Source organism: Astatotilapia calliptera, chromosome 5, assembly GCF_900246225.1.
Source record: "Astatotilapia calliptera chromosome 5, fAstCal1.2, whole genome shotgun sequence".
Classification (NCBI taxonomy): Eukaryota; Metazoa; Chordata; class Actinopteri; order Cichliformes; family Cichlidae; genus Astatotilapia; species Astatotilapia calliptera.
The window spans coordinates 14333588-14404084 of record NC_039306.1 but is presented as its reverse complement, the minus strand read 5'-3'; the positions used below and the strand labels follow the sequence as shown (position 1 = coordinate 14404084).

General features: G+C 40.1%; 7 protein-coding genes and 1 pseudogene across 10 annotated transcripts in view; 5 read left to right on the top strand and 3 right to left on the bottom strand.

Annotated features, from left to right (window-relative positions):
* dnase1l4.1 (deoxyribonuclease 1 like 4, tandem duplicate 1) overlaps window positions 1-3987 on the bottom strand; it is a 10778-nt gene extending 6791 nt beyond the window's left edge. For all 4 annotated transcript variants that reach the window (XM_026167332.1, XM_026167331.1, XM_026167333.1 and 1 more), the window contains exons 1-5: window positions 3907-3987; window positions 2922-3010; window positions 2237-2317; window positions 1787-1899; window positions 166-278 (exon numbers count right to left, since the gene is read on the bottom strand). In XM_026167332.1, the coding sequence (XP_026023117.1) occupies window positions 166-278; window positions 1787-1899; window positions 2237-2317; window positions 2922-3010; window positions 3907-3987 (477 nt within the window). The remainder of the gene's footprint in view (window positions 1-165; window positions 279-1786; window positions 1900-2236; window positions 2318-2921; window positions 3011-3906) is intronic.
* A 5751-nt stretch (window positions 3988-9738) lies between these two features.
* LOC113022190 (nuclear factor 7, ovary-like) lies at window positions 9739-11755 on the top strand. The gene has a single exon (XM_026167328.1). The coding sequence runs from the start codon at window positions 9932-9934 to the stop codon at window positions 11336-11338; it is 1407 nt and encodes a 468-aa protein (XP_026023113.1). The 5' UTR covers window positions 9739-9931; the 3' UTR covers window positions 11339-11755.
* Window positions 11756-16295: 4540 nt separating this feature from the next.
* On the top strand, window positions 16296-19852 carry LOC113022191 (zinc-binding protein A33-like). Its single transcript, XM_026167330.1, has one exon. The coding sequence runs from the start codon at window positions 16501-16503 to the stop codon at window positions 17902-17904; it is 1404 nt and encodes a 467-aa protein (XP_026023115.1). The 5' UTR covers window positions 16296-16500; the 3' UTR covers window positions 17905-19852.
* A 1444-nt stretch (window positions 19853-21296) lies between these two features.
* On the bottom strand, window positions 21297-31020 carry LOC113021862 (secretory carrier-associated membrane protein 3-like; annotated as a pseudogene).
* Window positions 31021-37079: 6059 nt separating this feature from the next.
* On the top strand, window positions 37080-40652 carry LOC113022202 (complement C1q subcomponent subunit C-like). The gene is made up of 7 exons (XM_026167351.1): window positions 37080-37162; window positions 37772-37976; window positions 38588-38761; window positions 39151-39230; window positions 39670-39786; window positions 39952-40041; window positions 40228-40652. Exons 2-7 carry the CDS (start codon window positions 37790-37792, stop codon window positions 40378-40380), a joined length of 801 nt encoding a protein of 266 aa, XP_026023136.1. The 5' UTR covers window positions 37080-37162; window positions 37772-37789; the 3' UTR covers window positions 40381-40652.
* A 4312-nt stretch (window positions 40653-44964) lies between these two features.
* On the top strand, window positions 44965-49886 carry LOC113022203 (complement C1q subcomponent subunit C-like). The gene is made up of 7 exons (XM_026167352.1): window positions 44965-45086; window positions 45881-45998; window positions 46095-46157; window positions 46654-46807; window positions 47665-47805; window positions 49012-49138; window positions 49242-49886. The coding sequence occupies exons 2-7, from the start codon at window positions 45893-45895 to the stop codon at window positions 49374-49376; spliced, it is 726 nt and encodes a 241-aa protein (XP_026023137.1). The 5' UTR covers window positions 44965-45086; window positions 45881-45892; the 3' UTR covers window positions 49377-49886.
* A 3507-nt stretch (window positions 49887-53393) lies between these two features.
* c1qb (complement component 1, q subcomponent, B chain) lies at window positions 53394-57600 on the top strand. Its single transcript, XM_026167353.1, has 5 exons — window positions 53394-53567; window positions 53997-54162; window positions 54410-54626; window positions 56186-56306; window positions 57131-57600. Exons 1-5 carry the CDS (start codon window positions 53565-53567, stop codon window positions 57338-57340), a joined length of 717 nt encoding a protein of 238 aa, XP_026023138.1. The 5' UTR covers window positions 53394-53564; the 3' UTR covers window positions 57341-57600.
* Window positions 57601-63392: 5792 nt separating this feature from the next.
* LOC113022206 (uncharacterized) lies at window positions 63393-70232 on the bottom strand. Its single transcript, XM_026167356.1, has 5 exons — window positions 70122-70232; window positions 69442-69629; window positions 68878-69055; window positions 64474-64576; window positions 63393-63612 (listed from the first exon to the last, which is right to left on the bottom strand). Exons 2-5 carry the CDS (start codon window positions 69624-69626, stop codon window positions 63494-63496), a joined length of 585 nt encoding a protein of 194 aa, XP_026023141.1. The 5' UTR covers window positions 69627-69629; window positions 70122-70232; the 3' UTR covers window positions 63393-63493.
* Window positions 70233-70497: the final 265 nt, after the last annotated feature.

Below are 70497 nucleotides of genomic sequence, written 5' to 3'. Positions count from 1 at the left end.
TTACACTCAGCTCCCTCTTCACCACGACGGACCGGTGCAGCGTCCGCATTACTACACAACTCTGTCAAAATCTACAAATTTTCACGAAAGTATGAATTCCTGCTTTCTCTGTTGTGCAACCAACCCAAGCTACAAAGCTTTAGACACTCTCTAACTTCTCCTTACATCAGTATTCCATTTCGTCTTAATAATCTTGATGACATCGTATAGTTCATCGAGCTCCTCCACAGAGTCCGTTGGTTTGGTGTGAACTGGGATCATAACCAGGTCCTCCACAACTACAGCGAGAACACAAATACACACAGTTTACATCCATGACTCAGTAAAAGGGCTAGATGTTACAGTCCCTGATAATGCATTGCTTTAAATGGAGAGACTCTTGAGGGATCTCTGTTATGAGGAAAGGCAGCCCAGAAACTTTACCAGCAGCAAACATCGTTGTGTGCCTCAACTTTCGGTCTTTTACCCAGGCTAATCTGCCATTTTTTCTTCCTTGGTTAGGTTTAGGAATTAGAGATCTGATCTAGATTATCATATTAAAATTTGGGACACATTGTCAATTGTGGACCTTGGATTCATCGGGTGTTTTGGCCATTATCACTAAACACCCTCATCCAAGGAGGCCCTGCCAGGGTTGATCAGGCCCTGGAGTGTGTCACTGGTTTATGTTATTTCTCTTCTTTCTTCTGTTTAGTTTTCTACAGTTTATTTTCTGTCTATTCACTGCAACTGAGAAATAATACTTACCTCTTTAGCATTTATGGAGCCTCACTTCTTCAAAGGGATAGACAAGGTGATAGAGAGAAGTAAGACAAGAGGGACAAGATAGGAGAGAGCAGAGAAGAGAGCTGGAAGGGGGGCATAGCCAGTGACTGGTCCTCTCAGCAGTGTCCTCTGATCCCAATCTCTCTAAGCAGTTTGGCTGTTGTACTGGCAACACAGCCCCTGCACCCCACTTCCACCTGGTGCACCTTGATCTTCCAGCCTGTGTCCTCTGCCTCAACTGCCAAGTTGGCATAGCGCAGCTTCTTCCGCTCAAATGCTTCCTCAATTGCTTCCTCCCATGGTACCGTCAGCTCAATGATGTACGCATGTTTTTGAGAGTTAGACCAAAGGACGAGGTCTGGTCGCAGAGTAGTTGTTATGATCTCTGTGGGAAAAATGATCCTCTGATCCAAGTCCACTTGCATCTGCCAATCCCTGGCAGCCTTCAGCAGGCCCAGGTCCTGGGCTGAGGGGCTTGTCCTCGGCTTGTCTCCCTCCCGGACAAATGTTGATGAAAACTGATGCTCCTCTTGGTTCGTGAAAGGTTGAGCGTTGATGGATTTCCTTTTGCACTCAACTTTCTCGGCTAGACACCTGAGGACCTGGTTGTGAATTTGTGCTTGAGTGTATCTGGGACTGTACACAGGGGGCAGGACTACATTCAAGTCTTACTGATTATTTACATTAGTGTAAATTAGTTCAAATTATTGATTGCCTTTTAATAACATTTATGAAATAATTATATATTACTTAATTACCCTAAAGTTAAAACCAGCTGATTTTCTCTCCATACAAATACACACTTCCCCATAATGTGTAAACAGATTTAGATTATCACAGCTTTAAAAAAAAAAACCTGGACCAGAGACTCATCTGTACATCCAGGTTACATAAAGGTGCAGCCAACAGGAAGGCCACAGAAGACATAGTATCAGCTTTAAAGTGAGCTGTTACACTGATTACACACAAGCTTAACTCCCTGTTGATCCTTGCATTTGTTTCCATGACAAACATATCCTACCTGTATTGCTGCATCTTAATTTCAGGATGTAGGGGTCTCTGTTAATAACATCTTTTCCTGTTGTTGCCTCTTCATTAAACTGCTCATGGTTCACCAACGTAACCACATCACTTCTACACACACACACACACACACACACACACACACACACACACACACACACACACACACACACACACACACACACACACACACACACACACACACAGTGTGGATGTTAATAATATAGTCATCTCAACTCTGGCTCTGAGCAATGAAGCACTGTCCACCTGCTTCCGTTTGCATGGACAAGCCAATCTGAAGAAAGTTTGCTTAAAGCAAGAGGGCTTTAAGGAGCACTGCACCAAGGCCCGGCAGAACTGTGAAGCATGCAAAGCTGCTCTAGTGAGTTCAAGAATAAAAATTTGAAGCTGCAAATGAACAGGATGTGTGTTGTCAGTGAACTCTCACTTGTAGATGAACATGAACTGCTCCTTGTAGCGTGTACTGCCCAGACGATCACTGATGTTATAGGTGTATCCCTCGTGGACTCTGAGAAGATATAAGTTGAGAGAAATTTTGTATAGTTCTTTAATTTTGGTCCATTAAATCATGTTATGTCCTCTGATTCTCTGAAAAGAATTGGTTCAGGATGAATGTGTAACACTTTAGTGAAACATTACCTTTTCATTTAACACAAAAAGCAGGTCAAAGTTGAATTTTTTACATTCATTCAAACTTTATTTCCAAATTACAGTTTGCCTGACAATAAGATGAACATGACCAACAACATAAATTGTTAACATCAGCAGTTTTTAGTGTTGTCATTACAGCTGTCACGCTATCAGACTTTAATACATGATTATTGAAGCCGAAAGAATTCCTGATAATAATATTATTGCATAATACTATTATACAGATGCTGCCAATAAGTGTGCTATTTAAAAAAGGAAATGTACCATTGTGTTTATAATACACAAATAACTTCAGAAGTAACTGTGTAAATATTCTTTAATGTAATAATCCTTAAAAATCGTAATCATTTTTGGTTACCATGAGAAAATTGTTATTCTTTGGGCCACCATCATCATGCTTAAACACGAGCACCCTAAATGATAATAACAGCGATGATGCTGGAAACAAAGCATTTCCTTACTTGTTGAGTTCTTTCATGAAGATTTCTATGGACTCTCCGCTGGTGTCCACCACCTCCAGGATCAGAATGATGTCATATCGAGACACAATCTTTGAAACAGAGAGAAAAAAAAAGCTGAACTGATCAGATGCGTTACTACCTTAAAGATAATTGATCAGTTAAGATTTTCCAGATATGTAAAATATAAACTGACATTTTTCTGTTTTAAAAAAAAATACTTATGTAAATATTCTGAGTTGCAACAATAAAGCTGAAGAGGTATCAAAAAAAGACAGAGATGGGAACAATCAGAGAAATGCTGAGTGACTTAAATTGTGTGGTTATAGAGGTAATGGTGGTTCTGTGAATGAAGGGCAAGCTGCCACTGAGCGTGGTTACTTGAAGGGACAACAGGCCAGTGGATCCACGTTTAAATTAACACACCCTGATTGTGTGTTTGCTATTGTGGTTCCTAAACAGCCGACACTCAGGGCGGCTGACCTGTACAGTGGCTTGTTGACTAAATATGAAACAGATCTAATACAATAACAATAATAAAACATGGGTTTAAGCAAAGAATTGGAAATGTAACCTCATCACCAGAATAAAAGTAAAGTAAAAACCAGTGATTCAATGATACAGCAAGAAACCACAAGTCAAAATACAACTTACTCCATGTATTTCAGTATATTTTCAGATGCATATATAGGATTACATTTTTACTTAAACAGTGAGTCCTGATACTTATTTTACCACTTTGCAACTCAGCTATTTAATAGAAAGTTTTTATATAATACTTAATTACTTAAATACTTAATAATTGGTAGGAGGGCTGGACTACTTTTCTACATTGTTATCGTCCTCTGTCTTCTTTCCGTGACAAAAAGGCAAAGCTTACTATTTTGTCACATGATCAGACATTTTAATGAAAGCAGGAGCCAGACCTGCAGGTCATTTACAGTTTTGTAAGGTGAAAGTATGTGTGGGCTTTTATACTGGTTATTACCTTAGTCAGGATTTCGAGGACATCAGGGTCTGACACTTTCTTCTTTCCAAACTTCTTAATGTTAAAAGATGCTATTTTCATGATGGCTGCAAAAAGAGGACAAGCATAGCAATCAGAATTATTGTCTGAAGGCCAAGAAAAATTCCCAACAGATATTCCCATTTTTCCAAGTGGACCATTATTGCTTTTGCCATACTGGTCCACTTGATTGTCATAGTTTATTCGATCTACCCGAGCACCCAGCCCCGGACACTGAGAACCACCAACGGGTGGGAGCATCAGCCACTTGCAGCGAGCGTAGTTGGGGAAGATAGGCATTGTATAGGAATTTCTTTTACTTATGTATTAATCACATTATTTTATCGTATAATGCCTTGATGCCACTGGATTTTAACATATCTCACACTCATACAGTAAGATAAATGGTGGGGTCTAGTAAGGACGTTGGGGGAAGCAGACAGCTCCACAGAAAGAAACCTTTGTCTCTTTGAGGACTCTGGGAGGAAGCAAGGGAGTGTGAAACAGCTGTGTACTGCCTTTTGTTCCTGAAGAAGGTATTTAACTGGGAACCATGTTAGGCTCAGTTATACTCATCCAACATGGAGGCACACAGAACTAAACACTGCACACACACTCATACCACCATCATCCCTGTGCCCAAGAACAGCAAACCCTCATCCCTGAACGATTACCGGCCAGTTGCACTGACCTCGGTAGTAATGAAGGTGTTTGAGAGGCTGCTGAAGAACATCATCTCCTCCTCCATCCCAGACACCACAGACCCGCTGCAGTTCGCCTACAGATCCAACAGATCCACAGAGGATGCCATCGCCCACGTCCTACACACCACTCTCAGCCATGTGGACAAGAAACAGGGTAACTATGTGCGAATGCTGTTTGTTGATTACAGTTCAGCGTTTAACACAATAGTGCCCTGCAGACTGTTCACAAAGCTGAGGGATCTGGGACTTAACAGCCGTCTGTGTGCATGGGTGTTGGACTTCCTCACTGGCAGAACTCAGGTGGTGAGGGTGGGCAGGTGCTTCTCCAACAGCATCACCATCAACACAGGAGCACCTCAGGGATGTGTCCTCTCGCCACTGCTCTACTCCCTCTACACTTCAGACTGTGTGGTCACCCATGGCTCCAACACCATTGTGAAGTTTGCTGACGACACAGTGGTGTTGGGTGCCATCTCCAACAACGATGAGACGGCCTACATGGATGAAGTGAAGAATCTGGCATCGTGGTGCCAGGACAACCACCTCCAGCTGAACGTCGGCAAGACCAAGGAGCTGGTGGTGGACTTCAGAAGGGGTCAGCACAGAGACTACAAGCCCATTATCATCAATGGAGCTCCAGTGGAGAGGGTGCAGTCCTTCAAGTATCTTGGTGTCCACATCTCCTCAGACCTGACATGGGCTGCCCACATTCAGGTCCAGACCAAAAAGGCTAGGCAACGCCTGTATCACCTACGACAACTGAGGAAGTTCAGGGTCTCTCCAAAGATCCTCAGGATTTTCTATACAGGCGCTGTGGAGAGCATCCTCACACAGAACATGACATCGTGGTTTGGGAACAGCTGTGTGAAGGACCAAAAAGCTCTCCAGAGAGTGATCCATACAGCAGAACGCTGCTGCAGGATTGCTCTCCCCCCGCTTCAGGACACCTACACCAGGAGATGCCGGACTAGAGCAGCGCAGATACTGAAGGACCCGTCCCATCCAGGCAACAAACTGTTCCAACTTCTGCAATCTGGTAGAAGGTTCCGCATCTTCCGGGCAAGGACAGAGAGACTCAAGAGGAGCTTCTATCCCCAAGCCATCCGTGCCCTAAACACACACACCCGCCCTCTTACATCATCTGTAATTGACTGAGACAGGACTCTTCCAGACACTAAACCAAGGCACAATGTACATTTCAATTCCTTTAATTTTAAATATGTTTATATTGTCTATCCTGTAAAATAGTCAGATGTCTATTCACATTAATGTGCAGAATTCACCTGCTTGCTGCTACTGCTGCACATTCACCCAATGTATATATATATATATATATATATATATATATATATATATATATATATATATATATATATATATATATATATATATATATATATATATATATATATATATATATAATGTTTTTCCTCTACACATGTCGAGGAGTGTGTCAGGCTACATTTCACTGTGTGTTATACTTGTATAACTATGCATGTGACAAATAAAGAACCTTGAACCTTGAACCTTGAACCATACTCCCCAAAAATACTCTGTACCCCAAGGTCCAGGGACCCCCAGAAGAGCAATCCACCCCCAGACCCAGGAAATGGTTCCATTTACTCTGGGGTGGACACAAGCAGACTGCCCCCAGTCCTGCAGCAGCAGGAAGGCCCAACAGCCCAGACCCCAACCAGACGGCCAGCTCCTTCTCCCGCACCCTGCCCCAAATGGCGCACAGAGAATGGGGTTATGAAGACCCCATACAAGGGGCATGGTACCAATGACCCTCTGTCAGATAGCAGCTGGCCTCAGCACGGCCCCTCCTGAGAACCCTCAATGTCTACATGTATTTAAAATGGAGAGGTGGGCACCTGCACCAGAGGTGAGGCTGAATAAACCCACTCTGGGCAGCTTTCCCAATCGGCTGAGGCCTTCATGAAACACTACAAAGTTCATATTTTCTGCAAATAACCCATGTTTTTTCCCCACGGGACAATTTAAATGTTTGATAGTTGTTTGAATTGTACAACAGGTGTATTCACCTTTATGGAGAAACTAAAAGGATGGACATAAATACATAAAATAATTAATGAAATCAAGTATGAAAGATTAACCTGAAATAAGTAAAAGAAAATCTTGTTCAGACTCCAAAATACATGAATACATTTTAACCTGTTTTTAAATTAGTGTTTGATTAAATCAGATGATTTTTTTCTGTGTTTATTTTTATTTTTAGTCGAAATGTATCTTTTGATTTTAATTTTTCTATTGCATTTGTTTTTCTTATTTGAGGACCTTTTTAAACAACATTAAACATTTTGGAGTTTTTTTTTTTTTTGCTGCTGCTGACGTATTTTAACAAATCAGTAAGCTCTTCTCAAAATCCTCCCCACTGAGATCCCTCACATTAGTGTGAGGAACGAAGACAGGAAACCTGTTCTAACAGGTTCAGTCTCCGTCTTTACAGCACTGCTTTCCAAAGCCCCGTCTCCGTTGAGCTGAGTCTATACCTGCAGCTTTACATCAATACTGCACCTTTAATACTCTATCAGTGACTCATATACACTTTTTCCTAACCCACGTACCAGCCAACAAATGTAAAAGGAAATTAAAGGGTTTACTAGAAGTCCATACACAGTGGGTGTGACACTGACTCCATGCAGCAGTTGTGAGTCTCCAGTGATGCCTTTTCCTGCCAGATATGCTCCTTATAGAAGCAGCTTCTTCAGTTTAACCATCAGCTGTAGGGAGTTTTAATCATTAGAATTAAAGGATCTAAGCCGTCATATATGGTTTTAAATAAAGACTTCAGGTCATGTACAAAGAATGTTTACGACCTAAACACTTTCTACCCTTTCATCAACATGACATTAATCAGAGATGATACTCCTAATATGCTCAAACCTTCCATTTGCAAGGTACAGCCAATCAGAAGAGAAGTTGAAATAAGTTGATTCAGACAGGGGATGAACAGAGCAGCACCGAGGCTTAGCACAAAATAAATATGGATTATTTTTAACTGAATCATGCAAAGCTACACATACAAGAAGTAGTTGATGCGTCAGCTCAACAACAGTCTAGAGAATCATCTGTACTGTGACTGATACTTGCACCTGACATTTACTGTGCTTGTTGTGTCTTTTTAACTACATTTATTAAACTATGCCTAATATGTGTTTCCTCATTCAATTTATATAACTATTTTGATTTTTAACTTTGTTACTGTAGTGTTTCTTTCACTTTGGTTCGTTCCATTTATAAATCTATTCTGACAAAGGCTGCATTCAGTTTTTCTTTTGGTATAAACGTAATACTTTAAGTACACAAGGACAAGTTAGAAAACCTCTAAGTAAAAAAAAAAAAGTTAGGTATGTAAGAACAGAAAAAAATGAGGCAGGTGTCTTGTTGTGATAGGGTGAGGTGCTCATCCTTTCAGGACTGCCTCTGAGCAGAGTTGGTTTTGGGTACTCGACTAGCCTGCACGCCTCCTAGATGTTTTGGGCATGTCCAAGTGGAGCAGACTGAGGACACGCTCTGCAGAATACATCAGCTGACTTGGGGAATCCTTCGAAACACTGGAGTGTGTGGCGGGGAGAAGGAGATCTGGAGAGGCTCAGACTCAGCTAATGGTGGAAAACTAATAAACAAAATAAAGAATGAACAGTTGTTCACAGGCCTGGGTATGAGTCCACACACATCAAGGTGGATATTAACTGTCAGTGTTCCCGCCCTGGCGCCACTTATTGTTTCCAAGTTGTGGTTTAACCGAGCACAAAAAAATGTTGTCGGACTGGTTTGCTTTTGTGCTCCTATTTAGACACCCGATCAGAAGAGATTGCAGCTGATAACAGCTGCAACAAAGCAAGCAACCTCAATCCTGATGATGTTTTGGTAAAAATTGGGAGAAGGTCAGGGGTTCGAATCCACTGAACGCCTACCCTGAGGCACCCATGAGCAACGTACCGTCCCTACACACTGCTCCCCAGGCGCTGCATTGGTGGCTGCCCACTGCCTCACTGTGTGAATGGGTTAAATGCATTTTTCCACCCAGCAGTGGTGGTAAACTCAAAACAAGACGCAAAAAGAAACTATATCAAAATGGACCATGGACCATGACAGAAAGACCAGCACTCATTTCCTGTTTCAGACACCTGCTCAATGATGACCAAGGTGCACTAACGCCAACAAAGTATTAACTGCAACCCAAATAATCTCCTCTCCTTAAACTTGTCCAGGTTTTTTCCTACTAACCTAAAGGAGCACTTACCAAATCTTTTTTTGCTGTAATACGTCAGTTAGAGGGCAGGTTCAAATGTGTTCTTGGGTCATTTCGTTTGGAGACTTGTCGGTGGTTTGCACCAATCATGTGTGGTTCTCCCTCTGGCTGCATGGATTTTTATTGGGTACTCTGGCTTACTTCCTTCCTCCCTAAGAAATTCATTCTAAATTAGCCATGTGAATGTGACTGTGAGTGATTATCTGCCTCTTTGTGTTGGCCCTGTGATTACAACCAAGCCAGAGCATACCCTGCCTCTTTTCCCACAATCCTGAATTTGATAAGTAAATTTAATCAAATGGATTTGTATATTTGTATTTTTACTGCTCTGTGTAAGTTCACACTGAGATATTTATAATTCCTGCTGGACTCCTTTGTTTTTTTCTTTACTTGACTTTGACATTTGCTTTTCTTGCACTTTTTACCTTAATTTCCTACATCTTGGCCTCTTTCATGAGCCACAGTTTGTTCCACCTCTATTTAACATTGTTCATTAAAAGCTTTCATTAAAAAACAAAAAACAAAAAAACAAAAACAGTTATGTATTCATAATAGCAGAAGGAGTCATTGTACTTTGGTAGCCTTTAAAAGGATTGCCATGGAAAAACAAGACAAAACATGGTAATGACAAGGTAAAGGAATCAGGTTTGAATTCGCAAGACAGAGCTCATCCTATTACTCTACCATGACATATTTGCTTACATTATGTGGCAGTCTCCAAGCAGTGTGACAGGCTCCTTTAAGTGAAACACACTGATGGGTGGGCGAAGCTCCACCTCTAACCGCAGGACCAAAAAACACAGGAAATGTATTTCTCTCAGCTATTGTTCACTGGAAGAGAGGCTCCAACTGAGAGGAAAGGGGAAATAATTCTTCACAGCAGAAGTAAACGTAACACAGCATCGTAATCCTGCATTTCAACCTGCCTTTGACTGAAGAAAAACAAGCAAAGAGAAAGTGAAGTTGAACTTCCTCCTTTCATGCTCTGCGCTGTAGCTTTTTACTTTCAACTGAGAATGAGAGAATGGCTTATAATCCAGAGAAGGACCTGTCCTGTCCTATCTGCCATGACATCTTTGATATTCCTGTCGTCCTGGCATGCAGCCACAGCTTCTGTAAAACCTGTGTGGAGACCTGGTGGAGAGACAAACCCATAAAAGAGTGTCCGGTTTGTAAGGAAAGACCTTTGCTGGGTGAGCCACCGGTTAGTTCAGCCTTAAAGAACCTGTGTGAGGCCTTCTTACAAAAGAAAGATCAAAATGCTTCTGCATTCTCTGAAACTGTTTGCAGTTTGCACCATGAGAAACTGAGAGTCTTCTGTTTGAATCATCAGCAGCCAGCGTGCCTCGTCTGTCGAGATTCAAAAATACATCTCGGCCACAGCTTCAGACCCGTTAATGAAGCTGCAGAAGATCACAGAAAGGATCTCAAGGAATCCTTGAAACCTTTACAGGAGAAACTGAAAGTGTTTGAAGAAGTTAAAGAAAAGTTTGATGAAGCAGCAGAACACATTAGGGTCCAGGCCCAGCAGGCAGAGAAACAAATTAAGGAGGAGTTTAAGAAGTTGCATCAGTTTCTACAAGATGAAGAGGAGGCCAGAATCACTGCTTTAAAAGAGGAAGAGGAGCAGAAGAGTCAAATGATGAAGGGGAAGATTGAAGGTCTGAGCAGAGAGATAGCCGCTCTTTCAGAAATAATCAGAGCCACGGAAGAGGAGCTGAGAGCTGAAGATGTCTCGTTCCTGCAGAACTACAAAGCTGCAGTGGAATTAATCCAGCAGTGCCCTCTGTTGGATGATCCAGAGCTGGCCACAGGAGCTCTGATCGATATGGCCAAACACCTGGGCAACCTAACCTACAACATCTGGAATGAGATGAAGGCGATAGTCTCCTACTTTCCTGTGATTCTGGATCCAAACACAGCTCATCCAGAGCTCATCCTATCAGAAGATCTGACTGGCGTAAGAGCTGTAGAGGGGCATCAGCTTCCTGACAATCCGGAGAGGTTTGGCTGCTATTGCATTGTCCTGGGCTCTGAGGGCTTTGACTCAGGCACCCACAGCTGGGATGTTGAGGTTAGAGACTCTACAGGCTGGGTCTTGGGTGTAGCAGCAGAGTCTGTACAAAGAAAGAGTGAAATAAAATCTGGACTTTGGCGGATAATTGGGCTAACTGAAGATAAATATGGAGCATGCTCCCCATCACAACACACCTTTATTCACCCACTGAAGGAGTTCCAGCGGATCAAAGTTCATCTGAACTGGGACGAAGGAAAGCTGTCATTCTCTGATCTCGATACTGACACACACATACACACCTTCATACACACTTTCACGGAGAAGCTGTTTCCATACTTCATCAATAAGAAAGAACACCAGCTAAAAATACTTCCGCTGAAGGTTTCTACAACAGTAAAACTGCTTAATCAATGAAAATGATGGGATTATCAAATACTATAGGTCATTTTATTTGTTCAAAGATCTTTTCTTTGTTCTTGACTTCTGATGAAGCTAATATTGAAAGCATGCTAATGTTACTTAAATGACACATGCTTAAGATTTTGTACTGAGTTTGAATAGGTCAGATCATTTTGTATGGTATGTTAGGCTGGGAAAGAAAAAAACGTCTGAGTTGAATATGATGTCAATTACTATAATAGACATTTCACAATAAAATTCACATCATGTAAATATATTTCTTTCAGTAATATTGTATCCAATGTAGGCTAATGTAAGCGACTAGCTTATTTGGATTTTGGTATGTATGCCTTCTGGTCCACTGGCATTTTAGATAGCAGCTAAATTGCAACGTGCATGTCTGGTAGCATTGGCAATTTTTAAAACAAAAAGTTGGGCTATAGCAAATGCTTTTGTTTTGTTTTTGTTGTAAAATCAAAGGATTTTTCATTATAAAATGTTTTCAATATTTGTTTGTGTTAGTTTTACAGTGGCTCAATATTCATTTGATACAATAAAGGGATGGCGTCTCATTTCACCACAAAAATCAGTGTTGGCTAATACTGAATATACTGATCATGTATTAGTCTGCTGATGTTTTAAACACTTTGTGGTTCAAGTAGCTTTACAATTGTCCATCCATCCATTTTCTTCCACTTATCCAGGTCAGCGTGGTGTTGTGGTGGGGTGTATGTCAGGCTCCACCACAACACCACTCAGCCAATGCTATGCACTAAGTATGTAGCATTAGCTTATGAGTTTGCACCCTCTACGGTTCTGTGTTCTGTAATTTCCATTTATGTATTTATTCTATGGTGTGTGTTTCTTATAATCTCTCATGCATACTGTATGTCTTGACAAGTGTGTGTATGTGGTGGGGCTGATGTTACACACTTACATAAATATTGTCATGAATAGCAGTCTGAAGACAAACCAGACTTGTGGTTGTGGCAGGAACATTTCTTATATCTCATGTTATATCATTATAAGCAACACAAGCTTCTTCGCTAAAGCAATGGTAGCAAGTTTAACTGTAAATAAATATCTGTACCTGTTTTAAGGAGCTTCATTGTGTTTTATTTTTTCATTTTTTTTATCAACCAATAGTTTTCCATTCATACGCTTATCTTTTATTCAACTTTTGAAGAATCTGTGCATTCCAGTGATAAAATATCCAAACAGAAAATCCAAGAAGGTGAAGTAAAATTCGGGCGAAGAGATTACTTCTTCTTCTTTGGACTGCTCTTTTTAGGGATCCTCACAGCAGATCATCTAATCCTGTCTCTAGCACCCTCTTCTGTCACACCACTGCTGCTGACAGTTTCAATTTCTAGTTTTTCCAATTCAATTTTTATTGACAGACTTTATGTCCATAGTCCAAAAAAAAGAAAGAAAAAGAAACAAGACAAAACACAACATATAAACCTTAATAAAAAAATATTAAATATTTGTAAAAATATAAAACCATAATATACATAAAATACACAATTACTTAGAAGAAATCAATTAATACACAAACACTTCAGCCAGTGCTTCCTCAGACTAGATGAGTAACTGGAACCACTCACCGCCGGATCTGTGAGTGCTAAAATTATACTGTTACTAGAGCCATCCAGTTGTTCCCTAAAAGTGAACATCAGATTTCTTAAACGTGCTTTAAAAATCCAAACACCCACAGCTACAAACATCTGACTGGCACTACCGCCTCTAGGTATCCTACGAAGGATTCTCATTGCATCATTATATGCAACATGCAGGTTCTGCGTGTCTGTGAAGGTTCTCAGTCATCCAGGTCATCGTAGTCTAAGGAGCTTGGAAAGAAAAGCGTCTGGACTTCTTTAAGTTGCTTGAAGACGTTTCACCTCTCATCCGAGAAGCTTCTTCAGTTCTAAGGTCAAATGGCGGAGAGTCCCAGATTTAAACCCCGTGGGGCTACCCCCAAAAGAGGGACAAAAGGACCCCCTGATGATCCTCTACCTAATCACATGAGCCAAGGTGTGAAAACAGGTGTGGGTCACAATTTCGGGTGAGCTCATTGTGAAACCTATCCCCACCCTATCATGTGATTTCCTGAGGTCAGATGGCCCAGGATGTGAGTGAGTGTTAAGGCGTTTGGGAAGGGATCCCAAAACTGGATTAGAGATGGCAGACAGTTGGTGTCGTAAACCCCCGCCTCTGTTCAAAGATGGTCGCTCACAATGGACATAAATGGCTTCTTTCACTCCTCTTTCAAACCATCTGTCCTCTCTGTCCAAAATGTGAACATTGGCATCCTCGAAAGAGTGTCCTTTATCCTTAAGATGCAGATGGACAGCTGAGTCTTGTCCTGTGGAGGTGGCTCTTCTGTGTTGTGCCATGCGCTTGTGAAGTGGCTGTTTGGTCTCTCCAATGTAGAGGTCTGAGCATTCCTCGCTGCACTGTACAGCATACACTATATTGTTAAATTTGTGTTTAGGAGTTTTGTCTTTGGGATGAACCCGTTTCTGTCTGAGTGTGTTGCTGGGTTTGAAATGCACTGGGATGTCGTGCTTGGAGAAAACTCTCCTGAGTTTTATGTAGCCTGATACACCGGCTACATGAGGGATGACAATGTTGTTGCGTCTGTCTTTCTTATCCTCCCTCGCTGGTGTCTGATCTTCTTTTCTGTGCATCTTTGCTGACTTTATAAACGCCCAATTAGGATAGCCGCACGTTTTGAGTGCTTCCTTTACACATGTGTGTTCCTTCTTTTTACCTTCAGGCTTAGAGGGAACATGTTCTGCCCGGTGGTGTAGGGTCCTAATTACTCCAAGTTTGTGTTCCAGAGGGTGATGGGAGTCAAAGCGGAGGTACTGGTCCGTGCGTGTGGGCTTCCGGTAAACTTCGATGTTGAGTTTGCCGTTCTCTTCAATGTGCACGGCGCAGTCCAGGAAAGGCAAACAGTTGTCCTTTGTGTCTTTCCTGGTGAACTTGATGTTTTTATCCACGGCGTTAATGTGCGCAGTGAAGGATTCCACTTCTTGTGTTTTGATTTTGACCCAGGTGTTGTCTACATATCTGTACCAGTGGCTGGGTGCTCCCCCTTTAAAAGAGCTAAGAGCCTTTCTTTCCACTTCTTCCATGTAAAGGTTGGCTACAACAGGTGACACAGGGGAGCCCATGGCACAGCCATGTTTTTTGTCTGTAGAAACCCTCGTTGTATTTGAAATATGTGGTGGTAAAGCAGAGGTCTAACAGTGTGCAAATCTGATCAGGTGTGAAGTTGCTGCATGCGGGTTCTGCATGCGACATTGTTTGTAGGATGACCACAAGGGGGAAGTATATAGCAGTGTGCAATATGCTTTAAACAAAGCCACTTTAACTGGAAGTGAACAAAAGCTGAATTTGCGTGCAATAATATTTGCCTGCACATAGAGCTTACAACATTGTCTGTATATGTCATCATCATCATTCATCATTCTCAGCTGTATGGACAAATCATCAACATATAAATTAAATAAAATTGGAGATAAAATCCCACCCTGTCTGACACCATTGCTAACACCAAATTCCCCATTTAACCTGCATCTTCTAATGAGTGTACCAGCAAGACAGAATCCTCACAATGTATCGAGGAACTCCCCGTTGCTTCAATTTATCAAGAAGTTTTCTGTGGTTCGCTCGATCAAAAGCTTTGGAGGCATCAATGAAACACATGAGGACAGATTAATTTTTTGCCCTATTCTTTGAGTGCATATATGCACATCCCAGTGCAGTGCTTTTGGAGACAAACTGATTATCCAGGGAAGAGATGAACACACTATCTCTGTCAAACAAGATTCTTTCTAGCACATTAGATAAAATACTGGCTAGTGCAATCGGCCTATAATTATCCAGACAGCTCACTTTTGCAGCTTTATCCTTCATAACTGGTACAAGTAAAATACACAGCATGGAGTCTGGTAGTACTCCACGAATCATAAACCCAGTGAAGCAGAGCGCTAGAAGAGGAGCTAGTCTTAAACTAGCATGTTTTATTCTCTCAGCTGCAGACTCATTGCAGTTTAAGGTTTGACAGTAAATATGTAACTGAATTCAAACATAGGCTTAATCTGTTTGCAAATTTGATATGAGGCCAGGAAATACAGCATATGTGTCCTGTTTTAGGATCATATAGCCTATTAGACTAATGTTTACAGAAAAATAAAACTGTTGTAAAATTGTTTGCTGCCAACAAAAAAAAATAGATGCAAATTTATTCCTTGATTTAAGAATCTATCTTCATTACTGATGCCTATCAGGGAAATGCAAAAACTTTAAACCCTCTTACCCTCCCCACAAAAGTCTGAAGGAACTTCAGGAAGGGTGACACTATTTTCTGGAGAATTGATTGGTAAATACGCAGTGATTTCATATCTGCTGACCTCTAATGTGAAACCTAATCTGGTCCAGAGCAACAGCACAAGTTACAGTGGTGTTCTACAATGGTAAGAAGTGAACCACCATCATAGTACAGAAAAGCCAGGGTTAAGACTAACAAGGAATCCTGCTTCAAAGCACAGGCCTCAGCTCATTTTCTCTTCTTTTTTTGGCAGTTATACTTCTACAGCATGTTTGCAGAATTCTCCTATTATCATTTAAAAATACTTTGTCTTTCTCTTCAAATGTCCCTGGAATTGCATAAAACTATAAGTTGGTGCTACATTTCATACCTTACCTGAATGCAGCAGAAATAAGTGCCTAACCTACTTCTATTTTAGTTGTTACCAAAAAGGGGAGGAGCTTCTTTTGTTGGTCTTGTCTAATACAGAAACTATATTTAAGGTGCTGTGCCCTGACATAGTGGCTTAATGTCTGACACACATTACCTGGAAAAACGTCACCTAAGAAATACCTGGAAACGGTTGTTGCTCATCCAGTAGGGAGAAAGAGACACGCCCTGAGAGGGAGAGAACGATTATCTCATTCAGATCAGACACACGACTTCCTGAGGGGGGAAAGCAACAGCAGCAAATACTGTGAGTACTGCAACTTTAAATTGCTATCCCATCTGTGATTCTAAGAAGGAAAAACAAGAGACTGGGATCTTCCGGGAACTTTCTGGAGGAGTGAGATTAGCCACGAATGACTGCTGTCGCATTGTGCTTTCTGCCTGCCGTGTTTTCAGCTACAGTGAGATAATGGCTTTCCAGTCTGAGGAGGACCTCTCCTGTACTGTCTGCTTGGATATTTTTAAAGATCCTGTTGTCCTCTCCTGTAGCCACAGCTTCTGTAAAAGCTGTCTGCAGACATGGTGGGGTGATAAAACAGTACATGAGTGCCCTCTTTGTAAAAGGAAATCATCGAGGAGTGACCCACCTCGAAACCTGGCATTAGCAAAGGCGTGTAAGGCATTTCAAATGGAGAGAGATCAGAGGGTTTCTGTGGAGTCAGAGGCTCTCTGTTGCCTGCACTCAGAAAAATTCAAACTCTTTTGTCTGGACCATCAGCTGCTGGTGTGTCTTATCTGCAGAGACTCAAAAATGCATACCAACCACAGGTTTAGACCCATCCAAGAATTTGCACAGGAGCAAAAAAAGGGGCTCCAGAAATCCTTGAAGCCTTTACATGAGAAACTGAAAGTATTTGAACAAATTAAAGAAAAGTGTGATAAAACAGCAGAACACATTAAGGTCCAGGCTCGCCACACAGAGAGACAGATTAAAGAGCATTTTAAGAGGATGCACCAGTTTCTACAAGAGGAAGAGGAGGCCAGGATCACTGCACTGAGGGAGGAAGAGGAGCAGAAGTTTAAGACAATACAGGAGAAGATTGAAAGTCTGATCAGAGAGATAGCAGCTCTTTCAGAAACGATTAGAGCCACGGAGGAGGAGCTGAAAGCCGAAGACGTCTCATTCCTGCAGAACTACAACGATGCAGTGAAGTTAGTCCAACAGCAGCCCCTACTGGATGATCCAGAGCTGGCCACAGGAGCTCTGATAGATGTGGCTAAACACCTGGGCAACCTGACCTTCAACATCTGGAACAAAATGAAGAAAATGGTCTCCTACTTTCCTGTGATTCTGGATCCAAACACTGCCAACCCAGAATTTATCCTCTCTGAAGATTTGACAAGTGTAAGTCACGGAGAGCGACAGAAGCTTCCCGAAAACCCAGAGAGGACTGATTATCATCGTTCTGTCCATGGCTGGGAGGGCTTTAACTCAGGGACCCACAGCTGGGATGTTGAAGTGGGAGACAACACAGCCTGGTTTGTTGGAGTGGCAGCCGAATCCATTCAGAAAAGGGAGCGGGTAAAATCAGGATTCTGGCAAATCGAGTTCTATAATGGTAAATACAGCACACGCATACTGGGAGCCCCACCGTCTGCTCTCCGAGTAAAAAAGAAGCTGCAGAGGATCAGAGTTCATCTGGACTGGAACAGAGGAAAGCTGTCATTCTTTGATCCTGATACTGGCTCACACTTACAGAGTTTCACACACTCTTGCACTGACAAGCTGTTTCCATGCATAGGTACTTTAAACGACATGCCACTGAAGATATTGCCAGACAAAATTTCTGTAACAAGAGATTATCTCAGTTAAAGTTTGGTGTATTTGATAAGCAGATGCATTGTCCTTCTGTGCGTGGACAGACACCAAGGTAATGTGTCAAAGTATCACACACATGACCCAGAACCTAAGGTTTCTCAGCAGAAAACTGCAACGAAATGAGAAGATTAATGGTTTTCTCACCCCCCGTAAGTGGTTTTAATGTTACTAATGTTTGCATGCTGTAAAATCTGTAGACTTGACCCCCCAGAAATCAAGAAGTGGGAAATTCTGCCTGCGTTTCAATCATGTTCAAAGTACTTATTTACCTACTTAAGAAGGATAATAGCTGATTTATCCTACAGCAATAAATGAATGGGGTGTATTGCCATGAACAATTATGTCAGGTTTGTTTTGAATTAATGAAGTGTAAACCATGGTATATTGGAAAACTAGTACATCCAATAACAGTATTGAAAAGAAGAAAAATGCGAATTCAAATGCAAGGCTAACATTATGCTAATGTAGACATATGCACTTTTTCTTGTTTTTATAACTCGGTTCTGATCATCTCTCTACAACCCACATTTCAGAAAAAGTAACGGTTGCTTAAGGTTTGTCATTTTCAAGTTAACATTATCAGCTCAGTTTCTCTTGTGATGTCGGGTGGCTGTAGCTCAGGAGGTAGCGCCGGTTAACGACTAGTTTCAAGGTTAGTGGTTCAATCCCTGGTTATTCTAAACTGTATGGATGCTACCCAAGAATGGGTAAATGGGGCATGTTGTATACGGTACTTTGGGTGCTTAGCTAGAATATAAAAGTTCTATATAAGGTCCATGTTAGGGTGATAGAGACACATAGATATAAAGACATCATTTACTACAGCACGGTTTCAACAACAGTGTTAACAATTAAGCTGAAAAGAGGCAATAATGTAGCATACTGAAGTAAAACTACTCTACTTAAAGTTAAATGCACTTTTTATTACTTTAGTTCAGATAATTAGAATACACTTTTTAATGATGTGCACCATACACAAGTTGTTTGTACTTGTAGAAACTATACAACATGTTAAAACACCCAGAACTCACTGTTGTCTCATCTGTGTGCCCCATACACAGCACAAATGTGTGTATCAATTATGTGACAGATCTCCTCTGTTTCTATCCTATGCCTAATTTGCTGTATTTACAGTAACACTGGTTTCATTAACATTTGAATGATAAAATGTAACATGAACTTTGACTGGTAGTCACTGATCACTGCAGAAGTCTTGGAGTCTTTTAGTTTGTTTTAATCTGATCCAAATCAGCGTATGAGTTTGCAAAACTTGGAACATTTTCCTGGTGTTTGGAAAATGTTGAACAGTCTTTGAGCTGCTTCCTGGAAAAAGAGCCCATGCCCGGTGGATTACATGTGATGCCTTTGTTTATTTTATTGCTAGTTGGTACAGTCTATGCATTCTGCACATCCGAAAGAATAACATTTTAACATAACTGGCTTCTTTTTACATACATCTTCTGAAAAATAGCTCAATATAACCAAGTCAGCTTGAAAAACTAGCATGGGTTTGGTAAATACACTTATAGAGTAAGTGCAGTGTTTCCTGCTTGTCTGGTGCCATTTCATAAAATGACCACATGGGGAGGCTGTAGACTTTTTCATTTTCATTTAAAGCCTTGGTTGTCACTGAGACTTTATTGCAGTCAACAGACACTTAAATAGGTACATCTTACTGATACTTTGTTTTGTTCATATTAATGTGACAGCATCATGCAAATTGCTCTTGGTTCTCCTTTGACCTCTGACATCGACGAGGCAGTTTTACTCCTGCTCACTGGACATTTTCTCTTTTTTTGGACCATTCTCTGTAAATATCAGGGATGGTTGTGTGGGAAATTCCCAGCATATATGCAGTTTCTGAAATTAGCCTGCCTTAAATCACCTTTGTTTCCTATTTTGATGCTTTTTTTTTCAGTTCTCACAGATGGGACAGACATGGCTGGGGGATAGGAAAGGGAGAAAGAAGAATGAAGGAAAAGAAAACCAGAGGGGAAGAGGGACAGTGAGAAAGGACACTTAAAAATATATAAATCTCCTCAATTAACCGTTGAGAGAAAAAAAAGGAAAAAAGAGAAAACAAGCAAAAAAGCAGAGAGCGGCATAATAAACACAACACCATCGCATTAATAGCTAACAGCAAATAACAGTAAATACTAAATATTGAACAATGTTGTGCTGCACGCAGGACCGACTGCGCACAATGTGCTTTTGAAACAGCAGCCAAGAAAGGTGTAGTTTGTGTCTGTGAACAGTGAACACCAGTGTGGATCAGCACACTTGTTTCTCCACGTAACGATCTGCTAGAGGGTATTCTGACGCTTGACTTGAACTTCAGAAGGTAGTCTTGACCTGTGTCTACATGATAAAACGATTACATGTTTTGACTTGCTGTCATGTGATTGGCTAATTTTAACTTTAACAAGAAATGGGAAAATGTACAGAAAAGTGAGTTTACATGTGCGGCGTTTGATTTGCACTTTTTGAATGTTACGCAATTGGTGGGTGTGTGTGAAAAAAAGTTTTTTTTCAAAATGCTTAAGAATAAACATTAAAGGTGTCTTTGTTGTTTTCTGTAGTTATTTTTGCACCACATATCTGTTTTTTAAATACTTTTTTTTATACATCCGATCAGCATTTATCGGGTTTGTGAATTTTTGTGTTTTGTTCTTCATATTTTCCTTCTTTACTTTTCAAACATTTCCCTTTTTCCTTTCAAAATATAAGAAATACTTTAAATGCTAATCGCTTCCTTTCATTCAACTGCATATCGTTAACTCTTACTGATGCAGTCAGTCTCAAAACTACACTTTATAAGAGAGCCAGTGTCATCCATACCATCATGAATAGGACTCATCTGGAAATTAATTCTTGTTGAATCTATTTATCTACCTGTCTATTTTTTTTAAGAAAACAAAGGTAATTTAAAAAGTATCAAGCGCGTTGGCAAAATTTGCTTTTACATATCATCTTTTTCATAATGTCTAATAAGCTTCATACAGTTAAACACAATTATTATGACTGAAACACACGCTTATTCTCGCTATTAATAAAAGTAGTATACATGTATGCCTGAATAAAAACAAACAGATGAGATGTTAGAACTCTTTTATTTTTGGAGCAGGCTTCAGGATCTTTATTACCTCCTGAATTTCCTCCTGAATTTAAATATTTTTAATGTTAGATTTAATTCAAAGTCAGCTGTTTAAATAAGAACAGCACATATTACATGAGGGGATATGACAGGTGAAATATTCAGTTTAAAATATACTGACAGCTCTCCAAGTAAGACTCTAAACTGAAATAAAACGGTTCAGTTATGAAGAGCTTAACTTTAATCTCAGCCAAACACTAAGATAAACCAAACATGAACATTTCTAAGTTATCTAAGTGACATCAACCTGAGTTGAACACGACATGACGGTTTCTGCAGTAAAAAGAGTGGCATTGATCATCATGATCGCACCGGCAATGCAACTGAAGCTCAGAGCTGAAAGGCTCACAATCCAACCACTGAAGGACAGAGAGAAACACACAAAGATCAAACATACAAGAACACATACTGTGAAAATAGAGGTTTAAAATAGTATCCTCATTTGTCCCTAAAATTGAATAGGTATTGATAAAACAATATGTAAAGCAGGTATTAAATATGCACTTATTATCATCACCAAATTAAAGACTTTTGAAGAAAATAAGCCTTTTTTCAACTCATTCGATTCATTTTTATGGCTTACAACAACTATACATGCATGATACAGAGAACAAGCAATGCACCTAGAATGAACAAAGTGCATGGGCAAGAACAACAAATGTAGGAATCACATTGCTCAAAAGATTCAGAAAGAATTTTGTATTAGTTCATTAGCCAATATGATTGGACTACCTTTCTCTATAGTTAAAAATAAGATCCAAGTCTTAATACTTCCAAATGAGCAGGATTTCTAGTATTGTTTAGACTTTAACTGAGCCATATACTTTTGGGTTTTTATGCAATAGTTGCTTTTCTATCAGTTTGACCTACTGACTGCCAGCAACCACTCGCCAGCTAGTTTTTAGCTGGGATAACAAAGAGATGTTTGTTTAGGTACCTTACCTGAACCCCCAACCAGGGATGCCGATGGTCATGATGACAAAGACAACCACTTGGGCAAAGAAAATGAAGAAGAAGGCAAAGAAGTTGAAGGAGCTGTCATTCCTAGAAGAGGGAACAATATAATTACTGAGCTGTCTGCACAGTAACTAACAACTCAGACAATTTTTTGTGAGTGTACTGAGCAAAAACCAAAAAGGAAAACAACTCTGAACTTCTTCACCAAGAAGGAGGTACACACCTGAAGGCTTTGTACACAGGTCGATACCAGCAGATAAAGGAGCAGGGAGTGAAAAGTACGACCCACAGGGCGGCGAGGCACAGACCAGAGCGAGCATCACTGGACGAGGTGATGCAGAACAGGGCCAGGGAAGAGGTCAGGTTGAAGAACAGCTTGCCTGTGCAGACTTGACATAGATAAACAACAAAGAGACTATGAATAAAAAGGAAAAGAACTGCAGCCTGACTTTAGGGATCAAAACCAAACAATCCTTCTCCCTTTTGACTCTGGCTGATGCAATATGATGCCATTTTTCACAGGTACTGTTGTCGTCTGCTGCCTGGTCAAGATTTCAGAGTGTGACAGGCCGTTATTAAAAAAGCTCCACACTGTTTTTAAATCTCTTGTTCTTTGCATTTTCACACAGAAACTGCATAATGTAATCTTAATAACACTTTCACGGTTTTCCAGGTGTCCTCAAAATCTGATAATTCTGCAAAAATCTAAATTATAATTATTAATGACACAAGCAGTTACAGGCTGTTTTTACTGGATACACCCTGTGACAGCTCAGTCAGCTGAATTGCATCAGCTCTTAAGAAAAGATGCAATTTGATGCCATCTGTCCATCTGTATGGACAGATGGCAGGAATATGCCAAATATGGTACTTTTGGTGCTGTCCTTTGGCATCTGATACCAGGCAGTATATCCTGCAGGTCTTAAAGCAAACAGTCCCCTCTAAAATCCCCTCTCTGAAACTTCACAAAATGCAGTTAGAAGTTCAATATTTATGCCCCCCATCATGTTTTCCAAAGCCATTCAGTGGTCCAAATTGGAATTTTTGCAAGGCCAATTCTGGCCTCCAGGCCTTATGTTTGACATCTCTGCTTTATCCATTTAAAACTGTAAAAGAACAAAACTAGAACTTGTTTCTGTTTTGTTTCCCTTCTATTTAGCAACATTTACTTTCTCTCTCACTTTCAAAATCCGTGTCAAGTGTCAGTATCAAGGAAATATTAAAGGCTCCTCTTACACTTTTTTCCTGGCCTAATCTAAGAGACAAGGTGTGGAGAAATTCTACAATTTCTCTTTGAAGGACTCAAGGAGAACTTCTGCAAGCTTAACCAGCTGGATTGGTTGTTTTGCAGATGCCCCATGTCAGTGTCCCCAAGTCTTTGATCTAACAGTGAAGCGCGAGTCTTTGTACAAACATTCAAGCTCTTGTGCCAGACAGTGTAGGAGAAGTTACGCATGCACGAATCAGTTTACTGTCTCCAACTAGGAAGTCTTAAGTCTTGGAGGGGGGGGGGGGGGGGGCAGTTATTCTCCCAGGCTGAAGAAGAATAAAGTCAAAAAACACTTTGGTGTCACTGGGATGTCATCAGTTCATTTCCTATTCGTTTAACAGGTGTTACAATGTATGAACACATCTGTTAGAGCCAATCTATAGAGAAATATTTTTGATACTGTTTCAGTTATTATGTTACATGTCGTGTAAGAAAACACAGCCATAAGTAAATTTAAGAATTTCAATGGATGATTATATTTCTCCCACTGAAAACCCTATGTCCAGAGGAACAAAATCAACTTTTGGGGATATTAGAACATTTCTTTGACAAAAAAAAAGCAATCAGTGACAAGAAGTACTCTTTCTTCTGAAGAGTAGTGTAAGCTCCAGCATTGCAATGTCCTTTTTTAAACCATGACACCAGCACAATGTCACCCCTCAGGGCGTCTTTTTTCAATGCGCAGAGGGAACTTCAGCTACTATCAGCTGCCTTAGGTGCTCCTTAGGTGCTTTTATGAAGCAGATTAGGTTAGCTGGTGTTATCGCCAGGTACTTTATATAGAGTAACCAGTTATCCACCCTTCTTCATGTCATAATGAATCCAGCATCATGCACTCTGCTCCGTTGCACATATAAGTCTGGAAATATGTTATATCCATGTTGTTATTATCTATTTATAAACTCTGTTGAGTACACAAAGCAATGAAAAAAAACTGGAGCCCAATTCTTTGTATCTGTGCATATACTTGATCAATAAAGCTGATTCTAAAAAAAAAAAGAATGTGGCTGGCTTCTTTTACTTGTGAAGCTGTGGGTGCTCAAAAATTGCAATAATCACGTACACAGTAAGAAATAAAAAATAATGTTGGACAACGGTCTTTTAAATCTGAAGGTTTCAAATTCTCTGACTTCTACACTTAACTCCCGTTGCTCCTGCTACGAGGTTGTGTGTCACAAGCTTCCGCTCTATACTCTCCAGCCCCTGGGGTTTCTTTGCCAGCTCCTCCTGCTTCCTCATCATCTCTGCCTTAGCAGCATTCACTACAGGCTAGCACAGAGTGAATTAGGCATTAGAACTCTATGTCAAAGTTATTATGCATAATTACATATATAGGTCCCAAAGTTGCTCCAATGGTTGTGTTTAGGTATATTGCTGGTTCAAGTGAGTCATTCAGGCAGGTCTGCTTAAAATTGAGGTGGGATCCATAAAGCTGGTGGCATTAAAAAAAATCATACAAATGAAATCCTGTCCTGCTGATTATTTCTGGGATTTCTTTTTAAGCATTCAGCACCCAGATATACACAGCAGAATTTAGTGCAACGCTTCCTTTTAATAGCCATGAAAACACTCCTGCTTTTCTAGATCCAGCTTCCCCTGAACGTTCAGATGGTAAGCTGATATAAACCACAGTAAAGAGGGTCTTTACTGTATAGTGTTTACCTAGGAGTTGTAGGAGCCATATTTGTGAGACTCCGTAGGCGTTGTCATGCTCTTTGGGGTCTGCACAGGTGCAGATGGAGGAATGGTGGAGGAGGCTGTAGCATGGTTAAAAAACAAAACCCGACATCATACTTCAGTCTGACAAAAAATGTGGTCACCAAAAAATTATTCCAAAGAAATTCACTTGGATTTAGTTAGTGAATGAAAGAATTATGAATTAAAGAATTAATTGTTAATTAATTAAAAGTATTAATGTATAAGAGCATACATATACAAATCATACACATTTTAAAACAACACAAAAAAGTAAAATTACACATTTATGTCCACAAGTAATATCTTACTTTTTGTGAACTGATCTTTCTAGATCTTTTCTGAGTACAAAGCTGCAGGGAACAGCATTCAGACCTCTTTATTCTTCATTCTGAAAAGCCTTTTATCCCATATCTCACACACAGCTATATCCTGTGGAGCAATAACCTTCTCTACTCATGGTGGCTTCACTCATTTGACTTTTATGCCCCACTGGGTTAAGCCATTATCATTATCATCATCCTCCCCTTACTTTCAAAATTTACTTTATTTAGAGTCAGTTAGTCAAACCCTTATTTTGTTTTTAAATGTATTTATTTATTTATTTTTTGCAGCACATTATTTATTTTTTTCCTGTTATTTTAGGGAGAAAAAAGGTCAAAAGGTACCAGAACAGAACTTTGGGTGATTCATTTTAACAGACAAGACCTGTATAACTAAATAAACAAAAAAGGATGATATTAATATGATAATATAATAACTCTGGGTTTAAGTAAGGAGTAACATTTTAAAGTGATGTATTTCTAGACCCGGTTTGTAGAGTACGCTTGGGGAGTGTGATCGTGTGTACAGCGTCTCTTTATGTCTGTCTCCACGTTGGTTGAGTGTGGAGTAAGTGCATATGAGAGCATGAGGGTGGGAATGGATGTTTGTATCTGTGTGTGCCTGTATGTCTGTGTCTATATGTCAGGTTGGGTGTCAGGCGCCACCTCTCTGGGGACATCTCAGGCCCTCCAAGGTTTGGAGGCCTATCTCTCCCTACCACCACTTCCCCTGCCAGTGGCGGACTCCCTCAGGTGTCGGTGCGTTGGTGGTTCTTTGTGTCCGGGGATGGGCGTCCAGGTACACACCGGCTCACTCCTTGGCGGCCGCTTATCGGGGCCTGGAGCCTGGGGCTCGCTCGGGCCACTTCGGAGGTGGGGTGCCCCCGGCCTCTCGGCCTGGGGCTCGGTCACTCAGGCACGGCTGGCTGCTGGCGGAGCTCACGGGTGCGTCACTGCAACTCCCCCTGGCTTCTGCTCCGCGGCTGCTGAGTGAGCCCTCATCTGGGACTCTCCTCAGCTCTTTCTGGGACAGTGGCGCGGCTGCCCCTCTGTTGGTCTTCCTTGGTCTCTTGTGTTCTGAGGGCCTCTGGATGTCTGGAGTTTTGATCTCCTCCATACCTGCTTCATGCCCTGGAGGACGGGGCTGTGGCCCCCCCACCCACCCCCCCACACCCTCTAGTAGATCATTACATGAAGGAACCTTTTAAAAAAAACAAAAAAAACAAGCGCGTCCATGCACACAGGTGTACACACGGGTGATCACACCCACAAACTACACCCTTTTTGGCTCCTACCTCAAAGCACACTGTGTTCTGTTGATCTTATGTGCTGCACAATAACGTTTAATATTTAGTATTTACTGTCATATTCCCATATATCATTGTGATGTTGTTTATTCTATTACTCTTGTTCTCTTCTGCTTGTTTTCTTTTTTCTTTCTCAGCAGGTGATCCAGGTGATTGATATATGCATTTTTTTTCTCTGCCTGTTCTGTTGGTTTTTGTCTTTTGCCCTTCTCCCCCGTCCCTCTTCTCAGCTGTTTCTCTTTCCCTCTTTCTTTCTCCCCTTCTTTCCCCCAGTCAAGTCTGTCCCGTATTCAGTAAGTGAAAATAAAAGAAACAATAAAAGGTGAATCAAATGGACCATTACGGCAAGGCTGGGATGGTCAATTTGGTAAAGTAAATCCGTTGGGCATCTTTCTTTGCCTTTAGACAACAATTCTGATGGCAAAAGAACCAAACGGGACAGGCCAAAAAAAAAAAAAAAAAGTGATGTATTCTCTTCATTTTGCCCATATTTCCTCAAACTTTAACCACCTGGAGTATCATGAAGAAGGCGATGTTTTACCTGTCTTCTATGCCTGGGATTTCTGGTTTAAGCCACTTCAGATCATAATTCTATAAATGCTATATTGACAGCAGTATATTTATAAACACAGTACAAGTATATAGGACAGTATGTTGGACCCCTGTAGTTCTAGGCATCCCCCCCACACACAAATCAATCAAACCATATCTGATGAAAAGAGCTTAAAATGTCTGCTGACTTTGCTTCACAATAGTTTTTAAATGGACTTCAAAAGATCCCAGCAGTGTATTCATATGTGTGGATTTGTGACATTACTGTAAGCAGGAAGTGGCCCATCTGTGTGAGAAATGTAACACCAAAGTCATGGAAGCTTATGCAAAGTTATTTACCACCATTTAACAATATAGGCTTTATTGTAATGTAATTTATTTGTAAATGTTCCATAATTAGGAATCTTATTTTGACATTTTTCAGTGTACAGTTTAAAAAAATGAATATTACTGATTTAAGTGCTACAGAATCACCAGTTTATGTCTATATTAATGTTACAATTATGATATTATACTCTATATTATATAATTGACTCATAAATGACTTGAGTCTAATATTTTAATTGCTAGAACAACTTGGTTGCTTGGGGGTTAAAAGCCTTTTTACCTTGTGAAGGTACCACATCTTTACTGTTGCAAAAGTCCCCCACAGATTTCAATTCAGGATTCTCTGAGTGCCATGCTTCTCTATTAGAAAGGACTCTGTTCTGCATTTTAGGAAAAACGGGATTACAGAATGGTGCAATTCACAAATATACTGTAAATATTGTTGTGAGAAGGTATGCAGCTTGTGAGCTCTGCTACAAATGCTACATTTTGCTGGTTAACAAAGATCCGTTAACCAGCAGAACCAGTCCTGGTCCTTCCTCTTAAAGGAGCCCTTTCCCCCCCACAGTTACCATATGCGTGCGCATAGAGAATTATACGATCACTTGGATTCTCTCTCTAATATTCTGGGGTCCTTAGTTTACAGTATAAAATCCCTTGGGATGACTGCTGTATACAGTTAAGGTCAGAAGTACACAGTCATCATGCGCATTAATCTCATGAAATTCAAAGGCTTTTAATTTTTTTAACTGTTCTTTTTCCAGGGTGGAATGACTGTACAGCATACATATTTAATCACTCTATAAAACAAGAATTGGGTGCGCTAGTTATTTTGGATTTTCTCTTATCCATACAGGGTAAAATACACTTAAAGGTGATCCTGAAGATTCAACAGTTTCTTTTAGCTTGACAGGGCCGAGACCTATCAACTTCTCATTATTGCACACTTTCTGTAAATCTAATAAACTTCATTTCACTTCAGAAATATCACTGTGTGTGTCTCCTATATGATATATTTAACTGAAATGTTTTATTATAACAACCAACGATTTATACAGGAAAATAATGACTATTAACAAGGTTGTCTAAACTTTTGCATCCCACTGTATATATAAAAATTCCCCGCTCGCCCCTGCAGGCGGTTTATCCTTCAAGCTCGGGTCCTCTACCAGAGGCCTGGGAGCTTGAGGGTCCTGCGCAGTATCTTAGCTGTTCCGAGGACTGCGCTCTTCTGGACAGAGATCTCTGTTGTTGTTCCTGGGATCCGCTGGAACCACTCGCCTAGTTTGGGAGTCCCCGCACCTAGTGCTCAGACTACCACTGGGACCACCGTTACCTTCACCTTCCACATTTTCTCGAGCTCTTCTTTGAGCCCTTGATATTTCTCGAGCTTCTCGTGTTCTTTCTTTCAGATGTTGCTGTCACTGGGAACCACTACATCTATCACTACGTCCGTGTTCTTTTGTTTCTCTACCACCACTATGTCCAGTTGGTTATCCATCACCATTTTGTCCATCTGTATCTGGAAGTCCCACAGGACCTTAGCTTGGTCATTCTCCACCACCCTAGACGGCGTCTCCCATTTTGACCTCGGGACTTCCAGGCTGTATTCGACACAGATGTTTCTGTATACTATGCCAGCCACTTGGTTATGACGTTCCATGTATGGTTGGGTTCCATGTATCTTACTGATGTATTCGTGGATGTTTGTTGTCTCATCCTGGACCGTGGTGCTGACACTCACCAGTCCCCGGCCTCCTTCCTGCTGCTTAGCATACAACCTCAGGGTGCTGGACTTGGGGTGAAACCCTCCATGCATGGTAAGGAGCTTCCTTGTCTTGATGTCAGTGGCTTTTATCTCCTCCTTTGGCCAGCTTATTATCCCAGCAGGGTACCTGATCACGGACAGGGCGTAGGTGTTGATAGCCCGGATCTTGTTCTTACCGTTCAGCTGACTCCTCAGGACTTGCCTGACCCTCTGCAGGTACTTGGTGGTTGCAGCTTTTCTAGTGACCTCTTCATGGATCCCATTTGCCTGTGGGATTCCCAGGTACTTGTAGCTGTCCTCTATGTCTGCAATGTTGCCTTCTGATAATTCAATCCCCTCAGTTCTGACTACCTTCCCTCTCTTTATTATCATCCAACTACATTTCTCCAGTCCGATTGGCATACTGATATCATTGTTGTATATCCTGGTGGTGTGGATCAGTGAATCATTTTCTCGTTCACTCTTGGCAGTAGGCATGAACCATGTCGGGGCCTGGTGCTGTCCAACTCTTCATACTGGTGACCCTTTCTTGGATGTCTGCCACTGTGATGGTTACTGGACCCTGTTCAGGGAGGTTGCTGTGGTCTGCCCTCAGATCCACTAGTCACTGAGCATTGCCGTTATGGGTTGCGTCCTTCTCCCATATGCTCTTCCAGTATTGTTCCATCTCCAGCCTTGGTGGTGCTGTTCCCATATTGTTCCCCTGCCACTGAGAGTACACCTTGGCTGGTTCTGTGGAGAACAGCTGCACATTTACGCCGACATCATCTTAGTGCAAAGACAAGTGGAAGCAGATAAAAACAACAAGCACGCATGCTACAAACTTTACCCGAGTCATTTAGACAGCCGTTAGCACATGATTCTCCTTATGGGGACCTGATCTGTTTAATATGCTGCTGAGAATATAGCCCAGAAGAAGCGTAGAGTATAACTTTTATTTTGGAAAGAGCCATTTCTCTGTAATTTTTCCAAAGATGAGTGATTTCTCAATTTGTTGTTTCAGCAACATTAAATTAAAAAACTGTACTTTTGAGTTATTTATAATTTTAATAAATGACAAATTAAAAAGGCATGAACATTTTTTTGTATCAAAAAATATCGAACTGTGACACCAAATTATCGAACCGAACCGTGAATTTTGTGTATCGTTATAGATGTATAGTTTAGTTGAAGATCATAATTCTATAAAAGAGTGAAGTGAAAAGTGAAACAGAAAGCATGAGGACACCAAAATGACTCTGCAGCAACTTACAAAAAGAATTGGAATTAACACTTATTCACAAGAACAATTGTGCTTTACTAAAGATAATATCTCAGAGCTCAGGATTATCTGTGTGAGCATGCTTTCTTAAATATTTGAACCAACTCAACAACCAACTGGTTGCAAACCAGAAGCCAGATGCTTAGAAAATACACAGGAAGCATGAGAAACAGGCTCTCTGGGTCTCTGTGACCTGTGTAACAAAAGCAGCAATAAAAAACTGGTTAAACCAAATAATGCTCACGTCAGTTGTATTGTGAACCAGGTTGTAAAGGTCCAGTGTGGTATCCTATGTGTCTGTTGTGTTGAGTCACTGCAGGGTCAGACAGGACAACAGACAGGACAAAGACAGAGTTATTCAGCATCCTTATTTATCAGTGGGCAAACACTGAGGAGGATCTGGCAGGCCCTAAAATAACTCACATGAGCAACAACACACCATCCATTACCCTGACGTTAGCTTCATGTCCAACATCTCTCACCTGAAAAGGGTAAAACTGAGAACTATAAATAAAAAATGTAAAAGCACAGTGGCTCTTAGAAAGGGAAACATGAAGAAAGTAGCTCTAAATTTAAGAATAAAATATTAGAAGATAAACATCTGGGAGGAAAATGATAAGGCAAGTAAACTTGTTATCAAGTAAATTTAAAATAATTTAACAAACTATAAAGATACGAACAGGGGAAATAAGACAACAATAGAGAAAAGTTGAGAAAAATATAATTCAGTGAGTAAACGAAAGCTTAAATAAAATAATTACTGTTTAGAGTGTAATGTTAACAACAACAACAACAACATAATTAGAAAGTTGTAATAAATGTCATTAAGCGTAACAGGAAAGTAAGAGGAAGGAAGGCAAAAGTGATTACACTTGAGACCTTTTAAGGAAAATGAAAAGTTTAAATTGAAAGAAAAAGACTGGCTGTGAAAAGAAATAACAGAAGTAAAAGCTGCAGAATACATGGCTGGCCATCCTGCAGCCGCGAATCACTACAGTTGCCTAAGAAAAAAAAAGCATTGTCAGATCTCATGAGAAAGAATTAATAAAGGGATCTTTGGTATCTGGAACACTTTCTTTGGTGCTGGTCAGAATGTGTGTAATCTTTTAGCTTGTCTTGATGTCAGTGGCTTCTAAGAAATAACATTTTGAAGAGTTTTAGAGGAGCTTGGCATAGGGTTGGGTCTTAACCCTTCAAACCCCAGGGTGTCAGGCTTGAAGCAGGAGTGTTTGTAAGTTTATAACACTCCCACAACATTAGAGGGACTTTGGCCACCTAATAGGTCATCCCAAATGAAAATTGTGAACAAACCCCAAATTAGAAAATGGGGCATAGACGGTCTTTCCTCTGTGTGGCAGGGTCCAGTTGTCTGTGGATTGACGCATTCAAATTGCCCAAAATGCATACTCTAGCAGGAACTGCTGGACTAAATGACTAACTCTATTCTAGTTATAGTGTGCAGAAGTAGAGTTTGAAGCACTGAGGAGGGGCATGCAGTCTGACTGGGCACTTGGCAATCAAGAGTTGGGTATGGGGCAAACTGAGAATTCTGTTGTTCCTTATTCTACTTGTTTTCCAATTTTGTTGTTGTCATTCAAAGTCTGTTGTTTTCTTTCAACTTCCGTTGTCTTTCATTCAAAGTCTGTTGTTTTCATTCTAATTCAATTTCATTCAAAGTCTGCTGTTTTCATTCAAAGTCTGCTGTTTTCATTCAAATTCAATTTCATTCAAAGTCTGTTGTTTTCATTCTAATTCTGTTCTTCTCATACTAATTCTGTTGTTCCTTATTCTACTTCTGTTGTTTTCTTCCTAATTTTGTTTTCATTCAAATTCTGCTTTTTTTTTTTTCTTCAAATTCCGTTGTTTTCATTCAAATTCTACCCGCCTACTACGCTTGCAAAGGTAAAATGATTGGCTAGAATTCAAAGTTTATTACATCTCAGGGAAAAAAAGCACCGAAAGAAAGCACCGAAATGTGCGCTGCTTTTCGGTCTGGTTACTACCACATATCACCCATCCCTACTGAGGAGTGACAAAATTTTCTCATGATAGTCTTTCTGGTTTAGCAATACTGTGTACCTGCCCTTGTCTGCTGGAAGGATGATAATGTTATTGTCTCCTCTCCTCCATGCTGATGTTGGATGCTGGGGGCTTCGCATTGCTGAGACAGGCTGAAACCTTCGTCCGTAGTTTCTCTGCTTCCACGTCTGCAATATTGTTGTTTTGAATTGCTGTTTCTGTGGCTGTGATCAGCTCCACTAGCAGGATATGTCTCGGCATCACAGCAAAATTCAACCCTTTAGCAAGGATGTTTTTCTCTGCTTGGGTGAGCTGTCTGTCAGACAAATTCTTCACCCACTTGTCCACATTGTCGGTGTGGCATCCTCTCTCCATGGCCACTGATGACATTCTCCCTATTTTGCTTGCTGGTTTCCGACGAAGTCAAACTTCCTTTGTTACCTGGTCTTAGACTTCTCATGCTGTGCTATGAGCCTTCTCAAGGAATTCAAACACCTTTTTAAGAGTATTGTCATCTAGAAGCATTGTAAGTCTCTGTCGGATCTGCTCCTTTCGCCATCTTACAATGCTGTGATTGCAGCCAGTCCCCAACTCTCTGTAAATGGTACTCATGGCCATTGATCAGTAGTCTTTGATCAATGAGCTTTGATCAGTGGTTGTTGATCAATGGTCATGAGACTTTGCATATTAATAATCAAGGAACTGACCTCCCAGCCCATTGTTCCTTCAGTGGTGCTAGTTTCAGTCATTATGCAAATGTACTGTTTATAAGATTGGGGAAACCTGCAGTCAGCTGAGACTGAAGAAGTCACTTGGATGAGTGACAAAACATTTCTCCCACTGAAAACACCAGATGAACAGAATCAAACTTTACTTACCTGGTTGATTGAGCATGCATCAACACATCATTATCCAGCATTTTGCGCATAAATTGTTATTATTAGTTGTCACATCCTGTTTTTGAGAGTTAAAATACATAACATTCATATAAGAAATAAACTGTGTAAACTTGTGTAAACTGTATGTGGTGTTAAATAGGCCTATACTACTGTACTTTAATGTCACTCACAAGGGTGGTACTTCAAGAGCCATATATTTTATTTTATGAGGTGGTACTCATTGTGAAAAGTTTTAGAACCACTGGTCAAAAGAATTACAAGTATATAGTTTCCCTCTGTGTATGTGTGTGTTTGTGTATCAGAAAATAACCTACCAAAAAGCTGTGGTCAACACAAATGGTCATCCTGACACACGCACAGGCATCTTCACCTGCAGAGTACAGGGTACCGATTACTTCGACTTCCACACTGTGGAAACACGCTGAGGAACACAAGACAAAAATATGAGGCAGGGAACTGACTATGGTAAGCAGACAATCTGGCGAAGGTTCAATGTGAGCACTGGTCATAAATACTGCTGAAGTAATTGCCAACAGGTGAGGAGCGAGGAGGGCTCCACCCAGGGGAGGAGAGCCAATGCTGTGGAAAATTACTCAGACTCACCCAGATCATGACAAGAACATTGTGGAGGGCTGCACCAATAAGCCTATAGGACACAGGAGTCGATCTCCAGGCCTCGAGGGCCGGAGTCCTGCAGGTTTTAGATGTGTCCTTGATCCAACACAGCTGATTCAAATGGCTAAATGACCTCCTCAGCATGTCTTGAATTTCTCCAGAAGCCTGGTAATGAACTAATCATTTGATTCAGGTGTGTTGACCCAGGGTGAGATCTAAACCCTGCAGGACAACGGCCCTCGAGGCCTGGAGTGCGACACCCCTGCTATAGGAGATCAAATTAATAAACTGAATGTTACAGCCCTAGCAGGGCCTCCTGAAACTGTCCTTGTGTGGGTGTGGTGTTCTTTCTCCTCCTCTCTTGCACCACCCCTCTGTCTCTCTCTCACTCTTCTCTCTCCCCGGGACACAGCTGCTTTTTATTAGCCTTGTTTACCAAGGACCCAGTCAGCAATCACCTCTCCGAGGCTATATAAGCTGGGGATGACCTGCAAGGGAGGTGGTTTTTTTTTTAAATTTTTAATACCCCTCTGGTGCTACATGGTTTTTTTTACTAGGTTTTAGAAAGGCTCCTTTGAGTAGTAAGTAGATGGGCTTGTGGTCCCTGGAAGTGTTTCCCCATGGTGAGGAGTTAAGTAAGAAGTGTGGGAAGTGCCTCCCTTATTTGTTTGGTAGTTTTTCCTTTTGCTGTTGCAACTGCTTCCTTTGTTTCATTGGCATTATTGGTAAAACGGTGTTGCCGGCTCTTTAAGTTAAGGTTATTTGTAATAAAACTACATTGTTCGTAATAAAACTATATTTTTATAGAACACCTCTGTCTGTTTTTCTTTTCATTCCATTCCCGGACCCATTTCTTACTGGTCCCCACACTCACACCCGTAGACCACTTTGTGGAGATGTAACACTGAAATAGAAATCACAACACTGCTGAATTAAAGACTAAACTTTTAACATAACTGGCTTGTTTTTACATATCATACATGTTCTGAAAAATAGCTCAATATAACCAAGTCAGCTTGAAAAACTAGCATGGGTTGGCTTAAATACACTTATTTAAATAGAGTAAGTGCAGTGTTTCCTGCTTGTCTGGTGCCATTTCATAAAATGACCACATGGGGAGGCTGTAGACTTTTTCATTTTCATTTAAAGCCTTGGTTGTCACTGAGATTTTATTACAGTCAACAGACACTTAAATAGGTACATCTTACTGATACTTTGTTTTGTCCATATTAACGTGACAGCATCATGCAAATTGCTCTCGATTCTCCTTTGACATCTGACGTCAACAAGGCAGTTTTACTCCTGCTCACTGAACATTTTCTCTTTTTTTGGACCATTCTCTGTAAATATCAGGAATGTTTGTGTGGGAAACTCCCAGCATATATGCAGTTTCTGACATCAGCCTGCCTTAAATCACATTCCCCCCCCCCCCCCCCCCCCCCCCCATTCTTATGCTTGACTAGAACTTCAGAAGGTGGGCTTGACCTGTGTCAACATGATAAAACGCTTACGTGCATTGACTTGCTGTCATGCTGTTATGTGATTGGCTGAGAAATGGAAAAATGGTAAATGGCCTGTATTTGTATAGCGCTTTACTAGTCCCGATTATATAGAAAAAAAAGTACATAGAAAAATATATAGAAAAGGGAGTTTACATATATGGTGTTTGATTTGCACTTTTTGAATGTTATACAATTAGTTATACAATCGAGGTGTGTGTGTGTAAAAAAGTTTTTTCAAAATGCTTAAGAATAAACATTAAAAGTGTCTCTGATGTTTTCTGTGGTTATTTTTGCACCACACATCTGGGGTTTTTTAAATACTTTTTTTATAGATCCAATCAGCGTTTATCTTGTTTGGGAATTTTTGTGTTTTGTTCTTCATATTTTCCTTCTTTACTCAGTTACTTTTTAAACATTTTCATTTTTCCTTTCAAAATATAAGAAATACTTTAAACAAATACTGAAGACTAATGACTTCCTTTCATTTGCATATTTGAGCACATTTTCAATTCAATTCATTTTTGTTTATAAAGCGCCAAATCACAACATCAGTTGCCTCAAGGCGCTTTATATTGTAAGGTAGATGCTACAATAATACATACAGAGAAAACCCAACAGTCATATGACCCCCTATGAGCAAGCACTTTGGCGACATAGGAAAGGAAAAACTCCCTTTTAACAGGAAGAAACCTCCGGCAGAACCAGGCTCAGGGAGGGGCGGGGCCATCTGCTGCGAGCGGTTGGGGTTAGAGAAGGAAGACAGGATTGAAGACATGCTGTGGAAGAGAGACAGAGATTAATAACAAGTACATTTGAATGCAGAGAGGTCTATTAACACATAGTGAGTGAGACAGGTGACTGAAAAGCAAAAACAGTGCATCCTGTGCAGCCTATGGCTATTGCAGCATAACTAAGGGAGGATTCAAAGCCACCTGGTCCAGCCCTAACTACATACTTTTAAAGCCTAATCTTACAAGGTCATTAAGATAAGATCGGGCCTGATTATTTAAGACCTTCTATGTGAGGAGCAGGATTTTGAATTCTATCTATCTATCTATCTATCTATCTATCTATCTATCTATCTATCTATCTATCTATCTATCTATCTATCTATCTATCTATCTATCTATCTATCTATCTATCTATCTATCTATCTATCTATCTATCTATCTATCTATCTACCTACCTTTGAAACTGTGATCAATAAACCACATATCATGAACCATATTTTCTTGTTTTTTAGCATCAGGTGTAACAGATTGTCTTTAAGTTTATAATGACACAGTTTATATTTAACTGAAACAGACTTGTACATCTCACAGTGCAGACAAGTCAAAAAGATCTTTGTGATGCTGAACTGAAACTATAACCTTTATTTAATCACTGTTCTTGTCGGATCATGAGTTTTACTTCCTTCCTTATTTTGCACAGTGTGTGTGTGTGTGTGTGTGTGTGTGTGTGTGTGTGTGTGTGTGTGTATGCATGTCAGAAAGTGTCAGGATGAACCACTGACTCATTTTTTCAGTTTAATAAGAAGTCTGTTCACCAACAGAAGGAAATCCCGTCCTTCCATTGAAGATCCAACAATCAGAAAACCCGACAGGTGAGTAAAATAACACATCAACACACAGAAAACATGGAATATTGTTAAATATTTGTTTGTCAACAGCAGGGCAGTGTATATAATAGAAATGTTAAATAACTTAAAGATAAAGTTCACAGTGTGATCATCTCTGGACCAACTTTCAAGTCCTTGAGATTGTTAATCAAAGATAAATTAGCTACAATTAATGTGAACAAGAACAAAATCAATTTAAGCTGTTTGTAAACCAGCTTTCCCTTAAACTAAAAGCTTACATCAGCCACTAATTTTGTTATTTCTAGTAAATTAAATGTACCGAAGGATTATGAACAGTTATTATTATTAACGGTTTAGTCTTAAACAATACAACAATGTGATGTGTCATTTTATCCTCTATTCTATTCTAGTTTATTGAATTGTTTCAATTGAAATTTATGAATATATGCTTGGAAATAGCTGTTGTATAAAGTTTCTACAGGATTTGCAGAAATAAAAGTGAACATTTCTAATCTGAGTCCAAAACATAAAGTGTCTTGAGGAAGCAGAATAAATGTAGAAAAAGACAGAATGTTTATGTCTTTACTTTGTTTCTTACATAGTTTCTTATTTGTAACTCTTGACTTTGACCAGATTCATCTTTGCAATCAAATGTTAAATCCAGTGTTTTGGACCATGGGTGGTAATTATGGGCTAGCGGTCTTGGTGGGCGTGGCCATACTTCTGGAGGCTGTCCAATGTCAAGTGAGCTGCAAAGGAGCTGATGGTGAGCGAGGAGTGAACGGCGCTCCGGGCAGAAATGGGTTGCTTGGAATGAAGGGAGAGAAAGGAGAGCCAGGTAACACCCTGCTAAATGCACAAACATTAACCTGCTTACCGCACTTGGTTTATGTACTTATTTTATCTTAACTGTCAATACAGAAGTTGAAAAAAATAAACAACATAAGTTGAATAAAAACAACAGAAGCTGAATAAAAACAACAGAATTAGAATTATAACAATCATTTATCTGCATTATTATGTTATTCTTTTAGAACACATTCTACTTTATCGTTCTTTCTCTCACTGTTAGTCCTCCGCTTCTTTTCAGCTCACCTCAGTGCAAATCTTCACATGTTTCAGTTTCTGTCACTTTTGCAGCTCTTCCTTTACTTTATTGTCTCTCTACTGTTGTGTTTTTATTCAACATCGTTCTGTTTTGTGTGCTTTTGCAGAGTTTTTCTATTTACTGGTGTGCTTTGAAATTTTAGTTTACAGTTTGATGCTCCGTGTGTTACAGAACCACTACACTAAAGAGTCAGACGTGCTCCACTGATAATGAGTGACATTGTTACTCTGTAATTGCTGGATGTATAAATAAGAAACAAAGTCTTCACAGGTGCTTTTGTCACCCCTCAACTGGTATAAAACTCAAAGACTGATGTGGAATAATTCATTTTCTATTTGTAGCTGTGATGATTCAAGGTCCAGTGGATACAGCCAGCCTACTGAGGCAGAAAGGAGAGTCGGGAAATCGGGGCACGCAAGGACCCCAGGGCCCAAAAGGTTTCCGCGGAGATTTGGGGAAAGAGGGTGAGGATGGCCCCCCAGGTCCTCCTGGCCCAGACGGCAGGTTGTCCCAAGGTAACGAAGAGATCATTTCTGACCTCGCCATATGCTAACATACAGAGTATATCTTTTAAAACACAGCAAACATAATGCTGAACTCATATTGAGTACACAATAAGTTACACAATGGATAATAAAGCAGGGCAACGTGGAAATGAGAGTTTTTTTTCTTTACTGGTACGTTTAAGCTAGCATATGTAGTCAAACAGTTATCCAGCATCTTGTGCATAATTTGTGACATTCACATGTTACTCATAAGCACACATAGTGTAACATCAGAATATCGAGTGACCACCAGCATTGAGTGTCCAGTCTCATAACATAGCCATGAGTTCTACCTTATAAATTACACATTAAACGCATCATTCATACTTGTGTGTATGTGTGTGTGTGTGTTCTCTTAGCAAGACACACCTCTCAGCAGGAGTCCCGTTCGGCCTTCTCAGTGATCAGAACCGACAGAAATTATCCTGCCTTCAACCAGGTTCAGTCTGATGCCCATCACACCTTTCACTCCCTCAGATGTTTCATTTCTCATATTCTTAGTCTTAATATCTGGACATGAGTCCCTCTTAATGTCACACACACGAGTTTGTCACCTCCCTTCAGCAATATTTACCCATGCAGATATTTTCAGTTTTATCAAGTCACAGTTTGTGTGGACACAGAGTCCTGACACAAAATACTCTTTTAAGAACAAGGTCCAAATGTGACGATTACATTTTTTTCGTTTGAAGCCAAACAACTGCCACTTTTTGACCTCAATCTCAAAATTTTGACTTTGAAATCAAATAATCAATATTTTTTTCTTTTTTTAATGCGGCCCTAATACTGCTTCATAAACAACAGCCTCTCGTTTTTCTCTTACAGTTTTTAGTTACAAGGTTATTGTTTTCCTCTTTGTGTGTGTGTTTGTGTATCAGAAAATAACCTACCAAAAAGTTGTGGTCAACACAAATGGTGATCTTGACACACGCACAGGTGTCTTCACCTGCAGAGTACAGGGTACCTATTACTTCAACTTCCACTCTGTGGCCAAGGTAACTTGCTCCTGTCTGTTCCACTGTAAAATAAATCATACATATTGTGCACATTAGTGTGGCTTATGCTATCATCTTGACAGGCACATTGTGTGTTAAATGCAGTGAAAGCTTTATAAGCTTATCCATATTTCTTCCCAACATTTGTGTGTTGTGTGTTTTTAGGTCAGCATGTGCCTGCAAATAGTCTATGATGGACCAAGAAGAACCCTGGGATTCTGTGATAATAACAGGTCAAACAGGCAATCTGAGCAGGTTGGTTTCAGGTCCAGTGAGAAACATGGAGGGAAAACATTTGATCAAACAACCACACAAATATCTGTTTGTCTAAAAGAAATCCTCCTCTAATAATATCCCTGTATATTGCCTTGGGTTATTCTTTACACTAACTGCAGCATTTTGTCACGAAGCCTCGACTTGATCGGCTGTGTTGCCTTTCAGGTGCTGTCAGGTGGTGTGGTTTTACAGCTCGCAGTTGGACAGAAGGTCTGGCTTGAGTCCTTTAGGGAAAACCAGGGACCTACTGATACCAGGGAGAACCAGGAAAAAAAGATCATCTTCAACGGCTTCCTGCTCTTCCCAAGTCCAGCATAGAGTTCAGCTGTACGCTCAGAAATTTAACTTCACAATGGAGTCTGTGCTCAAACACCAGACTGCATCACTTTGTCAGTTTAATATCTAAAAATCTCATATTTCAGTTGTTGTTTTAAAAGCAGCATCACAGCATTAACATGCATTATCATCTAAAGAACACAATTTCATGTGAACATGTAAGCAGGTAATTTTGTGTCTACTCATGTCAGACTCATGTAAATTTTGATTATTAGCACTGACTAAATAAAATTGAAGGCTATTATTCACTGTGATTGTGTCTGCTGATATTAAATCAATGAGAAATGTACTTTCATACAATTTGATAAATTAAATTGTATTCATCTTTAGCATCCAGTAAAGTAAAAATGCAGAAGATATAAAACCTCCTCAGGATCAAGGCTAGAGAGCCCCAAAAAAACCTATTTCAAATGGGAGGGGTCGCCACAGCGTGTTTGAGATACAAACCTCCCAGTGATTTGTATCTCCTCCTGATACTGAACCAGAGAGCTTTCACATGCTAGGTTAACTACTAAACAATGTACATCATGCAATGCAACAGACAAGGCTAGAGTTAAAGATTGATGCTTTTAAAGGTTTTTGTTTTTTTTCCAAATACATGCTCTTTGGATTCCAGTACTCACAGATATAGATTGTAATATATCAGTCAGCACCAAGCCCATTATTTCTCACTGAAGAAGATGTCGTCTGCAGGTCATCTCAAGAACATTCAGGAATAGTTTCAAAAATCCACTGCTGTAAAACAGTTGTAGTTTTAGATAACAGTGTTTTATGCTTTGTTGCAGTAGTGGAAGACTCAGTGGAGTGCCTGGAAAAACTGTAAAACTTGTGAAAATACAGTTAAAAGTCCAAAATGTATGGAATAGATTTTGTGACTGGCTGCAAAGTTTTCAACGAAAAACATAAAAAATTAAATCTTTGGGGTAGCCTATTTTAAAAAAAATATTCTAACGATGGTTAAAGGTTATTTTACAGTGACAGGTTGGCTATCTCTGCACACTGTTGTTGTTGTGACTGTCCGGGCTGAAGAGAGTGGGTTGTACCGGAGCACTCTCCCCGGAGTTAACGGCCCATTTGCCTGTGTTACTGAGTAAACAGACAAACTGAGATCAAAGCGTCCGGTTCTTGAGAACATATGTGAACATTACAGTATATATATTCATATATGTGTATACTGTTAATATGGCTGCTCATATTAAACATCGTCAGTGTTTTAATAGAGGTCAATGTAAGGACAAATCACACTACATCAAATTCCCCAAAATGAGTGGTGTGATTTGTCCTATCCAGGTGCAAGTGATGAGATGGAGTGATGCTAAAATTTTACCCCCTGAGTCTGAACTCTCTGTGTAGAGATGAAACTCCTCCTATCTCTCTCTCTCTCTCTCTCTCTTTTTCTCCAGCTAAACAAAAACAAAACTGAGGTAATAGTCTTTGGTGCCAAAGAAAAACGATTACAGGTCACCAGAGAACTTCAATCTATACACCTAAAAACCACAAACCAGGCGAGAAATTTGGGTGTAGTGATGGATGCAGACCTAAACTTAGAAAAACACATTAAGACAATAACAAAATCAGCTTCCTGTCACCTCAAGAATATATCAAGGATAAAAGATCTGATGTCTCAACAGGACCTGGAAAAACTAGTCCATGCATTCATCTTTAGTAGGCTTGATTACTGTAACAGCATCTTTACAGGTCTACCTAAAAAATCAGTCAGACAACTACAGCTCATTCAGAACTCTGCTGCTCGAGTCCTCACTAAGACCAAAAAAGTGGACCACATCAGTCCAGCTCTGAGGTCTTTACACTGGCTGCCTGTCCGTCAGAGGATAGACTTTAAAGTTCTGATGCTGGTCTATAAAGTTCTGAATGGTTTAGGACCAAAATACATCAGTGACCTCCTGACCCAGTATGAACCTTCCAGATCCCTCAGGTCACCTGGATCCGGTTTTTTCTCAGTTCCCAGAGTCAGAACCAGACACGGAGAAGCTGCATTCAGCTTTTATGCTCCTTATATCTGGAACGAACTCCCAGAAAGCCTCAGATCAGCTGAAACACTCAATTTATTTAAATCCAGGTTGAAGACTCACCTATTCTCAGCTGCATTTGAATAAAACACCAAATCCACACTGTTAAGCTTAAATTTCAAAACTAACATTTTAACTACTGATTTTATCTACTGTTCTGATTTTATCTACTGTTCTGATTTTACCTACTGTTTTTTTAATCAATTTTAAATCATGCTTTTTATTTGTTTTTGTTCTTTAATGTCTCTGTAAAGCACTTTGAATCACCTTGTTGTTGAATTGTGGTATATAAATAAACTTGCCTTGCCTTGCCTCTTTTTTTTAAATTTTATTTCTGCCCATGCACAAACAGCTTTTACTGCCCATCACCCTTTAGCTGTCTAATTTATCAAACAGGAATATTTCATGTGAGCCCCTCCTAAGGTGGTGAGGGAAGTGAAACATGTTCTGTTGTTCGCACTTCTTCTTTTGGTAAACTTTTGTATCTCAGCAGACCTCTAACTTCTGTTTGTGTGTACATTTGGTTGAATTGCTCAAATCTGTTCTTCAGATTCTGTCATGAGTCAGAAACGTTTCAGAATCTTGTACTTTCATAATCCCACTTTTTATACCAGTTTCACTGTGGTGGTTCACAAACGAATAACATTCATGATTAGGTGACCTTTGTAAAGAATCAGTCACGCTTGGTCAGGACCCCAAGAGTCAGTTTTTAGGACCATGGGTTAAAATGTTTCATTTGGCATTAACTTTGTGAGCAGTTTGAACCAAATCTCAAGTATGTATGTCTGGTGCCTAAGTATCCCGAAACTGGGTGAAATTAAAACAATACTTTATACCGAAATAAACATCTCTTTGTATTTAGCTTGATGAGATGATGACATTACAAATACTTTATTTATCATCAAATACTTTTTATATGATTTGAACCTACTGTGCGCTTACCTCTCATTGTCATGACTTCCTTTCATAGTAAAACCTACTTCACCCCATAACCAGCAGCAGGTTCAGTTTCCTCAGAGTCTCTTCCACCATGGACCTCACCAGCAGCAGCAGCAGCTTTATTTAGGTTACAGAATGTAAAGCAGAATGTGACAGACTATCACCCCGGAACTAAATAATACAAATACTTCCAAAATGTGAAGGCCGTCCTGTCTGCCATCACGCTAGCTGACCATAATGTGGACTAACACAGCTGTAGGTTTAAATACACTTCATTAGCAAGTAGCAAAATAAAAAGTAACACAGACAATACAATGTCAGTTTGTTTATTTAAAAAAGTAACTAAACTGATCACATTGCTTGTAATTTAAATTACACTGAAAAACGAAGAGCTTGGTCTGAGGGCAAAACAGTAAGCACAACATTATGAGTAATGCAGCAGGTAGTTATTCCAGGCAAAATGCATCACCATGGCAACCATAAACAGGGATACAAAATCAGAGCTGTTCCAAATCTAACTTAAACCTTAATCTTTTCCTAAATTGAGGTATTTTGTAATGCTTAAATTTAGCATAGTTCTTATATCCTCACCCGATCCATGTTATGAATATAAAAGTCTTTATTTATCCCAGAAGTCTGAGAAACTGTGTTACAACAACCAGTTACATTAAAAAAAACCCCAAAAAACCAAGACATCAACAATGATACAAAATGTAGATTAAATATCATTTTAATGCAGATATTTTTGTATGATGCAATGTGATATTTTGTGTCCACAGAGCTAAAACACACGAGAAAGGGTTCATGCCTTATAGGTGGCATGCCATGGCATGCAGCACAACCTTTCACCACATCCACAGTGATTCTGTGTGAGCTGATGGAGGAATCCAAACTCATTTAAACAGCAGCAACAATGACAAAATCCCTCAGAAAGCAATGTAGAAGCCAATGATAATTCAAATAACAACATATTGAATTTGAGTCTTTGGCACATGCCAGTCTCCAAATGTTTTGACCTTTAAAGTGGAAAATATTAAGCTTGTGTATATAGAGAGGGATTAATATATAAAAGACCGTAAGGACAGAAAATCTTGATTAGCAAAATGGTAAAAAAAAATCCCCAGTAAAATTCATGTCCAGAAAAAAGAATCAATAGATTAGAGGTTGTGATTATTTCATTGAGTCTATGTGGTGTAATATTTTAGAATCGTGGAAAGGAAATTGAGTTGAAATGAGTTAAGGAAAAAAGGTGTAGGGAATATTAGTTCAGTTTGTTCAGTTTGATGATGAATAGACAATGGTGTGGTTAATTTTGTTTATTTAATTGGATTTCTTGACAATGACAAAACCACCCATTTCCTTATGCATCACCAAGACCTCACCTGACAACTGCTAACATCTGAAATGTTCAGAAATCTTTTGGAAAGATTAAAAGAAGAAAACTGGAGCCTTTTTTAAGGTTCTGGTAACTTTGCTAACTTTCTAGTTTAGGATTTGCTTCTCTGTTCTCTCTTTCTTTCTTGTGCTTCCAGCTGTCAGTAAAACCAAGAAATGCAGAACTTCATTTGCTCAGCATAGAAAATAATCAGTGACGTAAAGTTGCTGAATCTTTGCTTTTGACTTTGGTTTCCTTGTGCGACTGTAACACGACTCCGAGCGTCTCTTCAGTTTGCGTTTAACTCATCGTGGTTGGTTTTATTCTCCCGTCTTTTCTCTCAGGTGAGGTTTCTACATTTATGATGAATTATCTGTTCAGCTACTGATTGATCTGTTTGTTACTCTGAAGCGTTCATTGAAAGGGTCTCCTGTTTCCCGTTTGTTTATTATGTTTGTGTGTCCCGTGCATTAACAGAGGAATTTAAATTCAATAACTGATTTAAAAAAACCTTTCTGTTTCTGACAAATAATTTTGCACTTGTTGCTATTTCAGCGCTTGTTTTTCTCCTTGATGTTGTCCTTGTTTCCTCCTCTCCTTTCATTCCTCTTTGTCTTTGCTTTCCTTTCCTAATCCACTCTCCTTATCCATGTGCCTAGAGCGATACATGACTTGTTATAAATGACTTATTGGCCTATAATCTGTGAAAAATATGACTAACATTTTTCTCATGAACAATATTAAGCTATTTTAAGCCAGAAAGAGTACATCTATCACAAGGTAGAAGCAAAGATACTGTTACATTTTGGGTACTTATCCAGGTGAAAAATGTAACTCACACTAAAAATGTCTTTTCAAGAGAGATCTGACCAAACATAAAATCACAGTTCTTTTAAAATAGCTTAAGGAATCAAAGAGGGTTTGATTGATTATGATGTCAGTACAATAATGTGGAGCCATAAAGATACTTGCAAAATATTCATTTCTTCATTTTATAGAAAAACCCTTCCTCATCACTACAGTCTATCTACCAATATAAGTTAAGACATTACTAATAAAAAAAACATCATTTTTCTCTTCTTTTGCTCCATTATTTGTTTGCTTCTCATCTTTTTCCATCACTTCTCCTCCCTCTCAGGATTTATCCATCATGCTCCACCATTGTTTCCTCACTGTTGGAGCCCTGCTCTCATTGGCAATATCCGGGCTAATCGCTATGGAGACCTGTCCAGCTACAGGGATGCCCGGAATGCCAGGCGAGTGCATTTTTGTGCACATGATTGTTGAGACTGATGTGTTTTTGTTCTCTATTGGTTTTTTGAGTTTCATTAGAACTTTCTGACCATCTTCAGGTATTCCTGGGCTTCCTGGAAGAGATGGTCGTGATGGACAAAAAGGAGAGAAAGGAGATCCAGGTATCTAGAACATAACTGTGTAAAAGCAGGTTATGATAAGGGAAAAATCATTTTGTCACCAATGTATCCTCTACAAAAGGAGAGAACAAACAAAGCGCTGTATTTAGGTCATTCAGCCAGCGCTTCTTAGGCCTGCCACACATATATTGCTGGGTCTTATCACTCACTTAGAAGCCTTCATCACCAAAACGATTCCACTGCAACCATAGATGACCATAGATAGCTCTGGAAGCAATCCCTGTGGCTAATGTTAGCAGCAGAGCTATGAATGCACAGATTCATACATCTGAACATTGGAATTATTGGGACTTGCACGTGATATAATCATCTGCAAAAGTCTGTCTGCTGAAACCAAAATGACTTCTGTTTAAGTGCTGGTCAGACTTACGGCTCCTGGATTAATTCAACTAAATGTCAGATTGTAATCCCTTACGTTACTGATCACCGAGGAAAGTAATTACATTAATGTACTAATGCTTCGAACTTGTTTCTTTAGGAACAAAGTTGCAAGGTGGTCTTGGGCCTCAGAAAGGAGAGAAAGGGGAGCTCGGGCCAGAGGGGCCCCCTGGTAAAAGAGGTCAGATTGGGGAGTCTGGGAAGCCAGGTACCCCAGGAACTGCCGGACCTCCGGGAGAACCAGGAGAACAAGGGTAGGTAAACAGTTCAACAGTTTACTCAGTAAACTGTCAAAGCTGGATTATACCCTGGCCAAATGAGACAACTGCTTGAGACCTAAAGCAGGTTAAATGCTTCTCCAGCTTTATGTGTGCTACATTAATTATATGAAACAAAAAAGGCCATTCCTTGATTTAACTATATGAAATGTATAACTGGTAATGAGTTTATTTTTTAAACCTATGTTTAATTCATTCATTCATTTTAATTAAATTTTGTGTAAAGAGTTCCAAATCAAAACAATAATTGCTTCAAGGCACTTCATATTGTTATGTTAAGACTGTAAAATAATGTAGGAGCGAAGTCCCCCCCAAAATCAAACAACCCCTCATGAGTAAGCCCTTGACAACAGTAGGAAGGAAAAACTCCCCTTTAACTGGAAGAAACCTCCAGACTCAGGGAGGGACAGCCAAATGAGGGTCGTGGCATTTGGGAGGTGAGGGAGGGAAGGAAGACAGGACAAGTGGAAAGTGTGGAAGACAGCCAGAGATTAATAATTTCTCCACGGGGATCAATAAATTATACATTATTATTATTATTATTATTATTATTATTATTATTATTATTATTATTATTATTATTATTATTATAAGTAATGATTAAATGCATAGTGATGTATAAACATGATGAGAGTAAAAAGAGGTGAATGAAGAAGCAGAATCATGCATCATAGGAAGGCAAGTTTTGCAAAGGGAGGATTCAAGATGAGAGCATTATGTTCACTGTTAAAAACAAAACAAAAAAACAGTCCACTGCAGTTGTTCTGCATTAATTAGCTGCTTTAAAAAAATGGCACCCTGTTCTATTAAAAAAATACTCTCTGTTGCTGCAGGGCTGTTGTAGTCCAGCAGCAGGCGGCCTTCAGTGTGGCCAGAGCGACAAACCAATACCCAGATAAAGCCAGCGTCATTAAGTTCACAGATGCAATCACCAACATCAACGATGACTACAACATAAACACAGGACGCTTCAGGTGAGACATTTTTCTTTCAGGCCAGACCGATCACTGTAGGTGTGTTTGCCACTTTAATGTTGAATGATTAATGTTAGTTTTAAAATTGTAAAGACTCATTCGGCAGTGAAACGTGATGGCAACAATGATTCCTGCTCAAACTTTCATAATAATACATTTCACAATGATCATAGAGTTCAAGCACTCATACTATAACAGTCAGAGACAACACTACCACACCATCATAATTAGGATTTTGGAGGACTGCACATGAGCATGTCTGCACCGAATCACAAAAACTGTTGCCTCAAGGTACTTTATATTGTAAGTTAAAAACCATAAAGTAATACAGAGAAAAAACTTGCACTTGGCGACAGAGTGAAGGAAAAACTCTCTTTTAACAGGAAGAGGCTCTCAGCAAAACAAGGCTCAGGCAGGGGCACGCATCTGCTATGACCAGTTTGGGGTGAGGGGAGGAAAACAGGACAAAAGACAAAATGTGGAAGACAGCCAGAGATTAATAATAAGTAATGATTAAAAGCAGAGCGGTGTATAAACCTGCATACATCAAAACACTCATGCACAGTTAATTCCAGTCATCAAGCTCCACGTTCTTCTTGCTTCATGAGTTACACCAAGAGTCTTTGCATCCAGTCTTTGCGTCTTTCCCATCCACTCGATTCCCCAGATTTAGCACTCTGTGACTTCCTCTTGCCAAAAATCTTAACCTCCTAAGACCCCAGCTCTTCCATGGCATGCATTTTTAATTTCTCTTTGATATTTGGGGCATATTGGGACCTGATGAATGTAAAAACAAAGAATTACCAGAGGAGGTTAAGAGTTTAACAACAAAGGCTTTGAGGTTAGATTGGGTCTTCTACTGATTGCTCTAGAAAGCTGTCCAAATGTGCAGAAGCAAAGGAACTGAATTGAAACAGGCGTCAAAAGGCTTGAAACTTTATGGTCTCACCTTGTAGTTGCTGAGACACACTACATTGCAAAAAGAAAATCACTCATCCATCCACATCACTGAACTGAGGGCATACCACCGGTGGAAGTCCAGTCCTGAAATTTCCTTGTTACCAAATATTCCAGAGTTAACTGTGAATAACATTTTGATAACTCCGCTGTTTTGAACAAAGTAATTCTGCCCAATATGACATAAGACATAAGAAACAAATCCACTTGTATAGAATCATCTTCATTGTGTTGTTGTGTCGCATGTAGGTGTCGGGTCCCAGGAACGTACTACTTTGTGTACCATGCCTCGTTAGATGAAAAACTGTGTGTGTTGCTGAAGCGTGACAACATGCTGCTGGCATCGTTCTGCGATCATCGGCAGGGAGGGAAACAGGTACAAGCATCAGACGATAACAATTCCTATTATTGGGTCAGAGTGTATTAACCTCTGAAATAGATATATCCTCCATTTAATTTTTGAACTCCGCTGATCCTAGGTGACTTCTGGTGGCCTGGCGGTGTACGTGTCAAAAGATCAAGAGGTTTGGTTGGAGACTAAAGACTACAGAGCGATGAGAGGAACACGAAACGGATACAGCATCTTCTCTGGCTTCTTGCTTCACTCTCACTGACCACCCCCAGGTCAGGAAACAGAAAACAGTTTGACAGCTGAATGACTGAAACAACATGAAAACATTTTCTTACTGTTTCTTCACAATGATCATTTACCTTTGTAAAAGGCACAGAATGTTTATTTTTCATTTTCATTTTTATTCAGCGGCCAACATGCACCATTTTATTCTCTTTCTGCTGAATCAGCTCTGAGTTCCTATCAGTTGAAAAGCTGACACTTCAAATGGAGAAGATCTTTGTGTCTGTAACTGACTGTCGATGGTTCTGTCTAAAATTTGAAGTTTCTCTTGTTCAGTTTAATAAAGTTGGTTTCATACTCAGACTTTCTGCAGACTCAGTTGATATTAATGGGTGTGATTTTTAAATGCATTTCCAAACACAGTTTGATTTTTCTAATTTCCATCATTATCTCGAGTTCACATTTAAGCACAGAATGTCCCATCAGCTCCGTGCCTCGCTGTCACATAGTTTAAACAAACAAACTAAATAAAGAGCTGAGCATCAACCAAGCCTTTGTGTTGTTGTGATTCTTTGAATTAATGTCTCCATTTATTATATATTTTCCTTTTCTGTTCACTTCAAAAATGACCACACTTTCAATGATCACACACACACACACACACACACACACACACACACACACACACACACACACAGCAAAGAGAACAAAATCAGTAAAAGAAAGTCGCATTTGAACAAACTAGCAGTAAAATTGATTGTCAGAGACTACATACATCATGAGGGAGAATACGACAAAGAATAGAGGGAGACAGACACAGGAGGGGATTAGGGCAGAGTGGACACACCTGGGAAAACAACTGGACAGAATCTAACCAATGAGACAGAGGAAGTAAAAGTGAACGCACACGAGAAGACGTAGTGGCCAGGACTAAGACATAAGAAGTTGACAGAACAAACAAAGCAGAACACAGGGAGACCAGTGAGACACAGGGACATGACTGGAGATACAGAAATGGATCACAAAAAGAGAACAAACTAGGATATGAACAGATGACAAACAGAGGATATGATACATGACCTGGGAAAACAACAACATACTAATATTACCAAAAAACAAACTTAAACACAAAAAACCAAATACAAAAAAAAATCTTAAAATACTGAGTTGGAGACCCAGGATGATGACAGGTACTATGTGATGTTCAATAAAACCTGTGGAATAGGTTTAGATGATTGTGGTGCATTAAGGTAACAATATCTATCCTCCACACTCTCAACTGCATGACCAGAGCAGAAATAGGGGATTTGCTTCGGTTGCTGATGAAAGGAAGACAGTCAGGGACTTAGTTTCCCCAGTATGAAGTGAATGAATGTGGAGGTGTTTGTTTACATCCAGCTATGAATGACTTATCGCACCATAGTTAGTGACCATGAGTGCACACATACATTACATTGTCAAAAGCATTCACTCGTCTGCCTTCACACACATATGAATGTCAGTGAAATCCCATTTTTAATCAGCTGGGTCTAATATGACGTCATCTGAGCTTTTGCACCTATAACAGCTTCAGATCTTCTGGGAAGGCTTTCCAAGTTTACAGCTGTTTTTATGGAATTATTGATCATTCTTCCAGAAGTGCATTCGTGAGGTTAGACTGATGTTGGATGAGAAGGCCTGATAGTCTCCGCTCTAATTCATCCTAAAGGTGTTCAATCAGGTTAAGGTCAGGATTCAGTGTAGGCCAGTTAATTTCTTCCACACCAGACCTGCTCATCAATGCCTTTATGGGCCTAACTATATGCACTTATGTGCAGTTACGTTGGAACAGGACGGGATCATCCTCAAACTGTTCCCGCAAAGCTGGGAGCATGAAATTGTCCAAAATGTAGTATGCTGATATGTATGTTGAAGCAACATGAGTTCTTTTCACTGGAGCTAAGGGGCTGAGCACTGTAGCGCCTCTGGGAAAAACATGCTCACACCATAATCCCCCCCTCCACCAAACGTGGCACAATGCAGAAAAGGTCTCCTGGCAACTGCCAAACCCAGACTCGTCCATCGGATTACCAGACGGAGAAGCGTGATTCGCCACTCCAAAAAATACATCGTCACTGCTCTAGACTCCAGTAGAGGTGTACTTTACACCACTGCATCTGGTGTTTTGCATTACTCTTGGTGAGGTAAGACTTGCCTGGAACTGCTGGTCATGGAAACTAATTTCATGAACTTCTCTGTGCTTCAGGGAATGGAGCTAATCTCAAGGCCAACTGAAGTTTCAAGGTCTTTAGCAATGGAGTTGGCGACCTGGACACTACATGTCTCAGCATCTGCTGACACTGCTCTGTGATTACATCCTACCACTTCGTGGATGATTTGCTGCTGCGATCTAAAATGCAAGAAATGAAAAGAGGATATGAGAAGAGAAAATGCCAAACTAGCAAATTAACAGGATGCCATTATTAAAAATAAACACCAGCTACATAATGTGGAGCAAATCAAATATTTTGTGGAACAGATACCAACATCCAGAATGAGGTTAGGAGTTCAGCCGCACACTGCCTGGAAACACTGTGTTTTTCTGACAATAAAAAAGAAGTTGATAGAAAAACAGAACAAAATGTTAATTTAGAGGAAAGATTTTTTTAATCAGATGCCCTCAGTGATGCTTCATCATCAATTCTTCATTTGGTGGAGACTTCTCTGACCTTATCTGAAACAGTTTCACTTCCTTAGAAGGTTTCAGAAAAAAATTACTTTCTTGGGTAAAACTGACTAAATGCAATAATCATAAAGAATCAAATGAGAACAGAACAAACAGGAAAAAGTAGATAAATTGAAATATATAACATGCTGGAAATTACTGGTAGAATGTAAATGAGACTGATGGATGTAATTTCCATTTTGTTTTGCTATATTTTCACTTCACAATATTTTAATAACAATATATATTTGAGCCATTTAATTCAAAAGTTCTTTATTGATTAAATTTGGACTTAAAAACATAAAAACACAAAGACACTGATCAACTACAGCTGTCTTTGTCAGGACATTTGTCAATAAACATCATCCAAACTGAGTTATCCTGGTGGATGAGTTCTAAGAAATTTTCCCCCACCCCCAGTTGTTATGAAGAAGGGGCCAAAATGTTTTGTATCATGTATTTCAGCTTTAAAGTTGCCACCTCTTTAAAAACAAAAAACAAAAAAAAAAACAGTTATTTCCCTATAAAAATGTATTTTTGCTTCATGGATCCAATCAGTTTCGCATGGGTTGTAAAATGATATCTGATGTGATGATGTTGGTTTATATTCCTCCAAGATAAAAAAAAATAGTCTTAAACCAGTGTTGAATAAAAAATAAAACTGAATAACTTACGTTATATTTTTAGATTTTTAGCAGAGACAGGGCCTCACAATCTTTTTTTTTTAAACTGTAAAATCAGTGTAGCATTTCCAAACATGCAGTTAAGAGTATGTACAATCATATATATAGTTGAAAGGCAAATCATTTCTGGATGTTCATGATGCAAAAACAATAAATCTCTGCTCAGTTTAACACTTCAGCGCTTCCTCCTTGGTATTGTTCATAACCAATGTCAAATTAGATGTAACATTTATTTCATTCATTTTTTGTGATTATTGGGTGTTTCATTTTGAATAAGTATATCTAGAGATGCAGTGGTTAGTAATTTTACTTCACAGGAAGACAGTCGTAGGTTTTAATCTTGAGGTCTGTGGACTCCAGTGTAGTTTGCATGCTCCCCCATTTCTGCATGGGTTCTCTCCAGGTACCCCAGCTATTCTATTCACTTTTTTTCACACACCACCAAATCACAACAACATCATCATCTCAAGGCAATTTTCATTGCAAGGTTAAGAGCCTACAGCAATAAAGAGAAAGCCCAAATAATCAGACCAGACCATATTTCTCTGGTAACCTAAACGGCCTATTAAAGACCTGCTGCAGTATCTTCAAAACCCAATAGGGGGGCCACAGATTGGATTTGTCCCTGTAAGTCCCTACAGAGTGAAGAATTAGTGTTGTACCACAGAAAGGATTAATAGTGACACCAATAGTTTTTCTTCTTGCTCTCTTAAGTTTCACTTCCTCTTTTTTCGCCCGATTGAGCTGTGGCAGTCACAGTGAAGCACAACGAAAAGTCTTCATCTCCGCTCCCCATCAGCTTATCGCTCCGCTGCAGCAGGAAACACTTTATTACCTGCAAATGGTGAGATGATTTTTACAGATACTAAAAAGCTAGCCAGACAAAACTGTACAGACTTGTACAGAAGTGTTGGGTTTCCTCACATTTCTTGCTGAATGGTTGTTCATGTTGGATTCAATGGTGTCAATTATCTTTCACTTTTTAAGTGTAGTTAAATGTTTTAGAGTTCTTGTCTTTTACAGATTTCTTTTTAAAGACTCAAATGTACTTATCCTAAACATTTTCCTGTATTTTTTGTATTTTAATTTATTATTTTTGTAAGGATTCAATACAATCTTTAAAAAGTTATATCTTCAGTTTGTAGCTTGTCACTCCACTTAGATGGAAATTCTTCTGAAAGCTTTATTTTATTTTATTTTTATGTTTTGGTTTATTTGTTTTTTTATATGAGGGTCTATTTTTTTGAAAGGTAACTCATATCTGTGTGATCAGGCCCTCCAGTGGCTGAGCTGCAGTACTGCAGTGTTGCTGTTTCTGGTTCACATCACCCCAGCTGACATGCAGTCCTGCAATGGGGGAATCCCTGGGATTCCTGGGATACCAGGCACTCATGGGCCCAACGGCAATGATGGTGCTAAAGGAGAGAAGGGAGACCCCGGTGAGCGCAGACTGCACATGAAGAGAATAAATACTCAATATTAACTGTACACTATATGGAGTGCAGGTTTTCGTTCCTATTACTAAAACATCTATTTAGTCAGAGGACTTCTTCATTAACAGATTTAAAAACACTTCATTGGTGCATTTGCCAAGCTGGCCAAAAGATAACTGATTATCTTGTACTTCAGTTTCAATTTCCACTGATATTTTTATGCTGTGTAATAACTGTTTATTTGCATGAGCAGGTGAGGCAGATCATACCATCAGGGGTCAGAAAGGAGAACCTGGTCCAAATGGTCCTCCAGGGCGACCTGGACTGAAAGGGGACCCAGGCAAACCAGGCAGTAGGGGGTTACCAGGTCTACGCGGGCCGAAGGGAAGCCCCTTTGGCCAACAACAATCCTATTTCTCCTTGAAATCTACGACATCATCAGTAGTAGATACTCCCATCATCTTCAATGGGTCAGTGTGCTGAAAGTTTTGAATCTTCAGAATGAAAAAAGAGTGATATTTTATTTCAGAATTGCTAGGTAAATATAGAAACTACCCAAAGCTAGTGGTAAGGAAACAAAAAGGGAAAAACTGTTTGATTGGATGACAGATAAAGTGACCACTGAGCACCTGATTAACTTAGTTATTCTATTTAAAAAACACTGACTAAAATAGCGGCATATAGTAAAGTCTCCACACATAACAAGTTTTAGATTTTTGTTTAAAAACATGAACAGTAAGTAACAGATTCATCAACACTGTGTAATCTTAGTTGAACCATAGACTGTATATGAAAGATGGCAATAGCTTCCAGGTCTGAAAAATGCAGCCACTGCTTAAACTTGCATTCTTTCTACTGGCCAACAGGGGGTGACTGGTCCAAAAAATCTGATTAATAGAAAAACGACACTCAGCTCCTTCGATTTATGACCTCATTAAACATCATCCTGAGGTGGTTATTGTTTCAAATAGTGTTTTTTAAACTTTTTCAACCCAACAAGATGTTACTCTATTAAAATGTGGTTTTAATTAGAGTAATACACACTGGAGGGGGAGCCGAACCCGAATATGGTATTCGGAAAGGCACAAATAACGTGTTTTTTACAAATATTTATTTTGAACAAATATTTAAAAAAAATATTTGTGTTCGGGAATAAGACAAACTTTATTATATTAAATTATATTATTATCTATTAAAAACCTGAGTTTCCTTATGAGACCGCAGAACATGACTAGATGAGTGAGTGACATGTGAAAGAGGTGACTGACACGCACTGCTCCACACAGCAACAGAAAAGGCTCGAAAAAAGAGTGAACTGCTTCACAATGTTTGCTGAATTGATATTTTTGTACCTGAACTGGGTTCCAGTTTATAACTTTTGCGAAGATCGGGAGATTATGCCATTGCGCTGCATCATTGACGTCTGCAGTTGGGTGCTCTGGTGTTCCTTTGTCTTTACATAGCTCTGTTAGCTCAGTAATTTAGACAATAGGCTGTTGACAGAGTAACGTTAACGTTCGGTTAAAAAGGTTAAAACAAGGTTAAAACAATGCTTGTGTAGTTGTCACTCATTAACTTAGCTGAAACTCCCCACATGGATTTGGGGAACCGAATAGAAGAATGTTGCTGCTGCTGAGCCATCTGGCAATGACGTTCAATGACGTTCCTTGTTACATGTTCATTGCTGGATTTATGGGAAAACATCAACTAATATTGCATATCCATAATTATTATAATGGATATAATTAAAGAATACTTACACTATAATGTTTGTTAAAAGTGCAACGCAAAAAAACTGGATTTTTACCCATTTTTAAAAAATATTACTCGAATACAAATACAAATACTTTTCCCTCCTCAACAAATACAAGTACAGATACAAATACCGGCTGCTTTGCACATCTCTAATACACACATTGCTATGAATAAAAAATAACCACAGCTCTTTGTTTTGTAAGAACTAGCACAACTCAAAACTTAAAAAAACAGAAAAACAAACTATCGTTGTTGATCTGTAAATCTCCCACAGACCAATTTTGGCTGAAGAGAATGAACCGTTTCGAGGAGAAAGACTGACAAATGATACAACGTACATCTGCACCAACAGAGGCATATATTTCTTCAGTTACCACATCTCAGGAAAGTATAAGGTGAGTATGAATAATTTATTCTTGTAAAACTACTCTGTATTTTCTGTTTCTGCCAAGTTCGTGTTTGTCCTTCTCCTTTTTAGTGTTCCAATATTGTATAGATTAAACTGCTGTCATGTTTCCTACTCAACTTTCAAGCTCAGTACTTACAACTTAAAGTATGAATATTAAAAGTCTCATAATAATTCCACCTGATAGTAAAAGGGAACAGTATCCACAATGAGAACATTGATATCAAAGTTTTTATATATATATTTAAATATCTCTTGAATTCTTACTTGAAATTAAATATTTCTACATTAACAAAAAAATACTTCATTCTGGATTTTGATTCCAAATTGGGAAATATTCAGAAAACTATAAATTAATATGCATTATCAGGGAGGGGAAACTACAACAACTCCAGTGATCACATTTCATACATTTTGATAGGTTTGATTGTTTGATTGTAAAAATCATTATTAGCAATGATTGTTAAACCTTTTGGAAAAAGCCTGTAAAAAAATGATTTTTTTTTCTCCATTACTTTATTTCTGCCAGTCTTTAAGCCAATCCTTGTCTTTTATATTTTTGTATTTCCTCATTATGTTGGAAAATAAATGTAAAATACACAAATCTTTTAGAATATAAAGTTGCGATGATTTCCATGATTTCTATTATTTACAATTTTGTTTGTTTTTGTATTATTTAGATTCTTACAAAAACAACTTTTGTAAAGTTTATGTAAAATGCAGTCACACCTCTTGAAATAATTCTTATATAAGGAATGCTTGTTTACAATCTTATAATAAATAAAATTCTGTGTGTGACTTGTGATCCTCTAGGTGTGCCTGAAGTTGGAGAAAAATGGTGTAAGTGACATGGAATTGTGTGACCAGTATAATGGGTTTCTGGTCGTCTCTGGCACGGCAGTTCTGGAGCTGGAAGTTGGCGACGTGGTCTCACTGAAGACAGTCAAGACAAACACCATCCTGACAGGCCAGGCCAGCGCCAGCACCATATTCACTGGCTTCCAGATCTTCCCAACCTCCTAAATCTGCAGTCTCCACAGTTTAATAAATTACAAACCTTCTGGGACAGTTAAAGGAACTAAATGATGTTTGTGTCTTCTTTTTTTTTTGTGTGTGTGTGTGTCTTGTGTGTTTGTGTTTGTGTCTTCTTTAACAGAGCAAAGACTACCCACATTTGTAAAGGTTAGCTCTGTGTTGCAGAATTCATCCCATTACACTAACCACAAATCATGTTTTACTCATGCATGCATTACGGAAACACAGTAAACAATTCCCCAGTTTTACTTCACTGTGTCTGTAGTGTTTTGTTAAAGGTCCAGTGTTTACTGCTTCCACATTAACTGATATGGAAATATTACAATAATGTGTTTTAAGCTTCTTTAGTTCTTTTGTTTAATTATAAGTTTAAGTCTATGAACACATTTAATTTTAAGCTCTTCTTTCACATGCCCTCAAAGTTTAACTTTCTTTACTCATAAAATTACTAAATGTTACTTTCATGATGTTTTACTATTATCAGATATTTTACAGGTTTACATGACTAGCAAATTCTTCCCTCTTGTGGTCAAATGTAAACACTCAAATGCAAATGTTTTTCATGTCCGCTGTGACACATCTTAAAACAGAATGAATTTTGTTAAATGTATCAGAATCAAAATCAGAACACTTTATTAATCCTTAAGGAAATTATATGGTTACAGTGGCTTCAAGACAATAAGAACAGTAACGCACTGAACTAAATTGAATAATACAATATATTACAATTATACAAAATATAAGAAATAGCTCTAATATATACAAATTACTAAATTATACATATCCAGAACATCACAGAGATTTAATATGTATGATTTACATTTTACTCTGAGCTGTAAAACTTGTCATTTGTTATTCTCACTGTAGAGGATGTGCACAGGATGTAACTATTGCAATGTGTACTGTGCATTAGATTAAGGACTTGTACAGGGAGATGGCCACAAGCAGGAATGATTAACTGTGTCGTTCAGTGGTGCGTTTGGGTAATCTCAGTCTCTCACTGAACATGTTCCTGTGACTGGCCAACACGTCATGGAGTGGGTGGGAGGTATTGTGCAGCATTGTCCTTATCTTGGATAACATCCGCCTCTCCTACCTTAAGGTGCAGTGGTATTTTTTAACTCAGTCCAGTTTATTATCAATGTAAACTTAAAGGTATGTATGGTCCTCCACAATGTCCGTATCGACCCCCTGGATTGAAACAGGGGTCACAGGTTTCCTGGTCCTCCTAAAGTCCACAATCAGTTCTTTGGTCTTTGTCATATTGAGCTGCACCACATGACAAAAGAGAACCACAGCCTGGTACTTTGTCTCATCACCGTCACTGATGCATCCAACCACCACAGAATCATCAGAAAACATGAAGATGGCTGGTCTCTGTGCGGTGGCTTAAGTCTGAGGTGTAGAGGGGAAAGAGGTTGCTGATTACCATGTGAATGGGTGGATGACTGGATGTGTAAAGCACTTTGGGGTCCTTAGGGACTAGTAAAGCGCTATACAAATACAGGCCCTTTTTGTCAGACACACAATGCTGAAGACGCATATCTTGGTCTTCCTGTCAGAGAGGCATCTACCTGCATCACTATCAGCTTATCACTATGGAAGGTCGGCCTGATGGTATTGAATGCACTGGAAAAGTCAAAAAACATGACTCTTACTGTGCTCGCCGACTGGTCCAGATGGGCATAGACACGATTGAGCAGGTAGATGATGGCGTTCTCAGCTCGAGGTCGGGCTGGTAGGCAACCTGAATGCACACCATAAAACTAAATCCAGGTTCTTATTTCAATTTTTATATACCATTATAAAACTTTGGCTAAACCTTTTGGCTCTACAAATAGCTAATATCCACAGTGTACTTACTACTAGTCATTGTCTTGAACAACAATTTGAACAACACAATTTTAAAATTAGCTCCACTGACTCGTTCTTATAAGGTTGTTTATTACTCTCAAATTTCTCTCTTTCTGGGCTGGTGATGGGGACATGGAAACTTATTTTAAAATAGTGGTAAGTATTATACAGTGGGGCAAAAAAGTATTTAGTCAGCCACCGATTGTGCAAGTTCCCCCACTTAAAATGATGACAGAGGTCAGTAATTTGCACCAGAGGTACACTTCAACTGTGAGAGACAGAATGTGAAAAAAAAAAATCCATGAATTCACATGGTAGGATTTGTAAAGAATTTATTCGTAAATCAGGGTGGAAAATAAGTATTTGATCACCTCAAACAAGGAAAATCTCTGGCTCTCACAGACCTGTAACGTCCCCTGTAAGACGCTTTTCTGTCCCCCACTCGTTACCTGTATGAATGGCACCTGTTTGAACTCATCATCTGTATAAAAGACACCTGTCCACAGCCTCAAACAGTCAGACTCCAAACTCCGCCATGGCCAAGACCAAAGAGCTTTCGAAGGACACCAGGAAAAGTATTGTAGACCTGCACCAGACTGGGAAGAGTGAATCTACAATAGGCAAGCAGCTTGGTGTGAAAAAATCAACTGTGGGAGCAATCATCAGAAAATGGAAGACATACAAGACCACTGATAATCTCCCTCGATCTGGGGCTCCACGCAAGATCTCATCCCGTGGGGTCAAAATGATCATGAGAACGGTGAGCAAAGATCCCAGAACCACACGGGGGGACCTGGTGAATGACCTGCAGAGAGCTGGGACCAAAGTAACAAAGGTCACCATCAGTAACACACTACAACGGCAGGGAATCAAATCCCGCAGTGCCAGACGTGTTCCGCTGCTGAAGCCAGTGCATGTCCAGGCCCGTCTGAAGTTTGCCAGAGAGCACATGGATGATACAGCAGAGGATTGGGAGAATGTCATGTGGTCAGATGAAACCAAAGTAGAACTTTTTGGTATAAACTCAACTCGTCGTGTTTGGAGGAAGAAGAATACTGAGTTGCATCCCAAGAACACCATACCTACTGTGAAGCATGGGGGTGGAAACATCATGCTATGGGGCTGTTTTTCTGCCAAGGGGACAGGACGACTGATCCGTGTTAAGGACAGAATGAATGGGGCCACGTATCGTGAGATTTTGAGCCAAAACCTCCTTCCATCAGTGAGAACTTTGAAGATGGAACGAGGCTGGGTCTTCCAACATGACAACTTGCACAATCGGTGGCTGACTAAATACTTTTTTGCCCCACTGTATAATAATAAGTGACAGTAAACGATGAACAGTAAATTGTTGCTGATTGAATCTGGGTAAGTGTTTGTTGACAAGTTATCTCTCAAGGTTAGCTGCTTGATATTAATTACAGTGATATGACTCGTGACATAAGGCTCTGGCCATTGACTACATATAAGATGGAGCTTTTGTGGCATTAGTCAAGCTTCAAGGTGGATCCCTCTGTGAAACTGAGGGATGCTGTACTTTTAGTACGTCGCCAACTTCAGGCCCCTCTTCTGTGGAACCAGCTTCCAGTTTGGATTCAGGAGACAAAATCCTGCTCCTCACATACAAGGTCTTAAATAATCAGGCCCCATCTTATCTTAATGACCTTGTAGTACCATATCACCCTATTAGAGCACTTCGCTCTCGCTCTGCAGGCCTACTTGTTGTTCCTAGAGTATTTAAAAGTAGAATGGGAGGGAGAGCCTTCAGTTTTCAGGCCCCTTTTCTGTGGAACCAGCTTCCAGTTTGGATTCAGGAGACAGACACTATTTCTACTTTTAAGATTAGGCTTAAATCTTTCCTTTATGCTAAAACATATAGTTAGGGCTGGACCAGGTGACCCTGAATATTTCCTTAGTTATGCTGCAATAGACGTAGGCTGCCGGGGGATTCCCATGATGCATTGAGTTTTTCCTTTCCAGTCACCTTTCTCACTCACTATGTATTAACAGACCTCTCTGCATTGAATCATATCTGTTATTAACCTCTGTCTCTCTTCCACAGCATGTCTTTATCCTGTCTTCCTTCTCTCACCCCAACCGGTCGCAGCAGATGGCCGCCCCTCCCTGAGCCTGGTTCTGCCGGAGGTTTCTTCCTGTTAAAAGGGAGTTTTTCCTTCCCACTGTCGCCAAAGTGCTTGCTCATAGGGGGTCATATGATTGTTGGGTTTTTCTCTGTATCTATGAAGCGCCTTGAGGCGACTTTTGTTGTGATTTGGCGCTATATAAATAAAATTGAATTGAATTGAATTGAATTGAATTGAATTAAAATGAAAACGTGAGTACCAGCTCTCATGGGCATCATAATTACAACTAATGATAAACAAAACAACGATAGTGAATTCAGTGAGACCTAAAACTAGAAATTGAGACCATAAACGCATCAGAAATGTGTTTACTGAGATCATAAATCAGCTGAGCCGCAGCATCATTCCCTCATGGACGTCTAAACGCTCAGGCTTCCTTTGGCAGCCCAATAAGTCGCCTCCTCCTGGCCATGAGTAAGAAAGCAGGTCACAGTGGGTCGATTTTTGTTAGACACCATCCATCTTTTATCTGTGAAAAAAATATTTCCCCCCTCCTCGATTTCATTATTTGTTTGTTTGTTTGTTTAACTTTGTGTTGAACATTTGGGGGGGGGGGGGGGGGGGGGGGGGGGGGTAATACCTGAAATTAGTAAATAAAATCAACAGTCTATTTATGCAAGATTGGTTGGATGTTAATATGGGGGGGGGGGCATAACCTCCCTAACCCCCCTGTAAATTACGCCCCTATCGCCCCCCCCCCCCATGAGTGAAATCATAATTTCAAAACTGCATTTTGTAGATTCTGTATAGAGTCTACTTCCTCCACAAAACAACTGGTGAAAGTGGTTTTGTGAAATTGATTTAATGCACTTGTGACAGGAGTTGCAGGATTACAACATTCACTGTAAGATCAAACAATGTACGTGATTAATTAACATAAATAAACAGCTGACCTTATGAAACACAAACGCCTCAGTTACAAAACACTCAGAGAAGGACCTTTAGCTTGAAATTATACTGATCTATTATTCTTTTTTCTTCTGTCATATATGCTCTTACATAATTATAATGAAGGAACTGACCTCCCAGCCCATTGTTCCTTCAGTGGTGCTAGTTTCTGTCATTATGCAAATGTACAGTTTATAAGATTGGGGAAACCTGCAGTCAGCTGAAACTAAAGAAGTCACTTGGATGAGTGACAAAACGTTTCTCCCACTGAAAACGCTACGTCCAGATGAACAGAATCAACTTTTGGAGATGCTCTTACATTAATTGTGGCCAGACTGCTCTAAATGCCTGCTTGGTGTCAGGCAGTCTTCTTTATAATTTTGGCTCAGCATGAGCCATAACAGATAGGATCCACTAATGTGGTCAGTTCATCTTAAGCTCCACTCACATTCTGTTTATAGGCAGCAGCAAATCAGAGGAAAGTTTCCTTTAAGATGAAGGAGCTGGACAACTAGTTTCAAACAGATGATAAACTGAGGAGCTGCACCAAACCCCAATAAAAATTAAAGAAGGGTTATGTTGTACTGTGAGTCATGCACTATTTTTACAGTCCAAGAGCAACTATGGAGTACGAAATGAGCAGAAAATATAGTCTTTAAATAATTATGTTTAATTAGGAATCAATACTAGCCTGTGCTGTGTAACATTTCCTCTGGTGGCTCATTGGAATACACCTAGTACTCAGGTTTCAGGTGTATAAAGGTCAGTTGCTTCTTCCGGACTCTTTCCAGGCAAGATACTCATTAAATATCCAACACTTGGTATCAGGTTATTAGACACTTAACCCTACAGCCATGTGCATTGTAAACAGACAGCATTACAGGAAGTACTGGATTTCAGGATGGATTGATGGGCTGCATGTGTACTTTTTATTCCCATCACCATATTCCTGACAGGACATTTTATCTCATGATAAATATGACCACTTACAGGTGTACTCATGTATCAAAGCTTTGTTTTGTCTTTTGTTTGATAGGAAGTCATAATCTAAGTAGTTCAACACGTACCTTCGAAAACTTCTAAAACAAACAGAAAAAAAATACAATTTTTTTTTTAAGTAAATGAGTTTATAATACCAGGAAATCCCCAAATCACATTAGCCTAGGGTTATAGTTGGACATCTGTTGGCACGATTGCCTTTGAAGTGCTCTTTACCCTCATTAAAGAGCAGCCTCTGGTATGGGGTAACAGAACCTCAGCCTAGGGTATCGGTGGCTGCTGGGCGGCTGAATACCCCGTTCTTTGCATAGAAGGTGTTCTTCACCAAGGATGACCTGGCACTGGATGGAGTTCTATAATCTAGCGTGTAGTCACCTGTGGATAAAGGAAGATTACAATAATCTGAAGAATTACAAATTTGAGCGGAAAGCATCTACAGATCTACAAATCTGTGGTGGCAGACAGGAACTGAGCACATTCACAGTAAAACCTGTCTGAGTTAATCACAGTCATGGTGTGAATGTTGTTCAGTTAAACTAAGTCTGACACTGGCCCAGTGACCTCCACAGGCTGGACCCAGTGATGCACTAAATAATATTTAGTTAATAAAAACTCAACAATTTCTATTACTACAACTGGAAGAAATTGACCTAATAACAAAAATCTGAAAAATATGATTTTGTATGAGTAGAAGCTGATAAGGTAAGCTAGCAAAAAATGTGCAGAAAGGATTGTCAGGCAGGACCATGTGTTTTTCTTTATTTTCATCATACATATATACTGTTTCAGTGGTGGATGTTCATATTAATCACGGCCAGAGTTTCAAATAATCTGTTCAGCACATGCACATGTAATCTCCCGGCATCAAAACCTCAGCTTTCAGACTGCTCTGAATACTCTAATTTACTTTTTTCCTCTCCTATTGGATCTATATGATGTTTGCGAGAAAGGTGGGACATGCCTGATATGAGGCACATACCTCTGACTGTGATCAGACTGAAAAAAAAACAGCTTGCATTGTGTAACCTTTAAGATATTTAAATTCCAAATAGTGACTATAGTTTAATCAGTCACTGTTACAAGATCTCCTGGTATTAAAACACAGGATTACTACCGATGTTATAGTACATTTAGTACCTAATGGTGATTTTTGATTCAACAAGTTTATCTTTCTAAAGTTTATGCATCATTTTACAGTCACCACACCACAGGGGGCAGATTGTGACTCCATCGTACCAAGCCTCCAGCCATAATCCCAGGAGGAGAGCAGGGGAAAGTTAAACTTCTCCTCAGGTTTAATGTGTCCACGTCTGTGCAAGTACAGAGTTCTCCCTTTGCCCTGCAAAAGACATAGATTACATAAAACATCACTTTTACAAAAATGTAGGAATATAGGGATATACTGAATAAAATTACTAAAATGATAAAATGGCAGGGTTTATTTTATTATAGCTAATTATTAGGGGTGCAACGATACACAAAATTCACGGTTCGGTTCGGTTCGATACTTTGGTGTCACGGTTCGATATTTTTTCGATACAAAAAATGTTCATGCTTTTTTTAATTTGTCATTTATTAAAATTATAAATATACATTTTAACCTAAAAGTATAGTTTTTAAATTTAATGTTGCTGAAACAACAAAATAATAAAAAAAATAGATCTATCTGATCGAGGAATCACTCATCTTTGGAAAAGAGAGTTTATTACAGAGAAATGGCTCTTTCCAAAATAAAAGCTATACTATACGCTTCTTCTGGGCTATATTCTCAGCAGCATATTAAACATATCAGGTCCCCATAAGGAGAATCATGTGCTAACGGCTGTCTAAATGACTCGGGTAAAGTTTGCAGCAGCGTGCTTGTTGTTTTTGTCTGCTTCCACTTGTCTTTGCACTAGGATGATGTCGGCGTAAATGTGCAGTCATATTCGTTGTGTTCCCACTAGTGCTGTCAGCGTTAATCTCGTTAAAATGACATTAACGCCATAACGCGGCAAATCTCCGTTAACAAGTTACCGCAGATCGCCCCGTGCGTGGGGCTGGACGGCCAACACGTTAACAAGCTAACTGTGCTAACGCACTAGTTTCCACCAATGTAATTGAGCATTGTGTGGCACATCCGACATACTGTTTTACTTTTGTCCATGACGCGCTTACCATCAGGGTCATACTTCACATGAAAACCAAAATAGTTCCAAACACCAGATCTGAATTCCTCACTGGGAATTTAAGCCCTTGCAAGAATCCCTGGAGTTCAGCCAGCAGCAGGTGGAAACGCTCGCTGCTGAAAATGCCACGCTAAGGGAGTCGGTGAAATGTCTCACAGACAATGTTACCCAGCTAAATAGAGAAAATAAAAAACATAAAAGAGACAGTTATTGATCTACAAGCTCGTGGCATGCGTGATAATCTTGTATTTTCTGGTATTCCAGAAGCCGCTGGAGAAGCCGCGGAGACTACGGTGAAAAGCTTCATCAAAACCCACGTGTGGGGGTGCCTACTGGGGTCAGTGGGGAAGCTGGCCCCAGGGATGGGTCACTTGCCCCTCCCTTCCTTCCCTCCCCATCTCCAGCTGCCTCCCTCTTCCCGCTCCACCACAATCACCCACACATGCAGGGCCTTGGGGTAAAGATGTGTCACCAGGGTGCAGGGGAGGCATCCCCCCCTCTGTCCCCTTCTGGCTGCCTGTGCCCCAATTTTATCTCACAATTTAGACATTCACATTACTCACACTCTCATTACACATACATATAGGATCTTGGGGGTGGGCACAATCACGGAGTCCAAATTACCATCAGGGTGTACACCCTCACCCCTGACGTCGTTGCCCACCTCTCAATTTTAAATACACTTAGTCATTGAGGGCTAGCAGGAGGGACTATGCGCTTACCTGCTGCTCCTTGGCAGGTAGCTCCATGCCCTCCTGGGTTTTAATTGCACCTTAGAACACACATGCATCAACACTACAATGAGCGGGTGGAGGGAGGTTTGGAGTCTTCTCCCACCCCCATTCTCTGCGGCCTGCTGGAGCGGGAGGGCTAGGTGGAGTTGGCCGTCCGACTGCGGTCTGGAGTGTGGGGCCTCCCTGCTGCTACGGAGTCGGGGTGGTCTGCCTCTCCCCACCGCAGGGAAAAGGGTAACACCACCTGGGTCTGGGTGCAGTTTCCCCCTCCAGGGGCAAGGGTACCTAGACCTGGAGCTTAGAGTACGCTTGGGGAGTATGATCGTGTGTACAGTGTCTCTTTATGTCTGTCTCCACGTTGGGTGAGTGTTGAGTAATTGCATATGAGAGCATGAGGGTGGGAATGGATGTTTGTATCTGTGTGTGCCTGCATGTCTGTGTCTATATGTCAGGTTGGGTATCAGACGCCACCTCTCTGGGGACATCTCAGGTCCTCCAAGGTATGGAGGCCTATCTCCCCCCACCACTTCCCCTGCCAGTGGCAGACGGCCTCAGACATCAGTGCGTTGGTGGTTCTTTGTGTCCGGGGATGGGCGTCCGGGTACACACCGGCTCACTCCTTGGTGGCTGCTTATGGCCTGGAGCCTGGGGCTCGCTCGGGCCACTTCGGGGGTGGGGTGCCCTCAGCCTCTCGGCCTGGGGCTCGGTCACTCTGGCACAGCTGGCTGGCCTACCGTCACTGCAACCCCCCCGGCTTCTGCTCCGTGGCTGCTGAGTGACCCCTCATCTGGGGCTCTCCACAGCTCTTTCTGGGACAGTGGCGCGGCTGCCCCTCTGTTGGTCTTCCTTGGTCTCTTGTGTTCTGAGGGCCTCTGGATGTCTGGAGTTTTGATCTCCTCCATACCTGCTTCATGCCCTGGAGGACGGGGCTGTGGCCCCCCCACACCCTCTAGCACAGAGGTCGGCAACCCTAGGCACGTGTGCCACAGTTGGCACGCAAAGGGTTAACTGATGGCACGACCATAGCTGGACTGGCCATCGGGCATACCAGGCATTTGCTCGGTGGGCCGATGATTTTTTTTGTAACGGTATAAACAATGAAAGGTGGTGGATTGGCCAGATGCTGGCCGCTGTGTAAAAATAACTCAGTTGTTTGGTGGTGGCTTTGGCGGAGCTTCCACAGATTCAGTAAAATTAACAAGTGGAGGCCAGCAGGTGGATGAGGGAGAGGGGAGACCCGAAGAGGAGAGACCCGAGGCAGCCGATGGTCCGAGTGTGAACTGAACTTCAGGTAAGAAGTTATGACCTGCAGTCTATCTGGGTCAGATATAAACCAAGTTTAGGTGGAGTTTATTTTCGTTGTGCTGACTTTTTACAGTCAGTTACAATAACTCATACTGCGTGAGCTAGCATGACAGTTTCTATACAGCTGGGTGGGTGCTATGATGTTACTGATAGTGAACTTTATTTTATTCATAAGGTTAGTTAGTGGAGTTGCCAACCGTCCCGTACAAACGGAATCGTCCCGCATTCAGAGAAATTATTGCGCGTTTCGTGTTGAGCTGAGAAGGGCTAGTTTGTCTAGGATGGAAAAAGACACAAAGGTGGATTTATTCTGTCGTTATGCTGCACAGCTGCCTCTTCTTCTCTCATTATCTCCCCCTCTCTCTCCTGTTGCTACTTTAATCATGAAACTGATCAATGAGCAGCTGATCGGCTTTTCTCTCTTGTTTGTTTATCGCCCACTTTGCGCCAGAAAGAGGAAACTGCCGGTTGTCGCGCTAAACAGCAGCACGTTTAAGCTTTATCAGCTGTTGTTAGAATGTATTTAATATTAATTTCTAGTATCAGTTGATGTTTGCTGGAGCCACAGCTGTAAAAGCTGCTGGTCATGATGTCGGTTTGTATATCTGGTGAGAGGGAAACATGAAGATGAAACCAGGAGATGTCCTTACTGAATCATCAGAGCTGAACAGGTGATGGAGAAACAGGTTTACCTTTTAGGTTACATGAGTGAGTTGAAGGGAAGTTATGAACTGTTTCTGAGAGACAAATAACACCAGGATCCTTTTTTATGTAGCTGACAGCTGGTAACTGTGCAGGGGCGGATCTGGCAAAGTTTTGCCAGGGGGGCCAGGTAGGGCATTAACAGGGAAAGGGGGGCACAAAGAAATACTTTCTTATTCTCTTTTAAAATGTCGGGCTGCTATTAAATAATTATCTGAAGCTTACAACCAAATTTTTTATCTGACATAAAATGTATGGAAATCATACATATACCAACAAGACTGTACATCACTGTCACAACAACGTTTGTTTTCATTCAAAGGCTTAATGGCTTTAATACCTGGTGGGCCGGTCTTTAGTCAAGCCCGGGCTGTTTTTTTGTCCCAGTCCAGCCCTGGGCACGACACGCAGTGAATTAATCTGAGAAGGTGCATCAAAAAATAAATGGCCGCGCCAGCGGTGCACATCGCAAATCAGCTCGCATAGGCACATTAGTTGTGCCGCTTCTTAATGACGGTATCTTAGCTAATAACCCCAACTACCAGATTCAACTTGTAATTGGCTAAAAATAACTTAGCCTACTGGTAAGAGGGATGTTGTTAGCTTTCCATATTCCGACACTTCAAAAGCTTCAGGAGCTTTCCGCTGAAAGCAAAAGTGATGATATTTATATTTAAATGTTTAAATGTTAATTTTATGAAAGAGAGTTTGACTGTCAAAGTGATTCTTACATGGTGAGAGGAGTCCTGATACAGAGCCTCTCTGGTGTGGGGCGAAACCGGCCTCATTAGAGGAGGCACACTGAGCTGCTGTTCACCTCCCACAGAGCACACAGGAGGAGGAGAAGGGCGACGAGGAAGAAGGTCGCTCTGCTTCTCAGTAGTCCTGGCAACAAGAGGCACAACAGCCCTGATGGAAGATAAACAGAAAGTTAATGTTTATTTTCATGCGTGTGTAATGTCATGGTCGCTGGAATCTGTCATGTTTCTGAGGTTTGGACTCTTGGTTAATATTAAATCAAGTCACGTTTATTTATGTCCCACATTTAAGGCCAACAGACGCTGACCAAAGTGCTGCACAGCAATCATCTACAATGTTGGTTAATATTAGTGTCACATTCATGCCTAGCTACCCCCAGTAGGTTTAGTCTAATTATGTGGGTCTCAGTAACATCAGATAAATCTGCTTTTACCCAGACCATGAAAACAAATGATAGCTGAGCACATGTGGATACTCAAGACAACTAAGGTTTTAAATCTTCACTCTTCCACTTTAAAATAAATGAAGGGGCTCACTGAGGGTCAGCAGGTATCTTTGGCAGCTGTGGCAGCTGTGTGGGCTCTTTGCTGTTGTTCCAGGGATTGTAGCAGGATGGGTAGAGTTTGGCATAGCGGCTCCTCCAGGTTAAACGGGTCAACATCTCCTTCTTGATCTGCTCCCTGTAAGAGTTCTGGCTCTGAGTCGTCAGCAGGTCGCGCATTTCCTGCCCGGAAAGCCAAATTTAGTGTGAGAACAGCTAACACAGACGCACAAGTTGCTTTCGACATTGTTTTTCTGAAAGATTAATAGTTAACACATAGAACTAGAAGAAGCCCTCTCAGATAATGTTTATGCCCTAATTTTGAGTTTTAAAGAGCAGAATCACAATACCAAACATCTGTAAGATGCAAATAAATCACAAATGTCACTGTCTGGACAACTTTTCATACTTACAAATAATTGTGCATTTTAATTTAATTATCTTGTGTCCATTTTTTGATCCTTCTTAAGCTGGAGCTAGCTCTGAAGCTCTGAGTCCCTTTTATTTAAACAGCAGCTCCACAGAAACAACACAACAGCCATCACAAACTGGCCATAAGAACAGTCAATGAAAAAGTCACAACAACATATCCTACCAGAGTTATAAAACGGCAGATTATATTTTTATAGTATAAACAAATGGCAAAAGATAATTGTTAGATATAATATAGTTTACCTTTTGTTCAATGCCGAGCTGTGCAGGATCAGTTTCTCACTGTGGAAATGAGCTGTGGATCAGATAACGCTGGGGAACGCCAGGAAACACGACACTCCCTGTTTTTCAACTCCTACATACCTGTGTGTTTGCAAATAGATACCACTGTGGGCACTAATATCAACTAATAAAATTCCTCACAAGTTTCTGACTGATAATTTTTCTTTAGTCACAAGCTAAATTTTTGGCAAATGTTGAGCAAATGGGAGGCCCTGCCTTTCAAAATAAGTCTCACACATGTGTTTTGGCAATTGAGTTTTTCTGTTAAAAGCTTTTTGTTGTTGGAAATAGGCAAGAATAAAGAAAGACAACAGAAAAAAAAAAGAATAAATCATTC

What these genes read in the sequence shown, in the direction of transcription:
- LOC113022190 (XM_026167328.1), top strand. Translation starts at nt 9,932, where the DNA reads ATGGCTTATAATCCAGAGAAGGACCTGTCCTGTCCTATCTGCCATGAC.
- LOC113022191 (XM_026167330.1), top strand. Translation starts at nt 16,501, where the DNA reads ATGGCTTTCCAGTCTGAGGAGGACCTCTCCTGTACTGTCTGCTTGGAT.
- LOC113022202 (XM_026167351.1), top strand. Translation starts at nt 37,790, where the DNA reads ATGTTAAATCCAGTGTTTTGGACCATGGGTGGTAATTATGGGCTAGCG. An exon ending in GGGAGAGAAAGGAGAGCCAG is followed by an intron (nt 37,977 to 38,587) that starts GTAACACCCTGC and finishes TTCTATTTGTAG; the next exon opens with CTGTGATGATTCAAGGTCCA. An exon ending in ACTTCCACTCTGTGGCCAAG is followed by an intron (nt 39,787 to 39,951) that starts GTAACTTGCTCC and finishes GTGTGTTTTTAG; the next exon opens with GTCAGCATGTGCCTGCAAAT.
- LOC113022203 (XM_026167352.1), top strand. Translation starts at nt 45,893, where the DNA reads ATGCTCCACCATTGTTTCCTCACTGTTGGAGCCCTGCTCTCATTGGCA. An exon ending in AGGGATGCCCGGAATGCCAG is followed by an intron (nt 45,999 to 46,094) that starts GCGAGTGCATTT and finishes GACCATCTTCAG; the next exon opens with GTATTCCTGGGCTTCCTGGA. An exon ending in AGGAGAGAAAGGAGATCCAG is followed by an intron (nt 46,158 to 46,653) that starts GTATCTAGAACA and finishes TTGTTTCTTTAG; the next exon opens with GAACAAAGTTGCAAGGTGGT.
- c1qb (XM_026167353.1), top strand. An exon ending in ACTCCCATCATCTTCAATGG is followed by an intron (nt 54,627 to 56,185) that starts GTCAGTGTGCTG and finishes AATCTCCCACAG; the next exon opens with ACCAATTTTGGCTGAAGAGA. An exon ending in ACATCTCAGGAAAGTATAAG is followed by an intron (nt 56,307 to 57,130) that starts GTGAGTATGAAT and finishes GTGATCCTCTAG; the next exon opens with GTGTGCCTGAAGTTGGAGAA.
- LOC113022206 (XM_026167356.1), bottom strand. Translation starts at nt 69,626, where the DNA reads ATGCGCGACCTGCTGACGACTCAGAGCCAGAACTCTTACAGGGAGCAG. An exon ending in AAGATACCTGCTGACCCTCA is followed by an intron (nt 69,056 to 69,441) that starts GTGAGCCCCTTC and finishes ATCTTCCATCAG; the next exon opens with GGCTGTTGTGCCTCTTGTTG. An exon ending in GGATTATGGCTGGAGGCTTG is followed by an intron (nt 63,613 to 64,473) that starts GTACGATGGAGT and finishes CTTTATCCACAG; the next exon opens with GTGACTACACGCTAGATTAT.